The sequence below is a fragment of the Pseudogymnoascus verrucosus genome (genome assembly GCF_001662655.1).
Source record: "Pseudogymnoascus verrucosus strain UAMH 10579 unplaced genomic scaffold scaffold_2, whole genome shotgun sequence".
In the NCBI taxonomy this organism is placed as follows: domain Eukaryota; kingdom Fungi; phylum Ascomycota; class Leotiomycetes; order Thelebolales; family Thelebolaceae; genus Pseudogymnoascus; species Pseudogymnoascus verrucosus.
This window is the reverse complement of record NW_017263653.1, coordinates 1-62,777: the sequence shown is the minus strand read 5'-3', so window position 1 is coordinate 62,777 and position 62,777 is coordinate 1. Positions and strand designations below refer to the sequence as shown.

The 62,777-nt window shown below is 51.2% G+C and overlaps 22 protein-coding genes across 22 annotated transcripts; 14 read left to right on the top strand and 8 right to left on the bottom strand.

Annotated features, from left to right (window-relative positions):
* Positions 1–83: 83 nt before the first annotated feature.
* On the top strand, positions 84–2,873 carry VE01_00646 (uncharacterized protein). The gene is made up of 2 exons (XM_018270174.2): positions 84–1,265; positions 1,314–2,873. Exons 1-2 carry the CDS (start codon positions 1,177–1,179, stop codon positions 2,737–2,739), a joined length of 1,515 nt encoding a protein of 504 aa, XP_018134923.1. The 5' UTR covers positions 84–1,176; the 3' UTR covers positions 2,740–2,873.
* Positions 2,874–2,935: 62 nt separating this feature from the next.
* On the bottom strand, positions 2,936–5,326 carry VE01_00645 (uncharacterized protein). Its single transcript, XM_018270173.2, has 4 exons — positions 4,654–5,326; positions 4,315–4,561; positions 3,626–4,264; positions 2,936–3,570 (listed from the first exon to the last, which is right to left on the bottom strand). Exons 1-4 carry the CDS (start codon positions 4,806–4,808, stop codon positions 3,220–3,222), a joined length of 1,392 nt encoding a protein of 463 aa, XP_018134924.1. The 5' UTR covers positions 4,809–5,326; the 3' UTR covers positions 2,936–3,219.
* A 3,556-nt stretch (positions 5,327–8,882) lies between these two features.
* VE01_00644 (uncharacterized protein) lies at positions 8,883–12,632 on the top strand. The gene is made up of 3 exons (XM_059463289.1): positions 8,883–9,241; positions 9,369–9,515; positions 9,599–12,632. Exons 1-3 carry the CDS (start codon positions 9,228–9,230, stop codon positions 11,820–11,822), a joined length of 2,385 nt encoding a protein of 794 aa, XP_059320096.1. The 5' UTR covers positions 8,883–9,227; the 3' UTR covers positions 11,823–12,632.
* A 2,718-nt stretch (positions 12,633–15,350) lies between these two features.
* Positions 15,351–18,214, bottom strand: VE01_00643 (uncharacterized protein). The gene is made up of 2 exons (XM_018270171.2): positions 17,594–18,214; positions 15,351–17,539 (listed from the first exon to the last, which is right to left on the bottom strand). The coding sequence occupies exons 1-2, from the start codon at positions 17,802–17,804 to the stop codon at positions 15,549–15,551; spliced, it is 2,202 nt and encodes a 733-aa protein (XP_018134926.1). The 5' UTR covers positions 17,805–18,214; the 3' UTR covers positions 15,351–15,548.
* AIM24 (Altered inheritance of mitochondria protein 24, mitochondrial) lies at positions 18,067–19,754 on the top strand. The gene is made up of 3 exons (XM_018270170.2): positions 18,067–18,314; positions 18,364–18,482; positions 18,530–19,754. The coding sequence occupies exons 1-3, from the start codon at positions 18,143–18,145 to the stop codon at positions 19,388–19,390; spliced, it is 1,152 nt and encodes a 383-aa protein (XP_018134927.1). The 5' UTR covers positions 18,067–18,142; the 3' UTR covers positions 19,391–19,754.
* A 292-nt stretch (positions 19,755–20,046) lies between these two features.
* On the top strand, positions 20,047–22,550 carry VE01_00641 (uncharacterized protein). Its single transcript, XM_018270169.2, has 3 exons — positions 20,047–20,496; positions 20,555–21,801; positions 21,850–22,550. Exons 2-3 carry the CDS (start codon positions 20,771–20,773, stop codon positions 22,274–22,276), a joined length of 1,458 nt encoding a protein of 485 aa, XP_018134928.1. The 5' UTR covers positions 20,047–20,496; positions 20,555–20,770; the 3' UTR covers positions 22,277–22,550.
* Positions 22,551–22,649: 99 nt separating this feature from the next.
* Positions 22,650–25,252, bottom strand: VE01_00640 (uncharacterized protein; the record flags this gene model as incomplete). The annotated part of the gene is made up of 3 exons (XM_018270168.2): positions 23,668–25,252; positions 23,473–23,615; positions 22,650–23,390 (listed from the first exon to the last, which is right to left on the bottom strand). Exons 1-3 carry the CDS (start codon positions 23,984–23,986, stop codon positions 22,650–22,652), a joined length of 1,203 nt encoding a protein of 400 aa, XP_018134929.1. The 5' UTR covers positions 23,987–25,252.
* VE01_00639 (uncharacterized protein) lies at positions 24,297–25,177 on the top strand. Its single transcript, XM_059463288.1, has 3 exons — positions 24,297–24,593; positions 24,684–24,798; positions 24,854–25,177. The coding sequence occupies exons 1-3, from the start codon at positions 24,306–24,308 to the stop codon at positions 25,033–25,035; spliced, it is 585 nt and encodes a 194-aa protein (XP_059320080.1). The 5' UTR covers positions 24,297–24,305; the 3' UTR covers positions 25,036–25,177.
* Positions 25,253–25,482: 230 nt separating the features above from the next.
* VE01_00638 (uncharacterized protein) lies at positions 25,483–27,658 on the top strand. Its single transcript, XM_018270166.2, has 4 exons — positions 25,483–25,946; positions 26,003–26,160; positions 26,226–26,625; positions 26,679–27,658. The coding sequence occupies exons 1-4, from the start codon at positions 25,608–25,610 to the stop codon at positions 27,396–27,398; spliced, it is 1,617 nt and encodes a 538-aa protein (XP_018134709.1). The 5' UTR covers positions 25,483–25,607; the 3' UTR covers positions 27,399–27,658.
* A 68-nt stretch (positions 27,659–27,726) lies between these two features.
* Positions 27,727–29,485, bottom strand: VE01_00637 (uncharacterized protein). The gene is made up of 2 exons (XM_018270165.2): positions 29,134–29,485; positions 27,727–29,071 (listed from the first exon to the last, which is right to left on the bottom strand). The coding sequence occupies exons 1-2, from the start codon at positions 29,320–29,322 to the stop codon at positions 27,923–27,925; spliced, it is 1,338 nt and encodes a 445-aa protein (XP_018134716.1). The 5' UTR covers positions 29,323–29,485; the 3' UTR covers positions 27,727–27,922.
* A 116-nt stretch (positions 29,486–29,601) lies between these two features.
* Positions 29,602–30,976, bottom strand: VE01_00636 (uncharacterized protein). The gene is made up of 5 exons (XM_018270164.2): positions 30,427–30,976; positions 30,196–30,295; positions 30,103–30,148; positions 29,859–30,024; positions 29,602–29,811 (listed from the first exon to the last, which is right to left on the bottom strand). The coding sequence occupies exons 1-5, from the start codon at positions 30,638–30,640 to the stop codon at positions 29,783–29,785; spliced, it is 555 nt and encodes a 184-aa protein (XP_018134715.1). The 5' UTR covers positions 30,641–30,976; the 3' UTR covers positions 29,602–29,782.
* Positions 30,977–32,831: 1,855 nt separating this feature from the next.
* Positions 32,832–36,096, top strand: SKN7 (kinase-regulated stress-responsive transcription factor skn7). The gene is made up of 7 exons (XM_018270163.2): positions 32,832–33,435; positions 33,492–33,508; positions 33,571–33,643; positions 33,702–33,845; positions 33,893–34,795; positions 34,846–35,041; positions 35,093–36,096. The coding sequence occupies exons 1-7, from the start codon at positions 33,385–33,387 to the stop codon at positions 35,647–35,649; spliced, it is 1,941 nt and encodes a 646-aa protein (XP_018134718.1). The 5' UTR covers positions 32,832–33,384; the 3' UTR covers positions 35,650–36,096.
* A 539-nt stretch (positions 36,097–36,635) lies between these two features.
* VE01_00634 (uncharacterized protein) lies at positions 36,636–38,447 on the top strand. Its single transcript, XM_018270162.2, has 4 exons — positions 36,636–37,219; positions 37,285–37,353; positions 37,405–37,732; positions 37,795–38,447. Exons 1-4 carry the CDS (start codon positions 37,186–37,188, stop codon positions 38,165–38,167), a joined length of 804 nt encoding a protein of 267 aa, XP_018134717.1. The 5' UTR covers positions 36,636–37,185; the 3' UTR covers positions 38,168–38,447.
* Positions 38,448–39,017: 570 nt separating this feature from the next.
* VE01_00633 (uncharacterized protein) lies at positions 39,018–39,887 on the top strand. Its single transcript, XM_018270161.2, has one exon. It carries the CDS (start codon positions 39,097–39,099, stop codon positions 39,850–39,852), a length of 756 nt encoding a protein of 251 aa, XP_018134712.1. The 5' UTR covers positions 39,018–39,096; the 3' UTR covers positions 39,853–39,887.
* A 1,496-nt stretch (positions 39,888–41,383) lies between these two features.
* Positions 41,384–43,130, bottom strand: VE01_00632 (uncharacterized protein). The gene is made up of 2 exons (XM_018270160.2): positions 42,647–43,130; positions 41,384–42,578 (listed from the first exon to the last, which is right to left on the bottom strand). Exons 1-2 carry the CDS (start codon positions 42,939–42,941, stop codon positions 41,428–41,430), a joined length of 1,446 nt encoding a protein of 481 aa, XP_018134711.2. The 5' UTR covers positions 42,942–43,130; the 3' UTR covers positions 41,384–41,427.
* Positions 43,131–43,519: 389 nt separating this feature from the next.
* Positions 43,520–45,102, bottom strand: VE01_00631 (uncharacterized protein). The gene is made up of 3 exons (XM_018270159.2): positions 44,983–45,102; positions 44,757–44,917; positions 43,520–44,693 (listed from the first exon to the last, which is right to left on the bottom strand). Exons 1-3 carry the CDS (start codon positions 45,059–45,061, stop codon positions 43,527–43,529), a joined length of 1,407 nt encoding a protein of 468 aa, XP_018134714.1. The 5' UTR covers positions 45,062–45,102; the 3' UTR covers positions 43,520–43,526.
* Positions 45,103–45,656: 554 nt separating this feature from the next.
* VE01_00630 (uncharacterized protein) lies at positions 45,657–47,380 on the top strand (the record flags this gene model as incomplete). The annotated part of the gene is made up of 2 exons (XM_018270158.1): positions 45,657–45,798; positions 45,858–47,380. The coding sequence occupies 2 exons, from the start codon at positions 45,657–45,659 to the stop codon at positions 47,378–47,380; spliced, it is 1,665 nt and encodes a 554-aa protein (XP_018134713.1).
* A 716-nt stretch (positions 47,381–48,096) lies between these two features.
* VE01_00629 (uncharacterized protein) lies at positions 48,097–49,081 on the top strand (the record flags this gene model as incomplete). Its single annotated transcript, XM_018270157.1, has 2 exons — positions 48,097–48,228; positions 48,284–49,081. The coding sequence occupies 2 exons, from the start codon at positions 48,097–48,099 to the stop codon at positions 49,079–49,081; spliced, it is 930 nt and encodes a 309-aa protein (XP_018134894.1).
* A 678-nt stretch (positions 49,082–49,759) lies between these two features.
* On the top strand, positions 49,760–51,771 carry VE01_00628 (uncharacterized protein; the record flags this gene model as incomplete). The annotated part of the gene is made up of 2 exons (XM_018270156.1): positions 49,760–50,394; positions 50,448–51,771. 2 exons carry the CDS (start codon positions 49,760–49,762, stop codon positions 51,769–51,771), a joined length of 1,959 nt encoding a protein of 652 aa, XP_018134895.1.
* A 1,462-nt stretch (positions 51,772–53,233) lies between these two features.
* VE01_00627 (uncharacterized protein) lies at positions 53,234–55,174 on the top strand (the record flags this gene model as incomplete). The annotated part of the gene is made up of 6 exons (XM_018270155.2): positions 53,234–53,496; positions 53,562–53,604; positions 53,659–53,707; positions 53,778–54,780; positions 54,840–55,029; positions 55,094–55,174. The coding sequence occupies 6 exons, from the start codon at positions 53,234–53,236 to the stop codon at positions 55,118–55,120; spliced, it is 1,575 nt and encodes a 524-aa protein (XP_018134897.1). The 3' UTR covers positions 55,121–55,174.
* Positions 55,175–56,459: 1,285 nt separating this feature from the next.
* Positions 56,460–59,318, top strand: VE01_00626 (uncharacterized protein). The gene is made up of 3 exons (XM_018270154.2): positions 56,460–56,868; positions 56,963–57,066; positions 57,144–59,318. Exons 1-3 carry the CDS (start codon positions 56,671–56,673, stop codon positions 59,284–59,286), a joined length of 2,445 nt encoding a protein of 814 aa, XP_018134898.1. The 5' UTR covers positions 56,460–56,670; the 3' UTR covers positions 59,287–59,318.
* Positions 59,319–59,400: 82 nt separating this feature from the next.
* On the bottom strand, positions 59,401–61,061 carry VE01_00625 (uncharacterized protein). The gene is made up of 2 exons (XM_018270153.2): positions 60,575–61,061; positions 59,401–60,516 (listed from the first exon to the last, which is right to left on the bottom strand). The coding sequence occupies exons 1-2, from the start codon at positions 60,645–60,647 to the stop codon at positions 59,540–59,542; spliced, it is 1,050 nt and encodes a 349-aa protein (XP_018134896.1). The 5' UTR covers positions 60,648–61,061; the 3' UTR covers positions 59,401–59,539.
* Positions 61,062–62,777: the final 1,716 nt, after the last annotated feature.

Genomic DNA, 62,777 nt, shown 5'->3' with positions numbered 1-62,777 from the left:
CTAGAACACAGCCAAGACAGAAGTACTCCTCTATTCTCTATTTCTGCTATGAAGATGGTGCAACTGCGGCGCCGGCTGAAGGGCAGAAGATAGCCTAGACAACCTAGACAACGTAGACAGCCCAGACCAGGCAAGAACGTTCTCTGCATCAGTGAAGACATGCGGCAATAATCTCCCTCGTCGCTGCCCAACGTCGGGAGTATTCGTACAAAACCCATCCCAACCAGCCTGGTCTCAGACGCATTCGGCCTTTCTTCGTCCGTTCGTCCTGACCGTCGTCTTCACGAGCGATATAATAAGCCCGGCCCGAGTCCCACTGCCTGCTTATTGCGGACAGAGATAGAGATACCATACTCCAAGTGTATACTCGAGTAATGAGTGAGGTCGCTATGCTCTAGAAGCGATGCTGACCAAAGGGCGGGCCTATCTCTCCCTGTCACCGCACCCGCAATTTAATGTTTACGCGCCCAAACAGCCGGACGAACCCGCATACTATGCCCACAACAGCTGGAATAGACGCGACCATAAGATTGCGAGTCCTTATTTCGGCATGCTCGCTCTGATTCGTGCGGCTACTCGACTTCCGATTCACTGATCGTTTCTTAATGAGGTCCAGTCCCAGTCCAAGTCCCTGTCACACATCGAGGTCGTCTCTCAGCCAATCAAGTCGCTGGCGGCTGCAACCACCCAGACAGCCGCTGACAGGAATAGACGGCGTAGGCGGCCGCTGTTTCAACCTTCTGAGCTTCGAGCTCGAGGTATTGGCTCTGCCGGCGTGACGCCGCGTTCGAGGTCGCCGACGACATGGCCGTTGCGCGTCACTCTCCCGTTTCATGCATCGAGTCGAGACGTCGCGGTCTCGACTCGTCTTCGAAGCTACAGCTGTGGTGGACCAAACTTGGCCGGCGATTGACGGCCTCTGATTCTCCACATGCTGCTGTCGGCTCCTACAAGTAGGGAGCCTCTTCCCCCCGGCATGCATGAGTCCTAAGTTCTTGTTTCCATCAGTCTTTTCGTTGCGTCTAGTCACGCGGTTTTCATTCTTTTCCTTCTCCGTCCAGTCTCTCTTTTCATAGAGTCAGCGCCAACAGTCATTCTTATTTGTTTTTACTCATTTTGAACACCAGTACTTTTGTCTTTTAAACTTTCATTTTCGACACCTATCTCTGTACAACCATGCACTTCTTCAGTGTTGTCTCTGTATGTCTACTATGTTCGTCCCTCGCCGCGGCTGGCCCGCTCCCTCGGGACAGCTTTCGCAAGCTGTAAGTTCACGTATTATCACCTCGTTAGGCCAAACTGACTATCAACAGCCAACTCCGACAAGTTGCTCCATTTAAGAATACAACAAGTATTGCAGATTCTGCAGCGGCTACAATCGACGTGGTTCCCGTCGCTCTCACACAGACGCCTGTCGACACCACAACCGCAACCACCAGCTCTAGCACTGAACTTTCTACCGCGTCGACAGCAACCGCACTGTCCACATCAGGATTTGCTAGCACGACTTTGATCTCTTCGTCCACTACAGCCACCACCGCCCAAGATGCTCCAATTATCACCTCCAATTCCCTAACAGCAACGGCTGCTGGAGATGGCGCAAACGCAGCCCAAACAGCGGTAGGCGCTTCTCAAACCGCCATTATTTCGAACCTCAGTGGATTCATACCCGGCGGATCCATTGTCGCAGGAACCGGAAATTTCTCCAGGACCACGCTCGTTTCAGCCAATTCTAACACAGACGCATCCGCCGACTCCAAGCCGACAACTGGGACACAGGTGTTCCCCTTTGAGGAGTCTCTAACGAATACGCCAGGAGCAATATCAACTACCGCAGAGGCACCATTCACCTTTTCATCTGACCCAGTGACACCCACCACCCTATCAACACAAACCACAAACGCACCTGTCGCCATAACCGTCACAGGCGCGGGAGTCGTAGTGCCTGTGACCCCCAGCTTCTTCACTAGTGCATCCCCCCTCCCAACCACCACGGAGGCCCCCACCGCCACCGACGCCGCCAGCATGAGCGCCGAAAACCTCCGCCTAGCCCATGAATTCAACGACATGTACGCCACGCTGACGCCCGAATCCATCTGTGCCCCAAACAAATTGGCCTGCATCGATGGCAAGTTCGCCACCTGCGTAGACGGCCGCTACACCCTCAAGGGATGCAGTTCGGATTCAAAGCTCTGTTACGCCATGCCGCTTACAGAATCCCCGGGCGTGGTCGTGAAGTGTACGGATATTGAGACTGCGGAGAGTATTTTGGGATTGCCGAATAGTCTGAGTGTGACGATTGGCTCGGTGCCTGTTGTGGTGCCGAGCACGACGGCGGAGGTGGTGCAGGCTACTTCTATAGCGGATGCGGTGCCAACAACGACGGCTGCTGAGGCACTGGTGACGGCTGCGGCTGCGCAGCCTTCGGATTCTAATGAGGGTCAGGCTGACGAGGTGACGACGGTTTTGCACAGGACTATCGTCTCAACTATCACCATTGCCGTGTCTGATTTCGCGCCATCTACAGTTGCTCCGGCTGCTGATACTCCGACGGCAGTAGCCATTGCGGATGGGAGTGGGAGTATTATCTCTGTTGTGCCCGTTGCTGCTGCTGCCGCGGGTGGCAGCGGGGGTAAAGAGGAGGGGCCGGTGACGGTGACGGTTACGCGGTCTGTTACGGTCACGGAGCAGTTTACTATTACGAGAGCCGGTGTGGCGGCCACGGTGACAGTGGGGTGATATATTTGATATATAGACTGAAAATATGTTGAGGCGTTTTGGGAAATGAAAGAGGAGGAAATAATTACTTAATGGAAGTTGTGTGTAATCTAGGGTTATCATATTTAGGCCTGCAATATATATATTGATATATCATATCTCATAGCATATTATTTATTTCACGTAGTGCAAAGTTGTATCATCATGATCCACGGAGTCTGGCAGTATTACCCTTTCTGTTAAGATACCTGGTATATATAATGCAGTATGCAATCCCCCCCCCCATCCTAGATGTCCGTCGCCTCTAGTAGAGCCGGTCAAAGCCGGTTAATCTCACTGGTATCTACCCATATCACTGTATGCCTCTCTCTATCCGTCACCTCGTCCAACATCATCACTCATTTCATGCCAAACTCAACCAATGCTATCTATATGAACACACCAAAAGTCCACACCAGTTCCCTAAATATCCAATCTCATCTCATCTCGCACTACTGCCCACTACGAAGCAGTAACCTTACTCTCCTCAATCGCCCACTCCGCCCTCCCCAACCTCCTCAGCGCCTCCTCCCCATCCGCCGTCAATTCCGGCCGTCCCAACGGCGTCACACTCCCAACAAAAAACCTCGGACTCCACTCTATCCCCCCCTCTTCACGCTCCCGCGCCTTCCGCCTCTGACGCTCCTCAATCTCTGTCTTGAGAACTGTGGCGCGTCCGAACTGGCGCGAAGTGATGGCTTCAGTGACGCCGGACCAGTAGCGGAGGGATTCGTTGGGGAGTTGAGAGGTCTCGGGTGGGAGGATCTTGGGGGTGAGTGTGAGGGGTGTTAGGTCGATGATGGGGATTTGGGTCTGCCAAGTGTTAGTTGGGAGGTTAAGGGGAGGAGGTAGGAGGGGTTAGACGGACCTTGAAATTCGGCGCAAAAGACACAAACACCTTCTCCTTCCAGTTTCCGGTAATGCGCGCTAGCACATCCTTCTCTGGCACATCGGCGATGCGCATCTTATCGTCATTCTCGGGGTCATACTTGAAGACCACGCCCTCGACGCGGTTTTGTGCCTTGCCTAGCCAGCCTTCCTCAAGGTAGTGGAGAATAGTCTTTATGCGTGTCTTAGGACAGGTGGTATAGCACTGATCTCCCACGCTGACGCTGAGACCACCGCGCAGCAGACCGCCTAGATGAGCGGCCGGGTGCGTGAGCTGGTACTGCTCATCATCGCGCTTGTGCAGGGTAATGAAGATGCCGAGGTTATGCTCGCCGGGTGTGACTTTAATAGATGTCCCTGTGAACTTTGCGGAGAGCTGGTCGAAACCGCGCGCCGAGAGACCCTTGGCGGGACACTCGACGTAGAAGGCTGAGACGGGGGGGTGGTGAGAGGTCTGCTCAGTAAGGAAGGAGATGCGGATGGGCTCATCAGTGGATTTGGGGGCGGGCGAGGTAGATTTGGCCGACGCTGTGGACTTCACGGAGGACTTGGAGCTGGAGGGAGTGGAGGCGCGGAGGCTCGCGATGGAAGGGGCAGCTTCGGCGACTTCCCAGTTGCACTGTCGAGTATTAGCTAGGCCGTGGCTGCCAGGCGCGCAGAGTGGATTACCCTGAAGAACTCGCCCAGGGTCGAGTTATATGGCTTGCAGGGCTTTCCCTTGACGTATTTGAGGTCCTTGGTGAACCAGAAGCGTAGGACCTCGAGCATGCGGTCAAGAGGCTCGTCGGAGTCGCCGATGGCGGTGAAGGTTTCGGGACGGTCAAGGTACGTCCAGTACTCGAGGTTGGGCGTAGGCTCTAGTAACTGCGCCGGGAGGGAGAAGCGCACTGATGCTATGTCTTTCACGCCAATGAACCTGCGAGGGGAGCGTGGTTAGCATCGTGTACGATGAAAGGCGCGAGTCCTGCCACCTCGAGGCTCGGTGGGTTATAAGGGTGGGAGACGTACTTTCTCAAAATGCCCAAGAACATGCGCAGCTTCGAACTATCATCCGGTGGCTTCTCTGTGGCCGCCTCAGCAGCTGCAAGCTCAGAGTTGGGTGTTAGAGCCGGAGGGGGCTCTTGTGACGCCTCGAGGGCGGATGGGCTAGAGGTTGAAGCCATGATGGCTTGTCTCTGCGGAGGTAGTAAGTAGCTTGCAACTCGAAGATAGCAACTTTGGTATCTCAGTATATCGACAAAGTAGTATGCAGCTATGAGGACTTGGTTTCAGCGATAGCGGTGATATTGCGTGTTCTGATAGATTTGTTCAACGGAACAATTATAGCCTGGTCTGGGTTGAGATAAGATAGGTAGGGCGGGCGGTTGGAGTCCGGTGGGCGATAAATCGCGGGGTTGTTTCCGCACCCTAAGCTGCACCTCGAAGCGCCAGGAACAACAACAACAACGACCTCTTTCAAGCCAACGACGACGAGATGGAATGAAATAAAAAGGAAGCAGAAGAGAGAAATCAAACACAAACCTCGCCACCGAAGCCGCACTTAACGGCGCGTCGGCTATGTCCACACGACCAGCCGACCACAGACAGATGAGAAGGTGATCAGAGGGAGATGTTGGAGCTTATCGCGGCGGGCGGCCTTGTACGGACCAATAAATCGACCACGGGGATGGAAGGCGCGACGAGATCGATTGACGCCTGCGAATCAGGGGGAGCTGATTCCCAGACATGCGCAAGTACCAAACACGTCAAATTTACTATGAAGGCTACTTTTTCTATTTAGGGGAAAGGGTGGGATTTTGATTCAAACATGCAGCAATTCTGTTCTAGTTGGATTATAGGGATTAGAGGGGCATACCGATCACGTGGCTTTGGACAGGCCCTGTGATCACGTGATTGAGGCGGTTGATGCTGCTGCCATGACGTAGTTCACGTGACATGGACATGGACTTTTGGCGGTGTTTGGCCAGACCGGGACGCGGCATCTTTGACGGAGCTTCTCTCCGCTCTGGTCACACCGAGATCCCATTCATCCATCGAACTCTCTATGAATAGATCTCTGCATGCATGCGCCGGTGATATCATAAAGCAGTAGCACACAGGGACACCCTCGAATACCATCCACGAGACGACCCTGCAACCCAATCCGATCGTTTTTCCGTCATTGTCTAGGTTCTTCCGGATGCAGGACCGAGCTCATTGGTAGGCTACTACGGCTTCCCAAGCCATCAACGCCATCAATGACATCACCACACGTCACACTTCGTATCTTAGTTCGGCCCTCCTTAACACTCTCGCACCACACTTTCCCTCACCCCTCGCCGGACTAAGGCTAAGGGCACCAGTGAGAGTTAAGTGCGATTTTAGGTGCAAAATTAAAGCCTATGTATGTCTCAGACTAACGAAGGGACTAGGGGACGAGGGGACTATGAAGGGACTAGGGATTTAGGGACTCTCAGATTCGTCACCGAAGCAGAGAGTGAAGAAATAGTCGCGCAAGGTACTGTTCGTACATTATCGTGCTAGTAGACGCCTACTGCACGCCTTACTGAGTGCGCTTGCCCACGGCTCGGATGACAGAGCTTCACACGGCATCCAGTCCCGCCACGGACTAGCCTGCTGGTCACGGCACGGCATACCGTCGATAGTACCCTTGGTAGCGCTGTGCTGTCAGTTCTCACTTCGGCCAGGTCAGCGGCGGCACTGTTGGATGTCGGTTAACGAAGCTGCAATATCTGCAATATGTGATGAACGTCATTTGGGACGATGGGAAAAGGCCCTGGGAGGCCTGGGAGGCCATGGGAGACCATAGGGCTCCACCAGTGCTGCATGACTGCAGGGCGCACGGCTCTTTTTCTGCCAGCAGTACAGTAGTGCGGCGTCGACGAGGTATCGTGATGGAGGATCAATTCCGGAAGGGACAACGGGTGCATCCTGGCCTGTGCTACTGAGCTGCGCTGATCGTTGTACTCTATCTACAGTAGTAGTAGGATACTCGATAGTACTATACGGTATATCGAATATTCGAGCCGGGATGGAAATTTGAGGGGAGGAAGACGATTTGCTGCCCCACACAGGGGTCCACGTGCATGCAATTGCCACAGTGATGTCGTGGTGGCGACACGCAAAGCGGGCGTTGGGCCCTATCAAACGCACGATGGGCAAGCTCGTGCAAAAAAACCCTACGACAATCCCACGGCCGGGAGATCTGATATTGGGCGAGATGCGAAGGCTCGAAGCTATGACGATAGCCGGGCCTTTTTGACGTCGTCTAGGCGTCGGTCGTGGCCGAGTGGCAAAACGGGCGACGTGTGGCTGTGCTCGACGAGTAGGTGCGTGCTTATTGGGAAAAATGAAAAAACTAGTGGACAGTGGTGGGGGGAGGTATGTTTGCGATCGTCGACACGAGGGAAAAGTCGATGCGTCAGGTGCGGGGAAGGGCCAAGTCGCTCCAATGCGAGTGATGAGCTGTGGCGTAATGGTAAAGCCACAGCAATGTTGATTGGAGAGCCAATTGTGGCGATGGATGGAGCTGTGCTCCAGTGATGATAAGCGCGATATCTTTCTGCACTGAACCGACGTCAGGGAGGGGGGGGGGTGTGGATGTAACGAGCTGTCTGGCGAGAGTACTCTACGGAGTGTGGCCGAAGTTTGATCTAAGCATGTTGGAAGTCATCTGCAGCAAAGGTGTCATATGTGCTACAGGAGATATGAGCGAGCAAATGCCGTGCAACCGACTCTCTCAGATTGTACGTGGCGCACAGCATGCATTCTATATGGGCAGCAGCAGACGGACGCAGATACACGCATACACACCGAGGCACGGGAGGCTGATTGCACTCGGTGAAGACTCAAATATTCGTTTGTTCTAGCCATCACTCTTGCATACTCATTCTCCGCATCCCTCGGTGAAAACAGTTTAGGGGGTGTGCGCGTATCCCGAGGCCCTCTTGCCGTATATGGACATTCGGTACTGAAGCGTACCTAGAGCACCGTAACCGTGAATGTTCGGGGAGAAGGGAAGGGGGAGAATTGATGCCCCTTGTTGTCCGCTCCGAACGGCCCACTTGGGACAGGCCCACCCCTGACCGGCACGATACCAGTTCGCGTTCGTTGGTCAGTGTGGCGGTGGCTGTGCAGCAATGTTTGTTTTCTCCTCCGGGACGATATGGGAAGTGCGGGTTCGAGGTAGCACAGGGGAATTAGGGCGGTTTAGGGCGAAGATGGGAGAAGTGGGATCGAGAAAAGTCGGAGGGATCGAGAATTAAGGGATGCAGAAATATTTGGGGATGGAGGAGGCACGTCCATCCGGGCTCCACACTAGGAGTACATACTACGACGGGAGGTATACACGTATAGACGGAGTACTATATCCGTAATATTTCCGTGGCCATAACCTACGCCCCTAAACTGCAAACCATCTCAGACATTAGACATTAGACATTAGACATTGGTAGCATTCCGCATGTAGTGTGCTGTATCTGACGTGTGTGTATGTTGAGCAGTTAGAAGAAGTCGCGGTATTGTAAGTAGTGGAGGACTCTAACAGTAAGACATAAAGATAGCCGAACAACCCCCCCACAGCTCGCTCTGCACATTCACTGGCCAATCGCTGTTTTTGAGGCCCTTTTGTACTCTGAAGTACTCTACTAGCAGCATAGGACCACTAACCCACCACTCAACACAACCACTAGCCACCGCTAAACACCCACTATCATCACTACCACTAACTACCACTAACTACCACTAACTACCACCACAACCACCACAGTAAATGCCTCGAACCATCATCCCCATCCACACACCCACCCACTATCCCTCCCCTCCCCGCTCCCCCTCCCATTCCCATCTCCCCTCCCCACTCCCCACTCCCCCCTTCCATCCCCTCCCATCCTTCCCCCCTCCCTTCCCCCAAAATGTTAGTCCCTCCGCGCTAAAAGCTACACTAACTATAGTACCTAAACTAGCTAACTGGGATTCACCTTACCCATATCCCTACCATATCCATAACCCATAAACCCATAACCCATAACCCATAGCCCATAACCCATAGCCCATACACCCCAATACCCATACTGGCTACTTACTACTTCACTACTGCTAATACCACCTTCATGCTCAAACTCTCTTATCCCATCATCTCACATACATACATCCTCTCACATCCTTCGAGAAACTCATCGAATAGAGCCTTTTACGCCGACGATCACCGCTCTCAACCACCCCCCCCTTCCCCCCCCCCACCACCCCAGTTCAATACATATACATAGCGTCACTGCTGGTATATAATTATCCTCATCTGCAGAAACCCCCGAAACTCATTTGAACTGAGACATATACCGAAGACCTTGCGAATCTTCTTATTCTCAAACCCACCATAATCACTGAGACTCTCTGTTCTTCAAGGAGCTTCCGCGTCTTAAACACTCACTCGTTTTACCTACTATTCTTCCGCTCGCTCGCTCACATCATTTCAAGTCTGCTCTTCTCTTCGCATTGGCCTTCTTCACACATGCACTTGACGACGACAGACGCTCGATCATAGGCGCCTTCCTACGACTCCTCACCTCGTCGGCTCCCTCCAGATGTTTCGTAATAGGTGAGCAAATGCGCCCAGATATCCCCCGTCCGAAGCAGATCCCCACCGTCGGCAAGCTGCACAGCTTGTGCCGCCACACGATCGCATTCTACGCAGTCATTTGAAACATTGCTAACATTTCGTCAAGAGTATCTTCCCAAAAGCCCGGCGACGAACTTTACGCCCACTTCAAGGCCAACTTCGGCAATGTCGTAGGTGCCACAACCGCCGGGACGGCGTCTGGACCCTCGAGTCTCGATGCCGTTGTCGATCCTTCAAACCTTATGGGAGAGTCGTAAGTATTTCCTTTCCCCGCCCCCGGCAAAATAAGAAGCGTAAAATGGCATTCGCGTGGGCAGCTGCTGAACTCCCATACAGACCAGGACGCACTCAAGCGGAGATGAAAGACCTAGACCCAACACCGAGAGCACAGAACGAGCCATGGCGCTTCACGCCCTCGCTCCTCGACCCGAACTCCTATGCCTTCTCGGCATTCGCGAACCAGATGCCCGCATACTATACCCCCGGCGCTAACGGAAATCCTCTATACCACAGCCAGGCTGGCGACCTGCATACACCCAGTATGGGCATTGGGATGGGCGTGGGAACGCCATTGTCAATGCAAACGGGCGAGGGAGGTGTAGTACATCCTGGACAGGTCTATTTCCAACAACCGTACCAGCAGCAGCAGGCTTTGCCTCCGCAGAGTTTTCAGAACAATTACACTGGATACCCCCCTACCACCGGCCAAGAGCAGCAGCAGCAGCAGTCGTATGCGCCGGCAGCATTCATGCACCACAATACGGGCTACGAGACAATGGACCAAGATGGCTCGCCGATGCAGGCCAACGGCAGACAGATGGAGGTTACTACAATGCAGCCGCCTATGATGACATACCAGCCACGGCAATTTGAGATAAATGCCGCTGCGCCGCTGCCATCATCAGCTGAGAAGTTCCGTTTTCATGTGGTGCTCAATGCGCCTACGGCTATGATTTCGAACACCGACGAGATTCCTATTACATACCTGAACAAGGGCCAGGCGTACTCAGTGTCAATCGTGGACACGCAACCAATGCTTCCCGTGCCAGTGGGCACCCGCTACCGCACGTTTGTGCGCATCTCGTTCGAGGACGAGCAGCAACGGCAGAGGCCCGCATCTTGCTGGCAGCTGTGGAAAGAGGGACGTGGCACCAACGAGGCCCACCAGCGCGGAGGAAAGCTGCAAGCTGTTGAGTACGTCGAGGCGACTCAGCAAGCCGACTCTGACGACAAGCGTACGCGTGTCGAGCTGGAATCGGCCTCGTTCGACGGGTTCTCTGTCGTCTGGACCCCCGGCGCAGCTGGACTGGCAGAATGCACCCTGGCAGTTCGCTTCAACTTCCTCTCCACAGATTTCAGCCACTCCAAAGGTGTCAAGGGAATCCCCGTTCGCTGCTGCGCCAAGACTGAAGTTCTGGACCAGGGCTCGCCACATGCCGTCCCCGGCTCCACTGAGGTGGCGTACTGCAAGGTCAAGCTGTTCCGCGACCACGGAGCGGAGCGCAAGCTATCCAATGACGTTCAGCATGTGAAGAAGACGATCGACAAACTCAAACAGCAAATCACCCAGGCCGAGGCTGGGATGAAGGACTTTGGGAAGCGCAAGCGCACTGGCTCAATTTCAAAGGCCACTGCGAGCCAGCGAGCTGGGAAGGTGCCAAAGCACAAGCGCACCTGGTCCATGTCCTCAGCTAGCTCGGCTGGCGGCCACATCCCCGTCGAGGAAGATCTTCATTACAAGCTGCAGCAGCAGCAGGACATGTTCACTAGCACCCGCCCAGTGAGTATCCTCTATCTGCGCGGCGCCGAACAAGACGACCCGGATCTCCACCCCGTCGCCCTCCCCGGAGAGCAATGGGACCTCACAAAGGTTGACTCGCGCGACACCGCCGCTTGGCAGCAACGCACCAGCGTCCGCAGCGCATCCACCGCCGGCACATCATCGCTAGTGTCCCCATCCCCCAGCTCGACCTCCCTGCACTCGCAAGCTATGCTCGGTTCCTCCGCCATCCCGGTAGCTGCGCAGTGGGGCGACTACCACGGCATTCTCGGCGCGGACGTCTCATCGAACCCACAGCACCTCGCCAGCCCCCCTGACCAGCTCACCAAGATCCCCAAGACAGATGATGCGGGGAGTCTCAGCGGCTGGATCGAGGCTCTTGGTGTCGACTCGTCGTACCGCCCACCAGCGGAGCCCGCAGGGAAGGCAGTCGCTTGCTTCTACGTCCAGTACCGTGATGCGTCACCTACGACGAAGAAGCCATACTATCGCGCCGTGTACCTTCCCAAACGCACGCTGAGCGATTTCCTCGCTGGAATCGGATCTAAATGGGGCCTCGACCCTACTACCATCCGGCGCTCACTGCGCGTCCTCCCTAGTGGCCTTGAGGTCGAGATGGATGACGAGGTGGTGCGCGAGATGCGCGAGGGACAGGATGTGGTGTTTGAGTTGAAGAACCTGGCAGCTGTCAAGCGCGAGTGGGAGATGACAATTGACGATGATGGTGCGGAGGGAGAGGAGACGGAGGCAGAGGGTTGCGAGATCCGCTTGTTGTTCTAAGGATGATACCCATGATCAACGAAGGCTGGTGTTGAGTGCCTCTGTCTGCGGCTTGTTGGAGTTACTAGGCGTTCACAACCTCCGGCGACAAACTCTCATCGATTCACAACCTATCACCCCACACACATCTTCGCGCATCACAAAAAGCCAGGATTTATGTATACTACATGCACGCGTAATCAACGCGCATATTTGGATTTCGCTCGCATCGGTCAAAAAAATTCCTACAATTACCCCATTTCATGCACATACACTTTTACCCTTACCGTCGAACACTCGACTCTACAGGCAACAAACATACACGCTTATTTCATTTTTTTTTTGGTTTACTTTTAGGCGGCAACCAAACGGCAACAATTTCGGGGGCATAGAAACAACCGGCTGCATGAAACGAACGAGCAACACGTATTACGCCTTTCCTTTTTTACTTCGTTTTTCTAAGAGGCGACGACAATAGGCAAAAAGGGGGCGGTTTTCTAGGGGCGGGGCAACAAGGAAGGAGGCGCGTTTGTGATTTGTTTTATTTGATCATTTCCTTTTATGGAGTTGGGGAAGGACGGCAGGCAAAGGTTGGGGAGTGAGGACGGCTTAGGACGATCGACTGTGGGTTTAGTTGCGACGGGTGAACCGAGAACCGGGGAGATTGGAGAAGAAGCGGCATACTATCGATGGAGCGGAGACTTCTAATGGGAGTGGCTGAAGCTGAATGCATGGATGCGGGTAGATGAAAATAAATAACCTAAGCCGCTAGTTTTACAGCGAGTTGAAATCGAGAAGATTGGTGATGCTTATCAACCATTCATTACTGCGTTACACTTTTGCCCGTCGTTTGTTCGTGAATTTCTCACTGTGAATCTTGCCCATCATGCCATGCAGCTATTCGCGACTCCCCATCCATCAGTGACAGGACCTACGTATTCGCACCCGAACGTCCGAGTACGACGTTGCTGGCGACAGATCAGTAATCCAGACCGATCCATAGGCCCCCTTCGGCCCCCACCGATGCGCCAAGACATCCATACAGAACAGCGGAGCGACAACTGCAGAGAGACAGATTAGCGTAGAGGACTGATCCAGCAGCACCTGCAGATAGCCGCAGAACCCGCCGAAGCCCCTACTGCGCGACGATGCTTCTGTGGGTAAGATGTAAGACCTACTAAGGCGCTAGAGGGCGGGCGAGACGGTGTATGTGTCTCTGGGTGGGAGGGTAGACGGGGACCACATGCCGTAAATGGCAACTGGTGGAAGCACTGTGGTGGAAGTAGTGTCAAGGAGACTGACCGCCGACCTCCCCGAGAGGGGAAGTTGCAGATAATAGTCTCTCACTGCACAATGGACGGTAACGGTACTGTGATAGTGGTAGTGGTGGTAGTACAGTGGGTGCGGGCACGGGCACGGGCACAAAAATCGATAGCTCACCCACCTACCACTTCCCCCCACTAGCCGAGAAAACTTTCCCATCCCCAAAATCCGATGCTTTACCAAAAGTCCATATGGTTAGCGAGCAAACATCCTAGCCTCGGTGTGGACATGTGGTTTCACGCGAAACAAACTTTGGCTCTCGGCGAGGTAGAGCACGGAGATTAGGAGGGGGACCCACCATCCAATCGCCGCAGCCGCCTTTTCTTCGCGAATCTGCTTACCATAGCAAACACCGCTGCCGGCGCCGCAGTGCGGGGTGTGCGCGCGTGGCGACTCCGTCGTGAGTGGATGGATGTCTCGGAAACCTTGCGTTCCGGGATGTGGAGCGGGGACGTGGGAGATGTGGAGGGGGTAGGAGGGGAGGGACGATTGTTTCGGTTTACGCTTTACAGGGTGTCGACGTGATGCGGCACGGACGCACGGGCTGGGTGTTACGATGATCCGGAGGGCTGGGGAGACGGGCTGGAGGACGAGTTGGGCGATTGGAGGCGGCATACGTGGTAATAGCCGCTGGCTGGCTGGGTACTAGTATGCACGCATGGACGTATGTGCGGTAATCGTACGGCTTATCATACGGCTTATCGTACGGGAGATGCGAGAGGGAGAGGGGGATTTACAGTGCAGCGAAGGCGTAGGGCGGTGGTGACAGTGCGCAGGACAGGACAGCGGCACGGCATAGGAACGGCAGAGAGCAGCGTATTAGGCACTGTAAATCCGCAAATCCGTGTGTACTGTAAATCCCCGCAATTCGCTTGCGGCACTCTCCGTAACTTCTGCGGTGCGTGCTGTAAAGCGGTGGAGACGCGCAGATACGAAGTACGGAGATAATATTCAGGGGGACAGGTTAGGGGAGGTGCGCTGGGTGCGACAGGAGGGGATTGCGTGACTGCAGATGGCGGTTTGACTGACTCCCTCTGTATGATTCTAGACCGGGCGGTGAGCGGCACTGGTGAGCGCCACGGGGGGAGACGGGGAATACGGGGAAAGTGGCCACCGTGTCGATGGGAATAGGGAGGGCACGTGTGCGAGAAGGGGGCGTATGATCGGCGACAACTACCGCCTAAGGGGGGATGCTGGGGGATTCTGGGGGACGGGATGAGATGGGATGGATGGGAGGGATGGCATGGGATGGCATGGGATGGGACGGACGGGACGGAGTTGCTGTGGCTGGTGTTGATGGGGGCAGTTATCTCTGCACAGTCGCCTCCTTTAGAGCATAATCTCGAGGAGGGGGTGTGCAGATATCCTACTGAGCCGCAGCAAATTATGCCCGAGAAGAGAGTAGGGCCGTGGCCGCCGGGGCCGCGTAGCGCGCTAATAGATAGGAGGAAAGGATATGCAGCGGGGTGGATAGACAGGGAAAGCTTGTTTGGCGCTGGGGCGGACAGCATACCGAGGGTGTGGTGGGAGATAGAGAGGCAGAAGAGGATGATTGGCATCAGAGGCAGGTGAGTGTGGCGAGGGGCGGGGAAGGCGAGGAGATCCCTTCGATATGAGGAAGTGTACGATGGATGAACGATAGGCCTCGCCGAATGGGGGCAATAGATATGGTGGAGAGGGCAAGCCACACGCTCCGCTTTCCTCCCTACCTTACCACAGTTACTAGCACTCACGACTCCACTTCAGTTGACACTCGACTGCTGTACCTCCAAGTACCTTCCCGTTCATACGCAATTTTAGGTTTTCGTGCATGTGCATCAGGTAGGGGCCACCGAGAGCTCATCGTTCCTGACCCTGGATGTGGCGAAAAGGGGTCCCCGCCCGCCTTACCAGCCACAAACAGGCCTCGGTGTGGCCGGTGCCAGTGTGTCATGACAGTGTTATTGGGCGGTTCGGGATCCACTCCAGTGGCTGGAACGGAGAGGGGGGATGCGGGCTCGGAACCAAAGGTCAATCCGCAAGCAATGCAGTTTTGGGATAGCTTCCGTGGGTTTTGGAGGAGGGAGTGACGTCAGTTTCGGTGTTTGGTTGTGGGCGGGAACGGGGATCGAATGGCAGAAAACATAGCCGTTGGGATTGGTGATTGAGTGGTAAGGCGGGATCGGGATGATACAGATCTCTAGAGACACGGGACGGGAGGGGAAGCGGAAAATGAGAATCACAAGAGCCAAATCGTCAATTGAACGGCCTAAAATCCAAACGTGTCTAACCAGACAAACAACGCCCCCAAGATAAACCCCTCCCCTTCCAATAACTCCTAGCACATGCAAATGCAAACGCCCCCTAATCCAAACGGCTCAAAAGACAAGCACGTATGGGAACAATCATCCCCAAACCGCGCACCGGGTATACACAACACCCCTTTCAAACACCAACAGCAACGCCCTCATACATCCTCTCCACCGTCTTCCCACCCATTCCGGGCACCCCAACCAGCTGCCCCAGACTCTCAATTCTACCCCCCTCTTCCTCAGCCTGCAAGTCCAGGAACTCCAGTAGATCCCTTGCCTTCTTCGCCCCGATCCCATTGAGCCCCTTAATCTGCCCAATGTCACGCGAGTTCACCGCGTCGAGGATGAAGCGCTTGCGTGGCGTGAGGGCCGCTGCTTCGTCACCGAAGGTGAAGACAAAAGGCTTTGGAGCTTTGGATTTGCGGACCTTAAGAGGCTTGTGGCTGAGGTTATCATCGTCGTCGTACGAGTCTTCATCGGCAACGATAGAGCCGCTGAAGTCATCATCGTCGTTATCAGGGCGCACCTTCATCTTGCGCTTCTTCGACGCTGGCGCCTCGGAGACAGCCTCGAAAGATGGCGCTGGGGTTGGAAGCTGCTGGATAGGTCTTGTAGCCAAATGTCCGCTCGTAGGTAGACTCTGGTGCTTCTGTGCCATCAGATGATGCTGCTCCTCTTCCTTCTTCGCCCTGATTCTTGCGCGTAGTGCCTCAATCTTCCTCTCCAGCTTCACCTGGCCTGGAAAATACGGCAACGCCATCTCATACATCTTCAACGCGCTGCTATCTTGGCCATGCTCTTTATGTTGCTTTGCCATTAACAGGAACCTTAGCCCCTCATTCCGTGCATCCTCTGCTGCCCCATTACTCTCCTCAATCTTGCGCTCCAGCGCGTCCAGGCGGCGCTGTACCTCATCACTCACCGCAGCGGGGATGGGTGCAGGCGCCGTCTGCGCAGCGCGCGAAGCTAGGATTTCGGAAACCTTGCGCTCGACCATCTCTTCAATTTTGGCGGTTGACAGCTCAGGAGCAGGTGCTCGACTGGATAAAGCTGGACGCGCGGTTCTTGAAGGACGGGCGCCGTCTGACAAGCGCTTAGAGTTCGTCCGTGTGACAGTCGTAGCTGGCTTTGTAGGCTTGGTACGATCCGAGTAGACTGAGAAAGCCTTCATCGGTTTGTCTCCTGCCTTCGTGGTAGCAGCAGCTGGCGCTATGTTCGTATTGTGTGCGTTTGCCAGAGGGCGCAACGGCTGTCGGTTGATCGTCGATCCTGAGAGACTGGACATCGATTTCGGATGTTGTTTGAAAACCACTTCATTCTCAATCTCGCGGACCTCGATCCTCTTGGCCCTGGAACTAACGTTCAAGCTGCTCAGCGTATCGAGATGATAGCTTCGAAGCGGAGCCAGATTCAGGACCATGATAGTTATGCCACTGTTCTGACCTAACGACAAGATCCTAGTCATCTTCGACTCTCTGTATGGGACTCTCTTGTCCCCTCTGCTGATAGCATCAATGCACTGGCTCAGGACGAACAAGCTCTTGTTGATGCTAGCAGACTCCACCATCCTCTCCTTCCCGTTTTCAGTGCGGCGGTTATCCTCTGATCCAGCCAAGTCAATGGCTGAAGCAGTGCTTATCCTCGATTCGTCACCCGTTGTCTGAATAACCTTCACCATCAAGATTGCATGGCTACGCGAACTCTGCGCGTTTAGCTTCGTGCCAGCTGTACTGCGATTGTTGTTCGCCTCGATGTATAGACCCTCGAAGTCCTTCAAGTCATTGCATTCACGCTCTGACAGGCCAACCACGATTGTCTTCCCATCCTTTTCGCGCAATGGCAGTCCAGCCGGCAAGCGCTTATCTGGCGACTCAAGCAGGTCGAAGACCTTGTCATTATAGATTTCGTAGTAAGACAGCGACACGGAGACCGAGGTCTCACCCCCGGAATCCTTGACCACCTTTCGCCCACGTCTATATATTCCGCTGAGCAGCCTGGGGATGACACCACGCTCCGAGAGCTTCAAGCCACCACGCATTGTGTGCGTCTTCCCCGTCCCCGTAACTCCGTATGCGAATATCGTGACATCGAGTCCCTGGAATAGGGCTTTGAGATGTGGAGAAACTGTCTGCGGTTAAAAAACCGGTCATAGAGCAAATTCATACATCAATGACCTACCTTCGTTCGTGAAGAGCTCCTCCTGGCTCGTGCTCTGGTCGTAGACGCCATTGAACGCGAAGCTGAACTCCTCCGCCTCGTTCCTTGGGTTCGGTATGCGGACAATGTTCATCGGCTTCCCATCTTCGCTGGCTTCCGCTCGCACAATCGTATCCTTCTCGAGCTCCTTGCCCAGAGTGGGCCGTATCCTGGCAACAACACGCACAGACATTATCAATATAGGCAGCTTTCGCAATGCAGTAAGGACAGTAAAAAGGTGTCGTTTAAATTAAAGAAGCAAAAGAACCTCCCTCCCCGTGCTGCTGGTTGCCGAGTGTCGAAGAATTGGGCGAGTTGTCGTTAACGCAATTGAAGCAAGTAGCGGTGGAAGCGCGAAGGGGAAGGGCAAACACCAGTAGCTGGTTGACGGGGTGACGGAGCTCCCATTTATTGCCGCCCCCCACCGCCTATCTGGCGATCCGACCCGACCATTCCCAAAAGTTGGCGAAAGTTGGAGAGCACGAGCATCCAGCCGAATTGCGACGCAGCATTTGACAGGAGCATATCAGTATGCGCGGGCATACATCACTAGCAGGAGCTGCGAGGCACTGCCGACCAGCCCGCCGCCTTGCGCCTCATATCCAACGCCGAGCGATTCAGATCACTGCGGCTCCGACGTCAGACACGCCAATTACTGGAGAAGACCCGTTCAGCAGCCCGAGCGAGTCGTCAAGCACAGCAGGTAGGATGTGCTCCAATATTCACGTCGTATTATTACTAATGTTAGACAGATGCGCGCTTTGAGGTCATCGGCGCGCCATATTCCCTTCTCTCGGTTTCATTATCAGCATCGCAACGCCTATACACAAGGCGGGGCACCTTAGTTGGCGTCAGTGGGAAGGTTGAAAATGTACGTGTAAACATGCAGCAGTTACATAACGAAGCTAACAATCAAAGGCACAATCGACCCTCTCCCTGCTGGAGCCGTTCCGACGAGCCGCACTAGGCATCCCATTTCTTTACCAGCGCATCACGTCAACGAGCCCGATCACAGCTCTCATCTCTACGAAATCCCCAATCACATCACTAGTTGTCGTGCACCTCAATGGCACCGTCGACTGGATGGTTACACAGCGGAACGCGCTTCTTGCATGGACCGGCCACACCCTCTCCGTCACACCCCGCGCAAACACGTCAATGAACATCGCGCATTGGGGCAACTCACAGATCCGCGGCCGCGGCCTCGTTGCCTTCTCCGGCTCGGGCCAGATCTACCAGGTCACGCTCAAAGCAGGGGAGGAATACGTCGCGCATCCCGGCAACGTGGTGGCATACACCATGAGCGAGCACCCGCCGCTACCCTACCGCTTCAAGTCGTCCAACTTCCGCTTTCAGGTCCCCGACCTCGGATTTACCCGCCTTCTACAGAACGTCAAGTTCTTCCGCGTTATGTCCGAGACGAAGACGTGGCGCACTGTGGCGAACCTCGCGTACACTCTGAGGACGTCGGCGCGCAGGACTATCTGGGGCGACCGACTGTTTTTGCAGTTCCACGGCCCGACGACGCTATTATTGTCGTCGAGGGCGTCGCGGATTAGCGATGTGATGACGACGAGGGATGTCAATGAGGTGGCGGATAGTCCGGCAGGGTCGGTGCAAGATGCGGTGACGTTGGCGAGGGAGCCGCTGGTTGAGGCGGAGGTGGCGCCGCTGCCAAAGGTGGATGCACCTACGGGATTCCACGTTGCCAGCGTCGGCAAGGACGGAAAGGTTAAGTTTGGAGAGGCAGCGAGCAGCGCCGACGATGTCAAGAGATAGAGGAATGTGGGTAGTAGGGAAGTGTATTACTGGTTATTGCGCGGGGGTTAAAAAGGGGGATATATTGTACGATCAGTGACACAGTAGTAGAACTAGTACTGTGGTATGAGTCTAGTATGAGTCTATAGTACGTTGGTAATCTTTGCTCATGCAAGGTCGCGGCACCTCTGCCGTATTTACATGGGAAACCGTCTAAATCCGACCCGATGCCTGTCGCTGCATGATGTCGTAATACGTGGTGAACGTGGTGAACGTGGTGAAGGCGTGCGCGTAATATGGAGTAATTTTGTCCGTGGTTACTCTATCTATAAAAATGCTAAACAATAATACAATAATAAAGATAGTATACGCAGAAAAATATACCGCACGCAAAAAAAAATACTATATGCAGAGAAAGATACTATACGTACACGAAACGACTACACTCTACACAGATGATGATGCTTTACATAATAGTCGTGTTATTAACTCCTTTCAATGACTTTCCTATTTCTCCATATACGGATTCATATCGTAGATTTATAAGCTGCAGGAGGAGTCAAGCCTTCTGACAGGCCCCTTTGGTCGGACTCGGTGTTCGGCAGTAAGCCGTAAGAGCGAAGGATTGCAGCGAACCCAGAGCGAAAGCCGAATGTGCTCGCTTCCCAGGGGTCATCCCCCACGAACTCCACGTTGGCGTCCCTTAGACACCGTCGTACACCACGCTCATTCGCCGCCGCCAGCTTCAAACACTCCCCACTGCAGATCCATGCTGCGCTACTCCCTACCCGGCGCTCACATACCTTAACTCCTTACTGAGACCGAGCTCGTCCACTCGTAAGGCCGTCCGACTCGGTCTTTTCTCAGAGTACAGCCAGTGCTTTTACGCCAACCCAACAAGGTGTGCCGCCGCGGTGCTATGGCCGCTCTATTCCCAGGGTTCCCAGGGTACAATGGCAGGGAGCTGGGCCAATTTGGGGTAAAGAGCTAGGACCTTTGTGTTGATGAGGGGGTTCAAAATCTCACCATGTCCATGGCCGCCGCCATAAAATCTTCATGCCCTGCAGCCCCCCTCCCTCCTACCGATTCTAGAGTTGGACCTAGAATACGTAGATGAACTGCAAGAGGTGAACTACTGACAAATCCACTCTTAAAGCCTAAAATATACCGCTGACCGTGACTCAGACCGGCGGAGTTTCCACGGACGATCGGTCAAGCTCGGAGTTTCCGTGTTAAACGCACATAAGCACATAGCACATGCGGAGTATATATACTCATCGCAACGGCATCATCTGAGCCTCACCACCTCAGCCTCAACTTCTTTGCCTTGCTTCAACATCAGAGCCTCGTCGCTTGCTCTACCCCGACGGCATAACTGACGATCTTGTGCCTCAAGCAACAATGGCAGCACATACCGACACAGCACCTTCGACTTCGTCGTCGTCCATGAAGGAAAACGACAAGGCCATCGAGGCTGGAGATCTTGGGCCAGTATATAATGGATCTGTCACTGGCACCGATGCCGTCGCACGGGTTCAGTCTAAGAGCGGGCCCATCGACACAGACGCTGCGACAATTCACTCGAACGCAGACCTCGAGAAGAATGCGCGCGCCCTATCACACAACCCTCTACCACCCGGGGGACCCAATCCGGCAAACTTCCCCGATGGCGGCCGCGCCGCATGGCTCGTCGTCCTCGGCGCATGGTGCGCCATGTTCTGCAGTTTCGGGTGGATAAACTGTATTGGTATCTTCCAGGACTACTACCAGGGGCATCAGCTGAAGGAATACACACCGAGTACCATCGCATGGATCCCTTCGATGGAGGTATTCCTAATGTTCGCCGGGGGCCCCCTCTTCGGATATATTTTTGACTGCTACGGACCTCGTTACCTCCTCTTCTTCGGCTCCGTCTGCCACGTCTTTGGCCTGATGATGGTCTCGCTGTCGTCAGAGTACTACCAGTTCTTCCTCTCGCAGGGTGTGTGCAGCGCCATCGGAGCCTCCGCTATCTTCTACCCTGCCATGAACGTTCTCCCAACTTGGTTTCTGCGCAACCGTGCTGCAGCATTCGGAATCGCGGCGTCTGGCTCCTCGCTCGGCGGCGTCGTTCTCCCAATTATGGTCACGCAGCTGATTCCGAAGGTGGGCTTTGCCTGGACCATGCGCATCACTGCTTTCGTTTTCCTCGGCATGCTCATCGTTGCCAACCTCACCATCAGGTCGCACATCAAGCCGATCAAGAGGGAGAGGTCGATTATGGACTTCGTTAGACCCCTGAGCGAACCAGCTTACTTGCTGCTCTGTCTCGGCTGTTTCTTCTTCTTCTTCGGCACTTTCATTCCCTTCAACTTCATCATTCTCCAGGGAATCCACTACGGGATGTCTCCCAGCCTCGCTGTGTACCTCATCCCCATCGTCAACGCAGTCAGGTAAGCTTCCCCATCCCTCTCCATTTAATACCTACTAACCCCACCCAGCATCTTCGGCCGCATCATCCCCGGCATCTTCGCCGACCGCTACGGCCGCTTCAACGCCCTAATCGCCACCTCCGCCCTCTCCTCGATCCTCGTCCTAGCGCTCTGGCTGCCCTCCCGGGGCGCCATCCCCATCATCCTCTTCGGCGCCTTCTACGGCTTCTCCTCTGGCGCATTCGTCTCCATCTCCCCCTCGTGCGTCGCGCAGATTTCGGATGTCCGCGAGATCGGCGTCCGCATGGGCACGCTGTACTTCATCATCTCCTTGGCGGGGTTGACGGGGAACCCGATCGCGGGAGCTCTGTTGACGCGCATGGAGGGAGAGTACACGGGCGTGCAGGTGTTTTGCGGTGTCGCTATGGTGATTGGGACGACGCTGTTTGTTGCGAGTCGCTGGATTCAGACGGGGTTCAAGATGAAGATTATTTGAACGCTGAGATACCCATATAGTTTTTGGTGCTGCTGGGCATATACCTCCGTCGATTGGCGATGGATTTTTTTTGGTTATATATATTGGTATCGCATGGTTTCGGGATAGACATGGATGGATGGCTGGTATATTTTATAATAAAATTGGGGCGGGTAAGATAGGCGTGGTTATTTAGATGTGCGCTGTATATATACCACTTTGCTGGACATAATCAACTCAAATCAATTTTTTTATATTACTTCATGCATCATATAAAAGCTGTCTAAAATATCCGATTAAATTCTATTCTATATAATATACTTTGAGAACTAATATATCTTACTTCAAACACTCTACCAGCACCATCTATCTAACTATATTCCTCACACAGCACTTAATCCTTCCACCCACTCCTCCTCCCCACCCATTTAACCACATACACCAACCCCAAAAGCACCGGCACTTCCACCAACGGCCCCACCGTCGCCGCAAGCGCCTGCTCGCTATCCGGCCCAAACGCCGCCACTGCCACCGCAATAGCCAACTCAAAATTATTACTCGCCGCCGTAAACGCCTGGGTCGTCGCGAGCTTGTACCCGAACCCCAATTTGTAGCACGCCAGCAGCGTGAGAAAGAAGATCAGGGCGAAATAAACGATTAGGGGCGCGGCGACGCGGACGACGGAGACGATTTGGTGGATTACGTTGCGTCCTTGGGAGGCGAAGAGGACGAGGATCGTGAAGAGAAGGCCGAGGAGGGAGAGGGGGCTTATGAAGCGCACGAAAACGTCCTCGTACCATTTTGCGCCACAGACGCGTCGTAGTACGAGGCGCGTGAGGATCGCAGTACCGAGGGGGATGCCGAGGAACACGGCGACGGATTGGGCGGCTGTGGCGTAGGAGATGGGCGAGGCGGTGCCGCGGCTGATGATGGTTATGTAGAGGATGGCGAGCGGGGCGAAGAGGACCATCTGCAGGAGAGAGTTGATGGCGACGAGGATGGCGCAGTAGGAGGTTGAGCCGCCGACGAGGGAGGTCCAGATTAGGACCATGGCTATGCAGCGGGCAATGCCGACGAGGATGAGACCTTCGCGAAGGGAGGGCTTGTCGGGGAGGAAGGCCCAGGAGAGGGCGAGCTGTAGTGAATGAGGTTAATGGCTGTGGGTGACGATAGGGGATTGTGAGGAATGGGAAGGAGAAGGAAGGTAGCGTGCATACCATGACGAGAGGAGCGACAATCCAGTTTAGGACAATGCTGAAGAGGATTTGGATCCAGACTTCGCGTTCGCGGAAGACGTGGTGGAGGGTTTCGAATTGGACTTTGCAGAGGATGGGGTACATCATTACAAGCAGGCCGACGGCTTTTGGGAGTTAGCTTAGTGAGAAGTACAGATGTGGTTCATTGATACGCACCGATCGGTATAGATACCCCGACGAATGTCCCTTTTTGCAATGCTGGACCGACGTTGTCGACGAAGTTGCCGAGTATGATACCGATGGCCATGGCGAGGAAGATCCAGACTGCTAGGAAGCGGTCGAGGAGGCCGAGGCTCTTGAAGGCTGATTCTTTCGGGGCATGGCGGCTGTTTTCGAAGTCTGCTGTGGGTTGCTCTTCTGCATCTTTGTCGGTGGTTATGGGAGGAGTTTTCTCATTATCGCTGGGCAATTCATCGACTTTCGAGTGGCGTTTTGTGGTCTCCTGGCTGGCAGGCTCAGTATCGTTGAGTGACATAACTTCGATCAAGGGTTTTATAAGAATTTAACCAAAGGAATATGCAAAATACTGCTAAATAAAATACAAACATGCCATATTGTAATATTTATATGAGAAATTCATAAACAGTTATTCTCATATCTTATCAAAATGTCATCGCCCAGAAGGGTCTCAGACCCGCTGTAAGTCAAATCCACGGCTGTAAGCCAATCACCACAACAGAGTGACATTTGTCTACCAGAACAGTGGGGCGACACGTCAATCCAAAATCACGTGATCGCCACTTTATATCGACGACAGCATCCAGTTGCTTATAAAGCAGGTGAGAAGCTGGAGAATGCATTCGGTAGGTCGAATCTCACACTTCTCATCCAGCAGCTTCCATACCTGTCTTCGCCCATATCTTTCTTCACGACTCTCTTCTACCTCCTTGAGAGCAACAACCATGGCAAACACCAGCGCCCCCGCCCCTCCAACAGAGGAACAGCCTTGGCACGCCGCGTTCCCATCTCCCAAGTCGGTAGCGACGCCTGTGTCGCGGGAGCAGATGCGTTCTTGGTTGACCGAGGGCAAGGTGCCTGGGAAGGACTTTGTGCTTGTTGACCTGCGGAGGAACGATTATAAGGTATGTTTGCGATGGATTCCTGCCATGAAGATGAGAGTGGCTGCATCATTCTATGAGGGTGATAATCCTGGATAGAACTGACAACACCAGGGCGGAACGATACGTGGATCCATCAACCTCCCAGCGCAATCCCTCTACCCCAACATTCCGCAACTGTTCAACCTATTCTCCGCGGCGGGGGTCAAGACGATCGTTTGGTATTGTGGTGAGTTACTCTCAGTGGTATTGGTGATGGGGGCTTGGAAGCTAATAATTGACAGGTTCGTCGGTCGGCCGTGGAGGACGTGCAGCGGGGTGGTTCCAGGATTATATTAAGGAGCAGGGTAAGGAGAGTGAAATGGAGAGCTCTACGCTTACAGGCGGGATCAAGGGATGGGTTGCTGCGGGCGAGGAGTATGTGGCGTTGGTTGACGGGTATGAGAGTTCTGAGTGGAGTGCATAGTTATATCTCTTGATGTCTATGTAGGTCGCAAGAATGCCCTATAACGCGAATAGTTCCATCTTTATCCTGATGTAATCGGCGATGCGAATGTCCCAGCTCCGTAAGCTCAATAGTTATAGACAATTCCAATTATCCACTGTAGCACTGACAGCCTCCACAAGTTGCTGCGCCGCTCGTAATATCCAGTATTTCACAGGTTATGTGAAATGAGTCGAAATTAGGAGTTGTTGGTGTGGCATTTGATCGGCAAGGCTGAATTTGTTCGTGCTCAATCACAGTGCAGCACATGGAGCTTCGCCTCGCTTGGCACCAATTAGGGATGCTGTCAAATCCTAGTAGACCCATTTACTAGCAATAAGCTCGGGGTATTCACTAGCCGATGATCTACCCTAACCAGCCCTACGGTTCTGGCCCCTTGGACTCTTTCAGCTTTAAAAGTTCTTGGGTGTCCTCCTGTCTGAAAATGGCCCGCTGTCTGTCAGATCCATTTGGCGCCAGGTGCGAAATTGTGAAGTCTTTCCAGAGAAAAGCATCCGAATTGTCACGAGACATCCCCTATATACCTCTTTGCAATGGCGCCAAAGAAAGGCAGCGGAGGAAGCTATGGTGGAGGTAGTAGTGGTGGTGATGAAGACTATGACTATGGCACTGGCACTGGCAGTGGCAGCGGTGATACCGACTATGATTACAGTACTGGAAGTGGTAGCGGGAGTGGAAGTGGAAGTGGTGATAACGACTACGATTATGGTACTGGCACTGGCAGCGGCAGTGGCAGCGGTTATGGCGACTATGACTATGGTACTGGCAGTGGGAGTGGTGGCAGTGACGATTACAACTATGATTATGGTAGTGGTGGACCAAAGAATTCAAACTACAATACTGTCGGGTTGGCGACTAGTTCCAGGTGGAAGGTGAGTAAACAGAACTCAAAGCCCAACTCCTCGATATCAACTAACAAGCGACCTAGGACGCAACAGTCAATGCCCTTTTTGCGATGAACATCATAGTCCTCCTTGTCCTCGTGTTGTGTATGATTCTCACAAGGCGGTTCAAATGGATCCGAGAGAAGGGAACAGACAAGCTGCGAAACTCTGGATATCTTTTTGCTGCTTTCTGCATGTTCTTGTAAGTTTCCTGTCTTTTGTGAGATATCCATTGAATCTTGAACCTAAACTGACTGTTGAGTTTAGACATCTACTCATCGTGGCTATCAGAACCGCAATGGTAGAGTCGGGCTACCATACAGATAAGAATTTCGTAATTGCCTTCATCTTTGAACGACTTTTTTCTCTGATCGGCGATATCATGATAGTCGCCATCATCGCGCGCACTATTCTTGAAGATATGAGTCATGGGAGTGGAAAGCTTGCTTTCTTCTCCAATGTCTTAATAGGACTTCTTTGGGTGCTCGCCTTGGTAGCCTTCAGCTTCTATGCCGCACTTTATGGTCAATTCATCGCCGGGAACGCTTCCCAAATCACGAATGACGGTTCGAAATATACGGCTGTTTTCTTTTCGGCATACATTTTTGGCATCTCGATGTACCTTGCCATCTTATCTTGTGTGGCCGTATTCAAGCGGCCGTCTAAGGTATACTCTTCCCACCATTCTTGCAGAAGAATCTGTAACTAACAGATCCCTAGGGGACCTTCCTTATGATATTCATTGTTATTCCCGCATTATTCCTGCGTTTCCTCTTCGCCCTGGTCAACCAATCAATCATCAACTTCCAGTCTCGCTCCATGACCGCCACGGCCACCGCGGCTGTTGGCCATGCCGATTCGTATATGTACACTTTGACCACCATCTCGATCTTCCTCGTCGTAGCTCTCATTGGTGGCCTAAGACAGCGCCACTCGGAGGGTGGCATGTCCCAAGAGCAAAAGATAGGCCTGCAAGGCCACCACTATGTTCCTCTTGGGCCATATGGACAACCTCCAGCGCCATATGGTGCTCAAGCTCCAGTGGGTCACTATCTGCAACCAGTACAGCCCGCAGTTCCAGAACAGTATGCAGCTTCAGGGCAGCCTGCGCCTCAGCCACTGCAAGTTCCAGCATCATGTCCGGCTCAGGGACAATATGTTGTCCCAGATCAACCCTCTTCAACAGGACAATACGCGCCACCTGGACAATACGCCGCCCCAGTACAACCTGTGTCGTACGCGCCTCCTGGACAATATGCTGCCTCGGGACAGTATGTACATCAGGGGATGACTACCCCGTCAACCATCGCACGCTCGGTCTCCCCCATGCATGATCCAGTTGCTGTGTCTGCAGCGTTCGCATATAATGGTGCTTCATCAACTGTGTCGCCACCGCCGCCACATGATCTGTATCAGATGCACATGCCGCCGCACCACTGAGATGGGATTTAGGAAGTTTAGATGTTGTGAGAGGCGAAGAAATTTTTGGTCATAGGAGTTATACCCTCGGATTGGTCTAATTGGTTTTGTGTTTTTATATGTCGATTATAGTTTGATGATACGAATGGGTTGAGTTTTGCTAGGTTCGGTATTGCGGATATACAGATGTTTCGGTGTAAATAGAATTAATCGTTTTTAACTGTAGTTCCTTGCTTCTGGTGTCAATTTGGGTTTCTATAGGTGGACGTTGATAGGAGTGCTCAAGTATTTGTCAAATAGTAAAAACGTAGTTTAATGATTCGAGCTTCCAAAAAATATTATTGTAATACTTTATTTTTAGGCATCCACAAAATAGCACTAATAACTAGTATTATAATAAGCTGATTATACACTCCACGCATACAGCAGCAAAGTGAGCACATTAACCGCAGTGGCTTTGAATACACATAGACATTCCCACATTTGTAGCGAGGCCCCAGCCAGGCGTGTCTTCCTCGAAGGATATCCAACGCCGAATATCCCCCTCAATCCGACTCACTCTCATCCCCCAAGAACGCCAAATCATCCTTCCTCGCCGCCCTCCTCGCGGGCCTAACCTCCTCTTCACTTTCCTCCTCACTCCCACTCTCCACCTCTTGACTAACCGCCTTCTTCCCCTCACTCCTCCTCCCCCTCTTCCCCCACAACTTCGCCCCCTCCGTCACCGCCTCTACATCCTGCGCCAACTCCCTCATCTCCTTAATCTCCCTCGCTCTCGCCTCGCTAAACCGTCCCTCCATCCCCATCTCCTTCAGCATGTTCTGCAGGTGCTTGATCTTGGCTTTGCTATCGTCTCCGTAGTCTTTCAGCTCAAATTGCCAGATCTTCCGGATCCCGCACTTTACGAGCTGGGATTGTAGGGTCTTTATCTCAGCGTCGGCTGGGGAGACGGCGGCGGCGGGCTTGGGGGTCTTGGATGTGGATGGCTTTGCGGATTTGGAGTTTGACTTGGAGCGTTTGGGCGGCTCGTCGATGAGAACTGAGAGGTCGGAATCGGAGTCCTCGGCTGCCTGCTTGGTGGTATCTGGCTTTTCGTCGTCCTCGGCCTCTGGTTTCTCAACTGTAGGCAGCGGTTTCGACTTCGCGACCACAACCGGGTTAGGTTTCACCGGAGATGCTGCCTCCTCATCTTCATCCTCAGACACAACTTTCTCGCTCGATTTCCTGGAAGCAGTAGATGCGCGCCTAGGAGCCGCCTTTGCCTTAGCCTTCGGCTTTCCACTCTTCTTCTTCGGCGCCTCACTAGCATCGCTGTCACCCTCACTAGGCGTCTCCTCCGCCTCGCTCTCCTCTTCACTCTCCGTCTCCTCCTTCTTGCCCTTCTTCCCCCGTCCACCTCCAGCGCGTTTCTTCGTATTCGGCGCCTCGCTCACATCGCTATCACTGAACTCCGCTTCCTCCTCGCTTTCCTCTGGCTCGCTCTCCGGCTCGCTCAACTCATCCGATGAGCTGGGCGTGGCCTCCTTCTTTTGCCTCTTTTTCGGGGCCGCTGCCTTTGTTGGGGCAGCGCGCTTGGTGCCTTTCTTGACTGGTTCGGGTTTCTTCGCTACTTTTGGCTCTGGTGCGGGTTTCGATTTCGGTTTCGGCGCTGGAGCTGGGGATTCGGGGGCTGAGGCGCCTTCATCTAGTTTCTCCTGCCATAAAGTATCAGTTTCCACTCCCCAGGGTCTGATTTAACAGCGGATTGAGTACTCACGACTTCTCCAGTGATAATCTCCTTGCTCTTCGCCTTCCACGCGTCGCCCTTCAAAAAGCCGGCGGAGAGATCTAACTGCTTCTCCACAATCTTGCGCACATTATTCACGCTCAGCGCATCAATATCCGTTTTGAAGAGCTCGCGCACCGTCTCCAAAATGGCGTTGGTGATGGCTTTGTCGCTCGCCATGGTTCTGGGGGTGGGGGTGTTTGGTAGGCAAATCGCGCGATTTTTTTACCGAATGCCGCGGATATTGGTATTGCGATCGAATAACAATGGGCTAAGGGACGTGATACGAGGAGGGATTGGATGATGCGGTAGTCGGCGCGTCGAGACGTGGGATGGTGATTGTGGTGCAAGGCTGACGGTCGCGTCGAGGATTTTCGGAGCCTTGCCAAGATGTGAGGTACGTCGATAGTGGCACAATCTACTGGGTCACGTGATTGTATTTTTGTTCATGACGACACCTGTTAATTTGGAGCTATATTTGGCCCTTAGAACTTGATTCTCTCGTAGCTTATGTTTGGTAACTGTTCTTATTTGAAAGGTACTTGCTATGCTTCTAGTTATAGTACATACATAGCATTGGTGGCGCAAGGTGACTACTCTTGGTAACTAGCTCTGATACCAACAAGATAGCTGCCAAGATCTATCCCAGAACCTTTTCAGCAGCAGAGACTATAATCTGTTAGCATTGGAGGTACGCTTGGAAGGGGACAACATACCATCAATGCCAGTGTTGTCAGGCTCGACGAAGGCCTGCTTCACCTTGCCATCCTCAACCAGGAGGGCGTAACGCTTGCTCCTCTCGTTGCCAAAGATAGCGGTACCGTCAAAATCGAGATTCAGGGCCTTGGTGAAAGTGCAAGCTGGGTCACCAATGAAGCGGAACTATAACAGTTAGTTCGAGTCCATAGCTCGCCAGCCTCGGCCATGCAGCAAGAAGCATTGAGCTAGGAAGGAGCTTACCCCAGTAGATCCATCTGGGTCAAGGTTATCGGCCCATGCCTTAGTCCTAGTAACCGTTAGATATATCCCAAGTACACGCGATAGAAAACATACACAAACGCGTCGTTAACGGTAACAACGAAGACGTTACCAGCATCCTTAATCTTTGCGTGCTTCATGAATCCCGGGATATGGGAGTTGGAGCAGCCCGGGCCTTTTGACAATCATTAGCTCTCAATCCATTATCGCGTATGTTGTCTAGATCTGTCGCGCCAAGCCACATCTGGCAGGACACTATCTCCGGTCTGGAAGGTGCGGTGCGGGGAGGGACAGCTTGTCACATACTGAAAGCTGCAGGCACACCGATGATCAACGACTTTCCGATTCTCAGCTCGTCGGCCATGTTGACCTTGTTGCCGGGCGAGCCCTCGACGAGGACATTGAGGTCGGGGATTGCGTCACCGACCTTGACGAAGGCGCGGGGGGTGGTGTGGAAGCTGCGCGCTGTGAGGCGGCGGGTGGCATTGAGAGCCAGTCTGCGGGCGGCGTAGGAGTTCATGATGGCAATTGGCTTGTATACGGCGTTATACAAACTGTTGGGAGAGTGTACGTGTGTATAATGGGTGGTGGTGGGGTGGAATGCTAGTGTGGTTGTTTGGAATTTGGAGGTTGATAGATGATACAGTATACAGTAGCCTTGTCCCCTGTCAATGGCGCTTAATCATCGGGTGGTGTCTCAATCTCCTTATCATCAAGATTAACTCCATGCTATGATGCTGGTATACTACGCCACACACGCCGATTGTTGCCATAGCGAAAATAGCTATTTTGTGGGCTTCGAAACAACACCAAACAAAAAAAGTCGCGAACATGATACACAGAGTGTTCTGTTTCGACTTCGGCTTCTAGGGTCTCTTGATCCGACAAAAAAGGGTTCAACACGCCCGTTTTGGGAGGTGGAACAACGTGATCGGCATAACTTAGAGTACACTATGTAAGAACTACGGGGACTACTCTGCTTCCTAGTCGGCATGGACGGATTTGAGAGGCGGATAGACGGATGCGGAAATACGTTCCCTTGTCGTTGCCGGAGGCTCTCCGCTCTTTTTGGCTGCTCGGCCCTTTGCCGTGTGTACCACCGACGCGAAGAAAGTAAGTAACTATGTACAGTCGTTTTGTAGCAGAGTAGCAGAGTAATAGAATAGTATTTTGTATAAGTATGCCGTCATTTGGTTTTTGCGTGGATCGATCAATTATACCGATTATATGCACATTACTCCGTAACAGACCAACTACATTTTCAGCTGCAATATAGGCACAGTTACATCGCATCTCTGACTGGCACACACAGGATTTTGAGAGTTGTTGAGGGACGCCTTGATTGGCGGTGGCGTCCATCACTTCTGCCAGAGATGATGCCGCCAAGGAAGCGCCAAGCAACCGGGCTAGACGCCACTGCTGTGGACTTTATTGCCGATTATTGCTCCTGGAAGTCCGCGGGTATACGAAGCACGGCGTAGGTCGGGATGAGGTTTGAGTACATCGCATCCTAGCAGTTATAGGATTCTCTGCGTCTCTTTAGCATGTGGAATAGATTGCTCCTAGGGATCCTAGATTCTGTGGTCGTTGTCTGTGGATATTTGTGAATAATTGTGGCTGTTGCCGGTGGCGTTGAATACTCTCGTTAGTAGACACATCACACAGGGTTTTCACGAAGCACGAAGCATCTTTTACGAAGTACGAGCAAGCCAGAGCAAGCCAGAGCAAGCCACTCTGCTAAGACATCCTACTAACATAACATGCTACAATACAATGTGATCGTGGCGTGGCGGAGGATCGAGGACCCTAGTCCCAACAAGTACCGACATACTCAGTCGTAGCAGTAGAGTTTCTATGTATAGAGTACAACAAGCCTGCCCGGAAACTATTGCTCAGAACAAAAAAACGCCTCAGTGCAGGGGGACGGGTGTTCGTGGCAATGCACGTTGATGTAGGCACTGTAGAGTATGTATAGTGCGGAAGCAATTATGCACCGGTGGGGAGATGGGATGGATAGATGGAGATGTGTCTTGAAAGTGTGTAATGTGAAAACTCAGCGTTAAGCATTCAGTGTTAAGTGTCTACTACTACGACGTACTACGATCACGCGTTTGTTTGTTTGCCAGACAACGGCTGATTGATCTAACGCCGGATGCCTATCTACTGACACCGACACCGACAACGACAAAGGCAAATACTCGGGCGGCAACCCCGTAATTTTATGGCCGCCGCCGGGATGGAATGCAGCTGCTCGAGTAAGATAGTACAGTAGTAGCATGCGCCGATGCACACGACTGTTCATAATAGTATTATCTCCCATATCTATCTATATGCACCTGTATCTATCTATATCAGTTCATCCTCAGCCCCATTAAACTCCATCCCTCCCTCAGCTTTTATCAAAGGCTAGGGGCATTATATGACTAAACTGGCCATATCCCCCCTACGGATATATAAACGTCTAAGGAAGTAGCCACTCGGTTGTAGCCACTTGCGTCGGTTGAGAGACGAAAAGGGAAATCGTTTGGTGGTGTTTTCCGTAGATCTTATTATTCCGTACCCACAAAAACCTGCGAACGCCAACGCCAGTAACCGCATCACACTGGTGCACTCCATTGCACCCATACACCCAAAGTTGCCAGTACACCTAGCAGGAACTTCTATCCCTCTTCCACCACCACTACCCCCCCCCATCCCCCTACCCCCCCCTACACCACCCCCCCCATCATCCCCACCACACAACCCATTTAGGGACCACCATCACCCAAAACTCCACCACTACTACCAAAGCTCCACCACCACCAGCCTCTACCCCATCTAAAAGCCAACGAAAACTCCACTTTGCTCGTCCCACGACCTTCCCTACTAAACAACACGAACGTTGAACGCCAAACTGTCGCTCGTTCACGTCGAGCATCGAACAACGATCATTACTGTAGCAACTACCCCTTCAGCCCTTACGCCTGGAGTCACTTACGACCGCTGCGCCGCGCGCCTTCCTCCATTTGCGCGCCATGGAAGTATCGCCTGCTTCATAAAGCCGTGCCATAGCCCCGCAGAGCATCGACCACCTAGGCGACTTCCCTCGCTCCCTCTTTGGCCCTCGGTCAAGTCGCCCTGACCATCGCCCTCTTTGCCAGCGCAGCGCAAAGTCGAACGCCGAAGGAGCAAGGGCAAGCAGGACCCTGATTCTGCCGGCTACCGGCGGCGTACCCCGAAGACGACAGCGACGTCGATAAGGCTGTTCAACCGGCTACCGATACCATGGAGAAAGCCGAAACAACAGGGACTGGGTCTAATAACTCCAGCGATTTTGTGAGTCTTTATTCTGGGGTGGATGGCGGGGGTCGCATTGGCTAACTGTTGCGCAGGTGCGGAAGCTGTACAAGTAGGTTCTAATGCCATACGAGAAGTCGCGAACGCCGAGGGATATGACTAACGCGCAAACAGAATGCTGGAGGATCCTTCATACGAATCAGTAGTGCGGTGGGGTAACGAAGGCGACAGCTTTGTGGTCTTAGAAGTCAGTTATATGGGAGAGGGGAGTCACAAGCCGGGGCAATCGCTGACTCTAGAAACAGAACGAGAAATTCACGAAATCCATCCTCCCCAAGCACTTCAAGCACAGCAACTTCGCGAGTTTCGTCCGCCAGTTGAACAAGTACGATTTCCACAAAGTTAGGCAGAATAATGAAGATAATGGACAGAATCCGTATGGTCAAGGGGTATGTTAGGTTCGGAGGGTGCCCAGCAGGATACTAATAAGGTACAGGCATGGGAGTTCAAGCATCCCGAGTTTCAAGCAAATAAGAAGGATTCCCTGGACAACATCAGACGAAAGGGTCCGGCACCGCGGAAGACGAACACGTCAGTCGACGAGTCCTTTCCGTCGCAGCAGATTGACCTGGTCAACACCCAATTGGGCGCCGTCCAGCATCAGCTGCAAAACCTCCAAGATCGATACGACGACCTCACTACCAACCATGCCGTGTTATTAACACAAGTTGTGGGCCTCCAAAAGGTTGTAAAGAACCACGACGGAGCAATGCACCGGGTTATGAGCTTCTTACACACAATGGATGCGCAAAGGAGGAACAGCCGGACTATAGGGTACGCGAATGGCCATGGCATTGGTATTTCAGACCTTGTTGGATCAGGACCAGATGATCATCCCGCCTCGCCGTTACAGCAGGCTTCGCATCTCCTCCAGGAGTTCTCTGCCGAGAACCTATTCAGCAAGGACCTAGAGCAGATGCAAGTCGGCGGCCCCTTCAGCTTCCGCAGCGAATACTCCACTCCTTCGAACGACCAGTCAGGCTCCGGCGGTGTTGTGCCGACGCCAACCACGGCCAGTCTCCCAAATAATTTGCCGTATGCAAATCGCAATTACGATTTGGACAGCATGGTATACCCGGTGGGACAAGTCAATGGAATCGATCCGATCAACAGCGCGCATATTAACAACATCCCTTACGCTATTCCCCCGGGTGGACCGTTGGCAGAGAACCAGACAGACATGGAGCAATCGAAGTCTGCGGCGGGGCGGAAGAAGAGCTTCACGGATCCTGGATGGGGAATGCATAAGCCTCGCATTTTACTGGTTGAGGATGATAAGACCTGTGCGCGCGTGGGGTCCAAGTTCTTGCAAAGCTTTCAATGCGGTGTGGATGTAGCTGTATGTTTCCTACAAACCCCCGAGTTGACTATGATACTGACATGTTGAAGCGACACGGACTCGAAGCCGTTGACAAGATGAATGCCGCACCAAACTCTTTCGATCTTATTCTTATGGACATCATTATGCCGCACTTGGATGGTATATCCGCAACCGTGTGCATCCGCGAGGTCGCACCTAGGATACCTATCATTGCTATGACTTCTAACATAAGGGCTGACGACATTGATATGTACTTTAGATATGGTAAGAATATCAATCGGGCTCTCTATGTTAACTTTTACTAAAATTTAACAGGCATGAACGATGTGTTACCGAAGCCTTTTACCAAGGAAGGCATGTTTCGAAGTCTTGAAAAGCATCTCATGCAGTTCAAGAAAGACTACGCCCACCCCGCTCAACCCCAACCAGCAGTTTACCCTGCATACCAGCCAGTAATGGCAAACGCTCAACAACCGATAAACATGAACATCTCCAACATCGCAGCGGCCCAGCCTATCAAAGACGAGAATTCGCCAGGCAAATCTCCAGGGCCTTGGCCCTCACCGAACCAAATGCCAGGGCAATCCCCCAACTCAGCCGCCCAGGCAAACTTTGCGCAGATGCAAAACAACGCAGCATACGCGATAACACCAACCCACCCCGCATACCAACAAGCGCAGGCACAGGCACAGGCCCAAGCACAGGCCCAAGCGCAAGCACAAGCAGCACAGGCGGCGGCAATGCCCGCGCCAAACCAAGTAGGGAACCGCAGGCAGCTGGCCGACATGCCCGACATGGCAACCCAGAGCGAGCACCCGGATAATAAGAGGCAGAGGATGTACCCAGCGCAACCCAGCGGGTTCCTCCAGTGAGGCAGCGATTTATGTATCGACGCGGTTAATATGATATATAGAAACTTCAACAAACGGAAAGTAGGGACATAGGAGGTAAAGGGAGGCAGGCTTATACATTTAGAGGAGCGAGGCGTAGACGGAGGGTGGACGATACCTGACATAGGCGAGGAAACGAGATAGGGATTCTCATGGTGGGAACCTGGTTCACACGCTTGCCCACAGCATGGGCGCGGTGGAGTGGCTTTGGGGGTCATTGCTGATTTTGGCAATGAATATTTTTGGAGAGATTGTACGCTTCCTGCTGCTACGGCACTTGCGGTTTGGCCGTATAGCATGAGCATGGTAGCAATGTCTGTGAAAAAGTTTACGTAGGGACATTTATCTATCGAGTATCTGAGATCAATGGACATTTTCACAGTATTCTTCACAGTATTCATTGGGGGTCACCTCAGTTCTTGGCGTTTCAACTGTATTTGCATCTGTACGACGCGATATGCAGTGTGGCTTCACAACACCACAAGGCTTCTGGCGCTGCTGTGTTATGTGAATGATGATACGTATAGAATTTGTATATGATCCCAGAGATCTGCCAGCGAATCTATAATGTTATTGAGGCCTAAGATTGTCTGTCGCATGGCTTCGAAACGGCGTGGCTGGGCAGTAAACAATCCCTGCAAGTTCATAACAGACGTCATATATACCCAAACAAAGGGCAAATTACTAGAAATCAGACAGAAACGACTTCAAGAAGAATACAGATAATATTAATTGAACACAACCTCAACAATACAAATAATTTAACAATACACCTTACTCCCGTGTTCCTCAAATGTGAAAAAACCCGTCCAGACCCTCGACCCCAGGGTTTCGGGATCAACCGAGTGGATTTGGGCCAGGCACCCAAATTAGCCACAACGGTTGCCATGCCGCCCAACCACCCCTGTCGCCATGATGCACAGATAAACACAGAGGCTGGCGCAACCCCCAGTTTTAGCAGTGAGGAAATAGAAACCACATCATCATCACCACCGATCTCTCCCAACCACCGTTTATTCTTTGATTCTTGAATTCCTCGGAAGACATACACTAAAGCATATGGACATTGGACCAAGCTGAGTTGCTCCCCCAACACAAACATACACCTTCTCGCTCTTCATTATTTCTTCACCTGAGACAGATACCGTCGTTATCATCCAGCACTTCGACCAAGCTTTGTCGCCGATCTGACACAATCTACGAAAGAACGAAAAGAAGATACACCTACTTCACGAGACATATAATACTTGTATCACCCATCTCAGGACCAACGATACCTCTACACATCTAGACAGTCAATCCAGCTCGCACTCCTCAGCTCCTCTCTGCCCGTCGTCGGCATCTACAATCCCTCGACGACGAGAGCAACAAGACGCAAGATCAAGCTCTGGTGAATCTCCAACTGCTCTGTGCTCTCCACGCCCCTCTATAGAGGAGGACGAAAGGGGACACTGCAGTCAATTCTCGAATACTAGCCAGCTGGCTTTGGAGCGTGCTTAAGCACAGGCAACCGTCAAGATGGCACAGATGCGGTTTTCGATATCGATTTCCCGTGAGTCCTTCCGCTTCCTCTCCGCTTCTCTGGGGCAAGACCAGGATCTAACATGCTTTCTGCAGGCTTCGCACCGTTTATTGGATATCATCATGTTCTCATGATACTGATTGTGGTCGCAATCATACTTCTCTGTAAGTCTCACCCAGTCGTATCCAACACGTCCCAAGACTAATCAAACCCAGCGCTACTTCTCGCGGGCTGCTCGTCATCATCACCAGTCATCCCGAACATCTTCCTCATCTCCCTCTTCTACACGCCCTACACGCCCACGCCGTCAACAGCACAGACAAATTTTGGAGTCCACTCCCAAATCGCGCAAATCGTCGGAAGGGCGCAGCTCGAGGCGCGCGTAGGCTTCTTCGGCATCTGCATCAACCCCGATGGTGGAGCGTGGCTCTGCAGCAACAATGCGACGAGTCTGGCGAACCAGATCAGCATTGATCAGGATCCGTTGAATTTGATTTGGCTGGCGAGCCAGTTTAAGGATATGATTGTGTTCCCCTACTTGATGTAAGTCTACTTCCCATCTTGACTCTCACAGTGTGATGGCCGCATGCTAATTCGACTGTCAGAATCATCGCCATCATATTCGCATTCATCTGCTTCATCCTCCTAGCAACATTCCCAGGCTGGCACACAGCTGAGAACGAAGACGGTTCCGAAGTCGACGTCAAGCCCTTTCCATCGCGACCCGTATCTCAAGTCTCGCTGGCAATCATCTTCATCGGCTCGATCTTCGTCTTAGTCTCGGTACTATGGCAACACACGGCTTCCGTAGCCGCGAGTATCATAGCGCAGGACCTGGCGAACGGGAGCGTCAAGAGCGGGGTCGGGGTAACGGCTATGGTGCTGGGTTGGTTTGGCTTCGCGTTATTGATTATTGTGACGATTGGACTGCTGGTTATGATACTGAGTATCCAGGTACTGCAAGATCTGTCGGACTGATGAGGTGGACGGAAAGAAAGGGCATCGTCAGCTTTTTTTTATGTTCATTCTTGTTCAGTCCGTCGCCTGGAGGAAACATAAGGCCGAGGTTTTCTTTTCTCGGCCTTGGTTATCTTTGACCGCAGACGGCAAATTATTCCAATCTGTCGAATCTTTAGCGTTGCATATGGGATGGTATGTTGAGTGAGTTATACATGCCATTCTTGGGTTTGGGAATCTTTGTATATACCTATCCCTCTGATTTTGGGGGAAGCAAATTGTAGGGACAACGGAGGAGGGGGACTTGGGGCGGGGGATGGTTTGGGTTACGAATGAGAACCATGACGGGGGATGAGAAGAGGCACGAAAGGAATGGGAAATGGGCAATGATGGGGATGGGTTGGGTGGCCGGGCTGCGCGTGCTCTTTGTAGGATTGGGAAGGGATAATAGATGGGAATTTGGGATTCGGGTCTGCCGGTATATGCGAAGGCAGAGCAAAGGAGTTATCTGGTTCCTCCCTCATGTTGGAGTAGAGATCTAAGAATGGATTTTTGTCGTTTTTAAAAATTGTTGGTTTGTCGTGATTTTTGTGATGCATGTAAATGCGATTTGGATTGTAGTTGCCTAAAAGTAGAAATGATATAAAAATATCAAATAATAATCATCTTATAGAATAACTCTAGATTTACACTTGTTGCCTGCCTTTCTAGGAATAAATACGCATGCATATTTTAATACATTAGAAGCGTATTTACTGAACAAATAACTCCAATAGTTATTCCTGACATCTGCTGTGCCACAACGACAGCGATCCCTACCTATCGCGTCCATTGAAACCTTTACTCACATATATCCACTGTCTCACCTTAGCGTCCACTTACTGTACTATACTTGGAAGTCATTAGGCTTGGTGCCTTTGATTTGATATCCAACGTCGCCATACACCAAAATGACAGCCACGGAAGCCGTATTCGCGACCTTCGAGCTCCTCGAAACCATCCTCCTCTCCCTTCCACCCCTCGACATTCTCCATAACCTCGCCATCTCCCGCACCTGGCACCAAACCATCCTCTCATCCCCCCCCCTCAAACAACGCCTTTTCCTTGCCCCCGCCCCTTTAGACACGCCATGGACACAGAACCCCATCCTCGCCGCCAAGTTTTGGCCTATCTTCCACGACATTAACCGCACCGGCGACCTCGCCGAGAAGTTTCATGATGAGTGCTCGGGCCCTAGCTTGAATTTTCATATCGCGCCCCCTCTACGGTATCTGACGGGGGGGACACCGCCCGAGGAAACGATGGAGGCCTTCACTCCTGCGGACTGGGAGGCGTATTGTCGGCCTGAGGCGAGTTGGCGCAGGATGCTCGCTATGCAGCCGCCTGTTCCCATACTCCGGATTTTGCAATATGGGTTTCACCAGGAGAGCGAAGAGGAGACTCGGCAGAGAGGGGGTCCGAGGAAGGTGACGCAGCTGTCACAAGGGCGGAAGGCAGATGGGACGGCTCCGGGGGTGATGCAGTGGGATGTGTGGGATGCAGTGGATGCTATTGGTGGTGAGGATGATGGCAGCCAGTGGGACGAAGGTATTTACTTGATTGACGGGGAGGAGGATACGGAGAGGTATACACTGGTATACGTGGATTGGTGGATGGATAGAAATGCCCCAGCGATAAACAATGGCCGGCAAGGGGATGGCTCATAGCATAGCTACGAAGTTGGCCGGCAACTAACCTACCATTTCACGTTAAGCAGATACTTGTAAAACCCCTCGTCCGTATCTGCCTCTTTGAACTTCTCAATTACCACGCCCTGCTGATCTACTTCCCATAACCCAGCTTGCACAAGGATCTGCCATAGATTCAAAATATCTCCTAACTGTGGCTCATGCGAGGGGATATATTGAATATACCCCGTTTGGTATAATTCATTACTCCGACCACATTTTCTTGCCTGCCCGCTCTCAAGATTTTCGCCGACAAGCGTGTCGTCTGTAAGTCGCGCAAATCCGGCGGCACCAATCTCGAATGGGAGGAAGAGTCTGCAGCCGTCTTCAAACTCGTGTTTGCCATCTCTGTTGACATAGGATGTCTACAGGCCGTATGGTAGACTGGTGAGATCTAGGAAATGGTAATGTTCAAAAATAGGTGAAGTTGACTTGGTGACTGTGACAAACAAAAGGATAGGGAGAATGGGGTTTGAGCATATTCTAGGGATGTCAAGATTCTAAAGTGGGAACGGCGAGGAGTCGGCTTCTGTAGGGAGACGCAGACCTGGCGCTATGTACTTTATGTTCGCTTTTGGTCGACGAACCGATGTGAGGAAATCCCGGACGAAACCCTGTTTTAACCCAGCGCCGTCTAAGATCTCGTTGGAGAAAAGTCCTATTTCATCTTGGGAGCGTGGCGTGTTGAATTTAACTGTCGCAAGAACGATAAGCCTTGCTTGGTCTTCTGGATTGTCCTTCGGTTGAAGTGATGGGTTTTCGACCAAACACTCTATCTTGAGAATCAAATTATCAAAATAACTCACAGCAGCTTGGAGATCGCTTTGGCTATATAGCTGAAGCTTCCATGGGTCACCATCTCCAGTCCTCTAACATGCGAGGACCTCGCAACGATTTTGCCGGTGTCAACCATATCCAACCAGGCAGTAAAAATGACCTGTAAGGGTCCCAAACCGTTAGATCATTATTTGTAATGGAATAGTCTAAGATATCGAGTTGAAAAATTGCTCGAGACATTTCTTGGTCAAAGTTAAATGGGTTCCGGCTTAGCTATTGCTTGAACAAATCCAGGATATATTTACTTTAGGCCATCTGGATGACCATCCATATTCGGATCGGCTATAGGGTACAGACACATGACCCCCTCATCCTCATGACAATTTTATAAACAAATGTTCTGGGCAGGGCGTTCGAAGAATCCTTGATGAATGGGTTACTGGATTGGAGAATCTAGACCGAAGGATACTGTGATTCTCTCAGAGTGTTAACCATCCTCTTGTGAAATGCGTTGTGGGCGGTGTTAATGTTTGAACATTCAACGCACAAAACACTTTATTAAGAATCATGCACTATCGTATTGATTTAAAATACTGGCAACTCACGCGAATCACGTTGTACGTAGCAACCTAGTAGAAGTTGAATCCTCGAAAGCTATACTAGCTAACTATTACAGAGTGATTGATACATAGAAGAGTAGATGAAGTCTTCAAATACTCTAACATACATCAATACCGTCTGCATTTCAGCAACCCAACCTTCTTGAATACGAGCCGCTTACAACTGGGCCTGTATTTTCTTCTCTGTAACCATCCACTCACTTGATTTTGTTCGACTAATAACCGTCGCCACATCCTCCTGCGTCGGCTCTCTCGCCTCAACAGCAGGATTATACTTTGACTTACTAACCCCCGCCACATCTTCTACCAGCCCATTCAACTTCCCATCCGCCCTCTTATACACTGTCACCACCGCCGCCCCTCCCAACCCAAGGTTATGCTGCAGTGCATACCTCGCGCCCTCCACATGGCGATTCGTTGCCCATCCTCTCAAATGCCAGCACAGCTCTGCACACTGCGCCAGTCCCGTCGCTCCCAGCGGGTGTCCCTTGCTAATCAGGCCACCGCTCGGATTCACCACTACCTGCCCACCAAACGTGATTCCGCCGGCGCGAACAAGCTCGTGCGCTTTGCCCGGAGCCGAGAGCCCCAAACCGTCTATAGTGATCATCTCATTTGCGGAGAAGCAGTCGTGCAGCTCGCAGACTTTGACATCTGCGGCTGTAATTCCTGCCTCGGACATGGCTACACGCGCTGCTGTGCGTGTCATCTCCATCCCTACGAGGTCGATAGCCGATCGCGAGTATAACGCCGGGCTGTCGGTTGCCATATGCTGGCCGGCGATGAGTATTGCTTGGCTCTTGAGATGCGGGTGCGCTTCAAGCCACTTCTCGGATACAATAACGGCCGCGGCGCCGCCGTCAGAAGTCGGGCAGCACTGAAGCTTTGTGAGGGGCGCGTGAACCATCGGTGAGTTCTTGATCTGCTCAAGGCTATAGACGTCGCGGAACTGTGAGTACGGATTCTTCGCGCTATGCGCATGGTTGATACGGGCGATCTCTGCGAAGTCATCGGCTGTCGCGCCGTACTTCTCCATGTACTCTCTGCCAGCATTGCCAAAAGTTTGAGGCGCGCGGGGAGTGGTGTCAGAAAAGCCGCGAGTGGCGCGCATCATGGCAACGGTGCGGTCATTGGGGGGTGTTCGGTCGGGAAAGTTTGTCTTGAGGGAGCCGGGGAACATCTTTTCGAAGCCGACGACGAGGATGCAATCTGCGGCGTTGTGGGAGATGAGCTGCCGTGCAAGGTAGATGCCGGAGCTGCCGGTCGAGCAATTGTTATTTACATTATAGATGGGGATTTGGGTCATGCCTGAAACGGAGAAGAGGGTAGATTAGCATCTACACTTGATAAAAATGTTTCGCCGGGAACAAGCTCACCAAAGCGGTAGAAAACACGTTGGCCGCATGTGCTGTCGCCATATACATAGCAAGCAATGCCTTGCTGGACCTCATCATAGTTTATTCCCGCATCCAAAAGGGCTTTGACACCAGCCTCGAAGCCCAGGTCGGGATAGTCGACGAGTCCTCTTGGCTTGACGAATTTGGTCAGTCCCACACCGACGACGTATACCTTTTGAAGAGCGGCCATTATTATCAAAGTTGCTACACAAGTATTATCCAACAAGAGGTTAATCAATTGGCGAAAGTGAGACTGGTGAGGCAAGACCTTCATGCTCGAGAAATATGCTCCACTATGTGCACTCCGGGGATGGGAATATGAGCTCGCATCTCAGCCAGGACAGCTGGATACCGTCATAGGCAGAGCCGAAGTCAAGATTGGATTGTTCTGCCGAGCTCATAGATACCGAGCCCGCGGTTGACATCCCCGCGGTAAAGGGACGGTTACACACATGAGGAAGAGTCGCCATGACTGATTGGCTCGTTACTTCAACAAGACCGAAAATGCGGAGTACAGAGTACGGGGTAAAATGCGGGTCTGGCGGTCCCAGTTGATGTGGGACATGGGGCGTGCTCATGGAGAACCCGTCGCACCCGTCGCACCCGTCGCACCCGTCGCACCCGTCGCACCCATCACACCCGTGCGTGTCACCCGCCAGTAGTCCCATTTCTAGTGTAAGATGTTGAAAGTGTAGTAATTGGTAAATGAAATTGGCTTTGTAGTTCTGAATGCGATAATTTACCAGGAGACAGGAGATTATATAACCAGACTATCTATAAAATAGAATTCAAAGAAAGTATAGTGTTTTATAGCAATGTGACAAATTGCATCCCGAACATCTGACAAAGGTTCTTCCAGCTAAAATACAAACACACGATCACTCGCCTTTGAAATCGCCCCCGGAACCGGAAACCCCATGTCAGAAAGATGCGTCTTCATAATCTTCACCATCCCCGGCGGCCCGCAAAGCATGACCTTTGTATCCAGACCCCCCTCTAACTTCTGCTGAATCATCTCTTTCGACACAAACCCCGTCCCATCCTTCCACCCATTCGGGGGATTTACTAAAACGTAGGAGACTGAAAATTTCCCTGGATGCGCCGCCGCCCACGCATCCAGTTTCTCCTTCATGAGAATATCCTCCAAGTTATTGTTCGCATAGAGCAGCGTCACTGTTGTGTCATCTGCTTCATCTTCGCAGATTGCCCGGATGACTTGATACATGGGCGTTACGCCGGTGCCACCGGCGATCATGAGAATACGCTTGCTTAACCCAGATTTGTATTTCATAGCGCCGATCGGCCCACGGAAACCAACGGCGTCGCCGACGTTCAGATTGCCGAGGTGCGGTGTGAGAAGGCCAGTCGGGTACACCTTGACGACCAGCTCGATCACGCCGGGATCTTTATAGTTTGATATCGGTGTGTATGAGCGGCTGACACTCTGACCGTTAATCTCGGCCATCACGGAGACATGCTGGCCTGTTGGCAGGGGTAAGACAGCCGTGGGCGATGGCAAGGAGAATACTAGTAGATACACGTTTGGTGAGAGCTCTTTCTTGTGCACAAGCGGGAATTTTCGATACGAACGAGTGGCTAGAATCGGTGCTTCAGGTGGCGTGATAGTCGAGGGCTTCTTCAATGTTCTAAACGTGGGCTTTGAGCGAGCGGGCAAGCTGGGTCCGCCATGGCCGCCGCCGCTGCTGAGTTTATTCACGGCGAGATAGCCAGCGCTCATCACGAGCAGGGAAGTTGTGGCTACGGAACTGAGGTAGCCATACCAAAAGTCCGTAGAAGTTTTCCCGATACGGATGCGTAGAAGTTGATTGGTGAGAAGACCAGTTGACAGCCAACGGGTGGAGAGGAGTGGCCTTCCAAAGTAAACAAGGCTTCCCGTTAAGCTAAGAGCAAGAGCTTTGGTGAACAAGCTTTTAATCCTTTTCGCTGTCGAAGTTTTTGCTAATATAGGAGCGGCTTCAACGTGTTCATGTGTGGTTTTGTAATAAACATGATCTGCTTGTCGGTACTGCAAGAAAAGGAATTAGCTGGTATCCTATATAACAGCTCCAATGAAAAACTGCCAACTCACTTCTTCTGCCAGCTCGCCCACTATGAGTGAGTTCATTGTTTCCCAGGCACTATCAGAGTGGCTTGCATCTTCAAATGGCTCCGTGGCATCGAGACCGCCATATTCTTGAAGGACTTCTGCGCCACCAGGATGTAGTTCGAAGTAACTTGTTACATCGTAAACTATGAGCTGTCAGAACCGCTTATTCAACTAGCAGAGCATGGAGTCTATTATAGCTCCTAATTACCTTTATTGTGTATAACAATCCAGCAGTCTTTATCAGTGACATGTTTGCCCACTTCTTCCAATGTGTACGATGTGGTCATTGTATATTGTTGTAGTCCTGTATGAATGAAAAATGGCAATGTAACCTCGAGAGCAAGCAATAAATAATGCTCTCCCCGGATGTCATGTCGTTGAGCAGCATATTGTATGAGAATCATAATACGTTGAATAATTTTAGTCCCACACGTGAAGCGTACATCATCCCGGTCAATTGCCCCTGCCGAGAAGAGCCCGCGGAGTTCAGGGCACGACAGTACCAGACTCCACCCCAATGCACTAAACATGGTACCTTGGGATATCGTTTCTGCTAACCTAGACTCTCCATATCAAGAACTATAAAACTTTCCGCGGCAACTTTCCGAGGCAAAATGTGCTTGTATAACCAAGGGTATAACTAGTTTATGGACCACTTGGCATGGGAATTGTGAATACCTGTAAGTGTAGCACGGTAGTGAAAGGGATCCATGTACGTCACGGGTATTTCATTTTATTATCTATCTCAAGGACATATCTACACTTGAATCTAATAAATCGTTCTCGCATTTTATAATCAGAGAAGATTGATCTTCTTAAAGCTCTATTCTGTAACCCAGTTTAATATTTCAGAAACAGGAAAGAAGCTACAAATTCAGTATCATGACTGTCAACAGAACGCGGGTGTTCTATCTGGTTGGAGTTACGCCTCCCTCAACACGCGAGGTTGATGTGGATTCAATCCTGGATCTAAAGACGCTGAAAACCAATCTTGGTCTCGAATTTCACATTATTGAACCAACTGGTAAGGATTAAACTTGTCAGTTCCCCGTCGCTCAGAGCTATCGCTAAAATAATATATAGGTATCTGTTTTCAAACAGATCAACATGGTGCGATAGAAGACCTGGGGGCCATTTTCGATGCCACCACTCCTATAGGAATCACTATTAATGGTCAACCTGTTCGCGAAGTACTTGGACCCAAGGGGTTTCCAGGCGTTGGGTCATACTATGAGATATTTCCGGACCATCTCGGGAATATTATTCGTCTGTTGAGGAAATATGGATCCGTTGTTAAGGCTGTCAATATGGGCAAGGTCAATTATCATACCGATGACCCAGTGATTGCTGGATACCTTTTCAGCGAATCCATATACTTCACTAAAAAGATTACTTCCGACCATCCTCTATGGGGGATCAAAGACAACACGGCAATATTCATTGGTGACACAGAAACAAAGGCCTGGCAACAAAATCATAAATTTCTGCCCCCATCACTTAGCCCAAACGCAATCCGTCATTATACTCCTCTTATGGAGCAAACAGTGCGGGGGTCATTCAAGGTTTTTGATGCGATAGATGCGACCGGTGAAACTTTGAACGTCTATCAATACATGCACAAGCTTGCAGCGCAGACCATCGGAAAGTTCTGCTTGGGCCTCGATTTCGGCCACTTCAACGAACCAGACTCTCCCGTCGATCCGATAATTCACGACATTGCAGATATGCTACTTTTGAATAAGAAAGTGACGGCCCGTGGTGATTGGTATGGGGCACTACCCTTTGGAGACCCGAAGAGGCTGAAGGATATGCAACAGCGGACCTACTCTAGGCTACAAGGTGCGATGGACACAGTAGACTCCCGCGACAAACCTGATCTGCCCATGGCCGATGCTGCCTTGAAAGCAACCTGTGTGGTCGATTACCTCAATCGCGCCATTGACGAGAACGGCCGAAAGCTACCAAAAGACCTCATATTACCCAACATGGTCATCATGACAGCCGCAGGCTTTACGACGACCTCTGCACTACTTTCCTGGATGATCTACTCCATCATCACCTACCCCGGAGAGCAAGAGCGCCTCCTCCAAGAGTTAATCGACTCGGACATCAACAACGATATCACCTGGACCCCCGAATACGCCGCGAATCTCAAATATCTAGACAAATTCGTCAAGGAGACCCAGCGCCTCCATAATCCCTCCTTCCAGCCTGCCCGAACTACAAAAACGGACGTCATCCTCCCCGGCGGCTGGCACCTGCCCGCCAATGCTGTGCTAGTCCCTGCGTTGTATGCAATTCATACTAACCCCGACATATGGGAGAACCCACTGCGCTTTGATACTGCAAGGTGGGACACGGAGGCTGTGAAAAAGAGACATCGGTGCGCCTATGTCCCATTTGCAGCAGGGCCAAGAGGATGCATTGGATTTAATTTTGCGCTGCAAGAGGTCAAAATCTTGTTTTCCGAGCTACTATACAGGTACGAGTTTAGTAAGGAAAGTCATGGGGTTGTTGATTATGATCCGGATTTCCAGCTGATTAGGCCCATGAATTTGTACGTTAGAGCGAGGAGGAGGACTACGTGGCCCACAAAGACGGCATAAGAAAGAAATGAGTCAAGATATATAAAATGCACATACTTGATGCTTTGTTTGCGAAGAAATTGATCTTTGTAATCGTTGGTCAAGCTCAAATCAGGAATTTTACTGGCAATCTACAGTAAAATTTTCTCAAATATTAGCACCTTCTGATTTTAAATATAATCACCCCTCCTTCATGACTGAGTTCATATATCAAAAATTCTAAGAAGCTATAAAGTTCTGGCGCTGAAAATTTCCTGTTTGTACTGCTTGTAGTTGTTTTCCTATCAAGTACCTTCATGTTTTTAGCCGGTCTGTCATTTAGAGGATTTAGCTTGGGTTTCCGTGGCTGTGGTGCTTTCCCCGCACTGTAGTGTCAACAACACCCCGCCCTTTCTCCGCATTCTAGTGTGAACGCCTTCCGCGGCACAACAACCGGAAACCGCTTATCTAGTAGATGCCGGAAGGTATTCTATTGCTCACATTGCACCGAATTGTGGCTATTAGACGGCAGTAGATACTTTATCTACCTTGATCATGGGGATAACTAGTTAGGTAGGAGGGAAACTAGTAATCGAGCATTCTACACTAGCATGACTGCGAAGAGGATACACCTGGCTACAATCCAAATTATCATTAAACCTTTGATCAATTTTAGAAATATACGACGATTCTGCTCTATTTATTTTAAAATATCACCCCTTTTCCATAATTTATCATCATACAGCAAGACAAAAAAAATGGCCTCACCTGTGAAGCTGCCTGGCGCAGGATTCAAGTTCCCTAGTGTCCCTTGCTCATGGAACAAGCGCGACTCCCTCCTTTTTTCCACGAGCATCGGATGCAAAGCCTACGAGTCACAGTTTCTAAATGTTTGTCTTACCTCCTAGGTGTCCTAAAAAATCTCGCAATCTAACAAATCCTCAGGAGCTCCACCCAGACTTCCAGTCGTTCCCTACATACCCAGTGATCCTGCAATTCAAAGGCTCCTACCAAAGCATTATCGACTATTATACCACAACACGCACCCCTGCCATCCCAGGTGTCCCCCCCGTTGACCAAACCCGCGTCCTTGATGGCCAGCGCCACATCCAAATATTCCAACCACTCCCCGCCTCTTCCACCGACCACGCATTTGAGCTGCAGATTACCTGTCTCGGCGTCGCAGACAAGGGACCCGCAGGAATGATTACTGAGACCGAAGCAGTGCTCGTGGATACCCTCACTGGCACAAAGTACTGCCGCATTCTACGACAAAGCTTTGCTGTTGGGCAAGGCGGCTGGGGCGGCCCGAAAAAAGAGAAGGAGACGGTATATGTGCCACCGAAGCGGCAGTCAGACGCGGTATATACGCAAGTTACAACCAAAGAGACGGCGCATTTATATCGACTGAATGGGGATTATAATCCTTTACACTGTGATGGTGTGGTGGCGAAGAAAGCGGGATTTAAGGGGATTATTTTGCATGGGCTTTGTACGTGGAACATGAGCGCACACGCGGTGGTGAGTACATTTGCAGGAGGAGATGGGAGAAGATTGAGGGAGTTTCAGGCTAGGTTTAAGAAGGTTGTGTATCCGGGAGACACGCTGTTAGTAGAGATGTGGAAAATGGGGAGAGAGAATGGGTTGCAGGAGGTGTTGTTTAGGACGAGCGTAGAAGGACAGGAGGTGTTGAATAACGGGAGGGCGCTTTTGTCTATCGAGAGTGCGGCAACAAAGCTGTGAGAAGTTTTGATCTGCTCCCATCTGCCATAAAATAAGGCAAACACTTTTAATATTCGAGGCGCTGCGGCAGATATGGAATCATATAACACAGTCAAGTTTCAAGCAAATACGACTCATTTATCTTTAGTGTTTATTATTGGTGTTGTTCCACCAAAATCATTAATATCTAAGCTGTATTATTAGTAAACCCTGAACTGTGGATTCTCCTCCGTGGTTTCCACGGATATAATACAACGATTTACACAATGTGTAACCCCGGTTACCTACCCCGCGTGCCACCATGGTCGTTTCACCCACATTCCACATTTGGACTCAAAACGTTCACGAACCGATGAACTTCCGTTACCCACAGCCGCTGGAAGCACTTTTCTTCTGTTGCGGCCCCAGTCCGGAGGGAACGGATCGCGGCCCGGAGTCTATCTGAATACCCTTCTTGTTGCGGTAACCTTGGAGGTTATTCTTTAAGCTGTTGTCGGATATGCCTCGGCAGAAAAGAGGCAATCTATAGCATCAAATCATCTTGCCCAAGGTAGCAAGTTGAATCACCATAGGCCTGGTCTTTATCTTAATAGACGCCACTTTGATTATATATCTTCTCCCTTAACTTACGTGCTTTTCACATTTTACCACTAGCGCTCTTCATTTTTTGTCCTGCAATTTTTATATCCATCCTTGAAAATGGGAGACTACAGCGACTTTGAAGTCAACTCTTCAACTTTCGTGCGTCCGGAAGGCCTACGCATTGGCAGCAACACCACAGAAGCTCACCCATCGTCCAAGCAACGCCCAGCCTACCACCCCTCCTATGATGCCGTTTCTGAGAACGGCTACCGCATTAACGAGCTCATGATCAATGAGCCTCCTGCTGAACCCTTCAAAGTCGTGGTCATCGGCGCCGGCGCCGCCGGCATTGATTTTCTGCATCATGCCGTGCAAACGCTCCCACAACTCAACGTGGAGTTTGCGGTTTTTGAAAAGAATTCGGATGTTGGTGGGACATGGTTTGAGAATCGCTACCCCGGGTGTGCATGTGATATTCCCAGTGCTAGCTATCAGTTTGCCTGGTGCCCAAATCCAAATTGGACAAGCTATTACTCGGGCTCGAAGGAGATTTGGGAATATATGAAGATGATTGCGACAAAGGAGGATATGTATAAGTATATTACGCTGCGCACGGAAGTGAAGGAGGCCGTGTGGAAGGAAGAAAGGTCAAGGTGGATTATTAGCCTGGCGCAGAAAGATCAGGCGGGAAATGTGGTAAAGGAATGGCATGAGGATGCAGATTTATTATTGAACGGCACGGGATTTCTGAAGTATGTGTTGCATTTCCATGCTATTTGAGAAGCAAACTAATATGAGAATGCAGTGCATGGAAATGGCCAACAATCCCAGGACTCAATACGTTCAAGGGAAAGATGTTTCACACAGCGCGTTATGAGACGGGCTATGACCTCAAGGGCAAGCGCGTTGCTGTGATAGGGTCTGGAAGCTCCGGCGTCCAAGTCGTCGCCTCCATCTATAAAGACGTTTCAAAGTTGTATACATGGGTACGCAGTCCCACCTGGATCACAGCAGGTTTTGGGCAGAAGTTTGCAGGACCCAATGGCGCAAACTTTCAGTACACAGATGAGCAGAAGGCAGAATGGGCCCACGACCCGGAGAAGTACAGAGAATACAGGAAGATGATTGAGCTGGAGCTAAATCAGCGATTTAAGCTCGTGCTGCGCAACACCGAAGAGTCGGACGAAGCGAACGAGTTCTCGTACAAGGAGATGTGCATTAAGCTTAGCAACAACCCCGGTCTCATCGACAAGATTATTCCTAAAGACTTCAACGTCAGTTGTCGTCGCCCTACGCCCGGTAATGGCTACCTCGAGTGCCTCGTCGGCGAGAAAACGACCTGCTATACCGATACTATTGGCGGCATTACTCCTAATGGATTCATTACTGCCGACGGTGCCGAAGTTGAAGTCGACGTGATCATTTGCGCCACAGGCTTCGACACCTCCTTCCGCCCGAAGTTCCCTATTATCGGCCTCGACGGGAAATCTATATCAGAGAAATGGACGGGGCTTCCACTCTCGTATGCTGCAGTAGGCGTCCCAAACGTTCCAAACTACTTCATGTACTCTGGTCCCTTTTCTCCGGTTGCACAGGGCTCTGTGCTGCCGCTGCTCACACTGGGAACGAAGCACTTCCTCCAAGTCATTCGCAAGATGCGTAAGGAGCACATAAGGCGACTCTCACCGAAGGAGGGAGCTACGAAGGATTTTGGAGAGCATGCGGCCATGTATTTGAAGCGCACGGCGTGGGTAGATCCGTGTTCGAGTTGGTTCAAGCAGGGAACCACAGATGGCCCGCTGGTGATGTGGCCAGGGAGCCGATTAGCGTTTTTCGACCACATGGCGGAACCGAAGTATGAGGATTATGAAATTGAGTATGTGAGTGGGAATCGGTGGGGATACCTCGGAAATGGGTTTACGAAAGAAGAGTTCAGTCCAGAAGATGATGTGACGTTTTACTTAGATGACGAGTATTTGAGGGATTATGTGCAGAAGAAGAAGAGCTCGACAGAGAAAGTTTTAAGAAAAAGCCCCCCCCAAGAGAGAGTCGTTGTTGCCGCGGTTGCTGCAGAGGGAGAGGCAGGGAGGCCCTATGAGGGTAAGAACGGGCGCCTTGAGGAGCTCTAAGGTTGAGTTATTACCTCGACACTACATTGCCTCGTTTTTTCTCATACATAGCTTTTACTTTCATAAATCTACATATACGGAGTACATGCCGCACGATTATTAACTCTCTTGAATGTCACTAGAATACATGATGTATCTACCTGTTGTTCCAAGGAAAGGATGTTCGATGAGCCGGCCCTTGCAATTCGTAACGCACGACATATTATGCCGTGCTACAAATGTTTAAAGTGAATAGATAAATATGCTAATTTACAGGAAAGGTTCTCTAGAAGTATCGTAGCAACTAACGTGCAACAGGGTCACTGAATACAATGAAAAGCGTCGGCCGAAGAAGAGAGTACTTAACTACCTTACCTAGATCGTTATATACCGTGAGATAATTTGTAAAAAGCGGCCTGTACTTGGGTAAATATAGACATGATCTCTCCAAGAAGACTTAAACTTTACTTCCTTTGGTTCTAGATCATCATTTAGAATTCTTGATATAAGAACACGGCTCACGAGTCACCCAGTCTTCTAAACACCATAGAGGATCACAGGTTTTTTTTGTAAGGTAAACCGTAGCTAAATCAATTAGATTCTTGAAACTGTGTATTAAAATCGGAAGAAGAAGCATTTTTGTTGTTTTTGGTTTCCTTCTTTTAGGAAGGGAGGAGAGTTATGATGCCACTGGGAGTTTCATTACGGAGTTGAACCATCGTTCCATCTCTTCTAGACAATCGGAAGAAGAACACCGAGAACAAAAAGTTCGGTAGACTGCAGGAACAAAGTGCAGATAATAAAGTGTGCAGAAACAAAGTGCAGATAATAAAGTGTGCAGAAGATAAAGTATGCTCATGGGTATGTATTAACAGCTCAAAATTTCATCTAGCCGACCAGTTACAGGATGTTGGATTAAAAATCCGGACGCATGAATGGCTTGTACGACTGGTGATGTGATGTTTTGGAGTTCAGGAGTTCATGAGTTCAGGATTCTTTTGGGCAACAGCCGCGGATGCTCACCCGTGGACCACTTCACGGAGCAATCTCAAACTTGCCATGGAACGCCACATACATAGCTACGAATTTACCAAATTCCCCGGAATTCCGTGGATATCCCGACTTTGGCGGTTACTAGCCTTTCATCATTTCAGCACAGACTCTCATAATCTGGGGAGATTCTTGGCAATACGATTACTGGTCTGGGGTAGCTGCGGGGAAGGAGCTGTCCCGTGGGGATGGGCTATAGTCCGGGGACATAGTGGAGGTGGGGAATAATTCCATGGAAACTTCCCCGCATTCCTTAGCAGTGCTAGGAGTTTAAAACAACCTGGGAGACCCAGATCTAGAACTCTACTCCGGATTATCAGTGCAATAGTTTTCCACATTGCTAGAGATCACTCACGACCCCTTTCTTTCTTCTATACTATCTCACATACTCTCACATACTGTGTTCTAGTTGGAAACAAACTTGGACGCAACAATGGTTTCCGAAACGGAGGACGTCGAGAAGACCTCATCTGCAACCCACAAAGAGGACATCGAGAAGACCTTATCTGCAACCCACATCGCAGCGGACCAAGCAGTGATTAACTCCTTGAAGATCACGTCAGCCGACACTGTTTACAACGATGAGGCCATAAAAGTCCTTGCTCAGGAGCACGGAGATGATGCATGGTCCCCTGAGGAGGAAAAAAGGCTTCTCCGGAAACTGGACTGGCAGCTCCTTCCCATTTTGTGTTTCACGTAAGTACTATTAAAATAAACTCTTCAAAACACCAGTTTAAACTTGTGCTGACTGAGGATAACAGATATGGCTTACAGTATTATGATAAAGCCATGCTCTCGCAAGCAGTCAGTTAGGATTTAAAATCTAGTTCGTGGTATATGAAAACTGACATCTCCAAGGCCATCTTCGGCATCAGAACTGACCTAGATCTCAACGTCGGAAATCGATGTAAGCTTCCTCCTCTTATTACTCCTTAGTACGTCGCGAGTCTTCCAAGACTAACGAAGCACCAACATAGACAGTTTCAGCTCTGCAATCCTCTATATCGGCTTCCTATTCGGCTCTTATCCCTGCTCCCTACTTGCACAGAAGTACCCGATTGAACGCGTTGCCGCTGGCCTAATATTTGTATGGGGCATCTGCCTCATGGCCACCGCCGCATGTACCAATCACCAAGGTCTCTGGGCGCAGCGCTTCCTCCTCGGCTTGCTCGAGGGTGGTGTCTCCCCTATCTTCATGATCGTCGTCGGCGGTTGGTACCGCAAGCAGGAGCAAGCACTACGCATGGGCGCGTGGTTCTGTTGCACGGGCTATGCCGGCGTCGTCTCACCCTTAATCAACTACGGCCTTGGACAGATCAAGGGTTCGCTGAGCCCGTGGAAGTACATGTACCTTGTCGCCGGCGCCATCACGATCATATGGGCTGTAGTAGTATACTTCTTTCTCCCTCCCGATCCTATCCGAGCAAGAGGTTTCACACCCCGTGAGCGGTATATCGCCGTGGCGCGCATGCAGGAGAATAATACCGGGGTGCGTAATACCCACTGGAAGGGCGAGCAGGTCATGGAGACCCTACTTGACGTCCGCTTTTGGCTGCACTTCTTTATCGCGCTGCTGATGATGGTCGGGAACGGACCATACTCGACGTTCACGCCAATTATAGTGCAAAACTTTGGTTTGAATCCGCTGAACACTCTACTGCTTACCATTCCAGCTGGATTTATCACGGGTTGCATTGAGCTCGCTGCCGCTTTTGCCGCCTACAAGTTCAAGAACAAGAGATGTATTATTATGTTATGTTGTCAAGTACCAACAGTTGTCTCGTGTATATTGCAGTGGCAGCTTCCGCGAAGCAACAAGGGTGGGCTTCTCTTCGCCGCGTATATCATTGCTTCTTTAGGAGGCACTTATGCGGTCCTCCTCGGTGTAGTCATGGCAAATAGCGCTGGTTATACGAAGAGGACGTTGAACGCTGCTGGTGTCTTCATCGGCTATTGTGTTGGGAATCTCATTGGGCCATTGTGGGTCCTACCTCTCTCAAATTTATCTAACAATCCAACATATATTAACCACGTCTTAGGCTCTTCAAGCCGCAAGATGCACCCGCATACGCTCCTGCCTTCATCGGCGTGCTCGCGACGGCTCTGGCGACCATGGCTCTGATTGCCATATACTGGTATCTCGCAGTTCGGGATAACGATATTCGTGACGAGGCTGGTATTCCAGAAGGCTTTGACCATGCATATGAGGATGATCTCACTGACAGGAAGGTCGGTCACCTTCTCTCTCCTTGGCCAATTCGGCTTTGTAGATCGAGGCTAACTATTTTCTTAGAACCCGCAATTCCGGTACACAACATAGAGAATTGGAGTACAAGTTATTGCGGTTTTGTTCACGCTTTTATGCTCATTTGGGGGAGAGCATGTGGCTTGGAGTTCCAAATACGTATCATAACCAGGCTAGGAAGGCTAATAACATTGGTTCTTCGCTCCTTAAGAATCTTCAGACGCAAATGCTTGATAGCTTCACAATATCAGGCATTTCTATAACAAGTTCCATATGTCAGTCAGAGGCCTATTCAGAAGCAATACTCACTAGGTTGATGGAACAAGTCGACCATGGCGACGTTTGTCTCTTGGAAAGCCCGTGCTAGTATTCCTTGCTGACTAATCTCCCGAAGTATTACCACGGATGATAATCCGCGGATGTCGGCAAGGCAACTTTTTTATTTCCACATACCCAGCTAAATTTCATAATGCCGTGGACCTTGCTCACCAGTCTCGACCATATATGGAATTAGCGCCCCCCGGATAGAACAACCGTTCCGCCATTGTACCTCCATTAAAGAGGAAAATAAAAACAGGACTTAGTCTTAACAGGGGTAATATACGTTCATTCACTGTGTAGGTTTGGAAGTGCCGCCCTGATCCAGTACTTCCTCTCGTCACCTTGTGCGTCAATGAATGTCTGACACCGCTTCCTCTTTGACTCCTACGAGAGTAGTTCCATAACCCACCCTAGAGGTGCTCCTTTACACGCGTCAATGGCAACTCCTATGGTCGTTAGGATGATACCTATTCTGTAGCCAATCCTTCATAAAATCTTATAACCTCAATTGGGCCCATGTCTGGTGAGGAAGCAGGCCATCTTATCCATGGTATTCCAAGCTCTTGTAGTCGGTCATAGGTCTGATGTGCCTAATGGCCAAGAGCACTATCATGCTGAAAAATAAGGCCTATGTAAGTATTCATATACATAGTATAATCATACGCACGAGTTGAAAAGCAGCAGATTTTTAACTACTAATCTATTAGCTATGTTATCCTTGCTGTTGTGACACCTTGCCCCCTGTTTCATACAATTAACATTGTTTCGGCCAAACCACTACGAATATGTCACATTCGCGAATAGGCCGGGCCGGAACACATTTAAAAGGGCGGCGTCCAAAGAAGGGTATATTTATATCCGAAAATATGGGATTTCAGAGGCTCTTGGTTTGCTCTAGACTTAATTCCTTCTTTACTAATAACATCACGCAGATTGTTAATAGTAGCCAAAGTTAGTGGACGCATTTATCTTAGTTCACTTACAGTATTACTTCGTATGCATCGTTTACAGGATACCTTCCCCACTTTTTGACCCCAGATTTTGTATGACGCCCTAGAGAACTAGCCGTCTTCCCTGCATCTTGCTCTGTTGAGTCTTCGACCTCACTGTAATAATGTCATGACCTTACAACTAACTTTGCCTTCATATTCGGTAGATGAAGTCTCCTTCCGCAGTCACTAACTTCATCGTTTCCCTGCCAAATCCACATCCCCGTTTCGATTCATTCAACACTAGGACACCTCTGGTTTCCATGTGGGTGCCCAAGACGCAGAATTTCTACCATAAGACCTCAAGAACCGGCTATGGCGGCAGAAATCTTGGTGCCGAATCTTCGCTCTACTGACGATCCGTCTGATGCTCCTTCTGCTGCCCCTAGTGCTGTCTCAGCTGCTGTTCGATTGCCAAGTACAGAAGAAAACCAGCAACCACGCTTCAGGCGCCCTTTTAGGAGGCAGCGCGAGAGCAGAGCATGTAACGCGTGCCGGACTAGGAAAACTAAGGTATGTGCAAAGTCATAGGTTTTAACTTTCATCCAAGAAAATGGCCGATTGGTATCCTAAGGGACTTAACGTTGACTGATTCTTTCGTATCTAGTGTGACACGTCACGGACAGGACAATGCTCTTCGTGTGTCTCTGCGGGCATTGTGTGTGAGGTGGCGGATGCTTCAAGATCCACTGGACCAAGTGCGATTTCTGAGTAAGTATGGCTCGTTCTTTTCAAATCCATGTTTCAACATCCCTTGGGAGACCATGTATTTATGTCGTGCCTATTAGGATGCGCCTTCGTGAGCTTGAACAGACTTTAAAGAAAGTATCAGAGCGAGTTGAAAATATTCCGGGTGCGGCACGCGTGAATGGAACGGGATCCCAAAGTAACCATACCCGCCAGGGGTCTCAAACTCGAGTGCCGACACCAAGTTGCTCTATTACTGGAACAAAGAGAACGGCCGATGTGCTTTCAGACAGCGGATCTGCATCTGAGATCATAGATACGGACCGTTTACGGAGAAGGCGACGCTCCACCCACGGCACCTCGAGTCTACAGTCCTATGTCACAGGTGATGGGAAGAAGGCGCATCACTTCTTTGGCGCAACGTCTGAAATGGTCTTCCTAGACAATGTACGTGAATATGTGCAACAGCTAGGATACGAACTCCCATCATCAAGGGCGTTGTGGAGCCCTTCTTTGGAGACGATCCGTCAGGATGCTGTGCAGTCAAATTTATCAGCAGAGTTGCGGTCACAGCTACCACCGCAGCCCCTCGGAGCTAAGCTGCTGGAGGTGTACAGAAACAGTGTCCAAGCACATACACCCATGTTGTACTGGCCTTCGATCCTCATAAAGTTCCAGCGCATTTACACGGGGTCTCCTGTACACTACGAGCATGACCAGATTGTGGCCGACTTCTCCATCCTTATGATGGTTTGGGCTGTTGGCGCACAAATGTCTGATTTAGCCGAAGTCCGACACAATAGCGGTCGTCAGATGAAGAATGGATGGGAGTTCTTTGAGGCCGCCCGAAAATATCATGGCAGAGGGCTGATCAAGGCACGCTACACGTTGGACGATGCAATTATCAGCCTTCTTATGAGTGTCTATTTGATGGGTGCCTCTCTCCCGAGCCCCTGTTGGGTCATCACAGGCATCACCTCGCGCATAATACAGGACCTCGGCCTCCACAAGCGGCCATCGCCGCATCAACTCTTTAACGTTGAAATCGAGTCGCGAAACCGCCTCTTCTGGGGCGCCTATATAGTGGACCGTGTCGTTGCCCTGACATGTGGGCGACCCGTTTCGCTCCTAGACGAAGACTGCGACGTGGATCTACCGAATGAAATTGATAACAAGGGCACGACGGCATCAGAATCGTTCGACTTTTTCCGCGCCTCCATCTCCGTCGTCATCAATCTTGACGCTATCATCCAGTTTGGCGCTCTCTCGCACTACGAAGACAGTGACATGGAAACCATGAAGAGGATTGACGCTCAACTCTTTGCGTGCTGGCAGAAGTACCCTGGTGGCCTCTGCGACCCGTCCGAAACCTCGGCCATTGAGCCATCAACTCTCAAACTCGTCTTTGTCGGCCAACAGGCCCGCCTTGCCCTCTTCAGCCGCCATTTCACGGATAGCACCCTCTCCGGGGCCATGCGCAGCTTCTGCCTTAAGAAAAGCATCGAGATTGCCACCCTCACCGCAAGTATTATGCAGCGCGTGGCCCGCACAGAGAATTGGGAAGACGTCTTCTCACACCGCTGTAATGACATGGTTTGCACGCATATTGTCCGTGCTAGCATCGTACTATTGCTTGCGTACCGGTTGCGCTCGACGCTCCCCGAAGACGTCATGCATAATGCTGATGGTAATAACGCTACCGACTCCCAGACTGCCACCCTCGCACAGCATATCATAATACTGTGGCGCGGGCTCCGGGCTGCTGCTAAGGGGCACATTTCTGCAGAGAAGTCCCTCGAAGTTCTGCACGTTCTCGCCGACACGCTCAGTTTTAACCTAGAGGCACCATGGGAGGGTACAGACCATGCACCATCGCCGCCACTTTCAGCACATCAGCCTGACGCATACAGCTCAACCCCAGAACACCAACTACTCCTGACAAACCTTACTCCGTTCGTCCACTCCACTGCCGTACCTCTCTTACACTTATCCCCGCCAACTGTCTGCGTCAATTCTAGTATGTATGACCTCAGTCACAACAACGACATCGCCGGGATAAATACCGATGCTCCTGCGGTCTGCGAGGAGGGCGGACCGTCGCCCGATTATCTTAACTTTGACTCAAGCGATATTCGATGGGATATGTTAAAAGGGCTGCTGAATGTGGAGAGTCAGTTTGGGATGTATCTTGGAGGAAGTATACTGGAGAGTGGGGAGGGAGAAGATATGAGGGCGGGTTTTTAAGGGAGGAAGATAGGAGTAAATACTAAGCGAGGGGTCATTTTTCTCCTGTTTTGGCGAGAAGATTTTATGTCGGGAGGTGCTGCCACGAATATGGGATTTAGCAACTAGGCGTCCTGTTTTTGGTAGTTTCTGTGTAATTTGAGCATCCAACAATCTATCTATTTGCAATAAACTAACCAGAGTGCTTCGTTTAAATACTCCCCAACTTCCTTCACTTATATAGCTTGGCTTATTTTCTTCTAACTGCTAGAAATTACAACCGCGCCCCAAGCCCTATGAACTTTGATCCTTTCGACAGCATCTTAACAGCCCCATCGACCATATCCTCCACAATCTTCCCTGCCGGCTCGATCTCTCCAATCACCGCGGCAACTTGCCCCATCAAAAATGGCCTGTCGGCCTCCACTCCGTCTTCAACATCCTTCTCATACGGCACAATTCCGGCCTGCGTAAGCTCTAAAATCTTCTCCGGCTGCCTCTCCCACGCCTTGATGTACTCGTTTGCCTTAACCCGCATCGGCCGCCCACTCACCACAAGCGTTCGCACTGTGTCGTCAAACGTCGCAGTCGTAACTTCGACTTTGTGCACCTCCGAGCATCCCGCCTCCACAGATGCCACAAAGCGCGTGCCGACCCATACGCCGGCTGCACCCATCATCAGGGCCGCAGCCAGAGAGCGCCCGTCGCGTATTCCGCCAGCGGCTATCACCAGTGGCGTACAGCCCGTCATGGGAGATTTGTAGCCTTGCACCGCGTCCACGACGGCCGGGATTAAAATGCTCGTCGCGATCGCCCCAGTGTGCCCACCCCCCTCGCCACCTTGGGCGCAAACCATATCTGCCCCTGCCTCAAGCGCATACCTCGCATGCTTCGGGGCACCCACCATATTCATAACCAGAATGCCATTCGCATGCAATTTATCCACGATATGTTTGGGTGGGACTCCCACAGCGCACACGAATAGCTTTGCCCCACTATTGATGGTGACGTCAATAAGAGCATCGAGCTGTCCGTGGGTATAATCGTGGTTGGTCTTTCGAGCGCCAGCGCCGATTTTAGGAAGGGCGAGATCCACACCAAAAGGAAGGGAAGGGTCATTTAGGTTTGCCTTGAGGTCATTGAGGATGGAGAATAGTTGTTCTGGGGTATAGTTCAGGCCGCCTACTACACCACAGCCGCCAGCGTTGGAAACGGCGGCGGCGAGGAGACCGGAGGATGTCCGTGCCATTCCTGGAAATCAGGTTAGTGGGTCGTGACGGGGATGAAGGGAGGATAAGAGGAAAGGTACCAGCAAGGAGAATTGGATGCTTGATGCCGAGCAAGTCGGTCAACTCAGTTTTGATTCTTTGTAGGCCTGGCATTGTAGCGGTTTGTTGTAACAATTCGTTCTTAGGTGTGAAGAATAGTATCCGTCAGATTTTGTTTCGAGATGGACGGCACCCCTAGGCTATAAATGAACTCTACTTCAAAGCGGGAAAAGGAAAATGAAAAGGTACCCATAATGTATGAAGAAGGAGGTTATTTTCGGCAAAGGGAACCTTTTGACTTCCCCAATGTTCGGAGTATTGCCACGGAACGGCCAAGTAGTAATTCTCCAATCTTGCACTAGTACACCCGAATACCCCCATAATGCGGGGTTCTTGGACAAAACATGGAGAAGCGCCAAGAGAGTACATGTTATTACCGGCGACGGGCGTTGTACGGTTGTATCTTCGGATTGCTGCGGAAATATCGTCGAGGATCCGACCAAATCGTATCTCCCCGTGGGGTAACATGGATGGGTTGAGGGGCATGTTGTGAAAGCTGCCACAGCCCACATGGCTTCCTCGGGTTACCCCTCATTGAAGGGTTTCTAAAATCAAAACAATTCCACAAACCAAATCAGCAACACGGAGTAATATTTAGCAATACTTATATCATTGAGTTTTTTATTTCCTCTACAATGGCAGCCCAAAATGGAAACCTCAAAGATATTCCCCCCTTCTCCGCCCTCCCACTCTCCCCTTCTCACCCGCGCCACTCAGCCTGGGGCCTCTGGGGCCCCTCCGACGAACTCGGCACCCTCAACCTACTCACCTCCCCCCTCGTCGCCCTTGCCGCCCGCGAAAACATCATCACTGGCCACCGCATCTCCCTAAATTGGTCTTTGAACACTCCCCGCGGCTCCTTCTGCCCGCCATTTTTTGCCCGAGCCGCCTTCCACCACGAGGTCTACATGAAAGCTCCGCCTCGCGTTGTGTGTGACGATACCTGGAGCTTTAACTCACAGTGTAGCTCGCAGTGGGATGGGCTACGGCACTTTGGGTACCAGAAGGAGAGGCTGTTTTATAATGGCACTACAGAACAAGAGATTGTGGGAGAGGGAGCGGGGGATAAGTTGGGGATACATAATATGGCCGAGAAGGGGATTGTTGGAAGGGGAGTATTGCTTGATTTCCACAGATGGAGGAAAGAGACGGGCGGGTCGCCGGATTACAACCCATTTGCAACGGGCTCGATTACTTTGGGGCAGCTGAAGGAGGTGGCGGCGTTCCAGGGTACTGAGTTTAGGCGCGGTGATATTTTGCTTATAAGGTCGGGGTGGTTCGCTGCGTTTGAAGAGCTCGATGAGGAGAAGAAGAGGTTCCATGCATTGAGGGAGGGCCCACCACAGCTCAGTGGATTAGAGCAGAGCGAGGAGATGTTGGAGTTCTTATGGGATAATCATTTTGCTGCGGTATGTTCTTTGATAGTTGGCTTTGATTGGTTATATTATGAAATCATGGTTGGTGCTAATATTCTAGTGTGTAGGCTGGAGGCGATGCTCCTTCCTTCGAATGCTATCCTCCGCAGAAGGATTACTTTCTGCATGAGGTCTTGCTTGGTGGCTGGGGGATGCCGATTGGAGAGCTTTTCCACCTTGAGGCGCTATCGAAACATTGCGAAGCGACGAAGAGATACACTTTCTTCGTGACCAGTGAGCCGTGTAATGTTACCGGGGGTGTAGCTAGGTAAGCTTATGTGGAGTGGCTAATGTGACCGCAATGAAAAGTAGCTAACTCTGGAGTGTAGTCCTCCGAATATCCTTTCTATCTTTTAGTCCCGTCATTTTTTTAAGGCGCCAAGCATAGACTTACAGACATTTCAAAAGGCTGCTGTCGGTTGCCTATGGCCATGAAAGTAAATGTACAGCACTTAACTTCGCATGTTTTCTCGAGAAATAATGCGTTGCTTTGTGTCAATAAAAGTATCCATATCAAAAGAAGAACAATAAAACAAATGTTATGTCATAGTGCCTTGGTTATACCAATCTCGTGTCGTAGGATTTTTCTCATATTAACTTACGCATTAAGAACATATCAAAGGCTTCTTTTAGTCCAGTGTTGCCCGAGTACTACTCGTTGCGAGTACTACTCGAGTAATTACTCGAGTAGTACTCGACTCGAAGAAATCTGAACTACTCGAGTACTACTCGAGTAGTACTCGAGTAGTACTCGAGTAGTTGCCAAGAT

Bases quoted from the DNA above. Each gene is read 5' to 3' on its own strand.
- VE01_00646 (XM_018270174.2), top strand. From the start codon at position 1,177: ATGCACTTCTTCAGTGTTGTCTCTGTATGTCTACTATGTTCGTCCCTC. The intron at 1,266-1,313 runs GTAAGTTCACGT...GACTATCAACAG, and splicing joins CGGGACAGCTTTCGCAAGCT to CCAACTCCGACAAGTTGCTC.
- VE01_00645 (XM_018270173.2), bottom strand. From the start codon at position 4,808: ATGGCTTCAACCTCTAGCCCATCCGCCCTCGAGGCGTCACAAGAGCCC. The intron at 4,562-4,653 runs GTACGTCTCCCA...CTCCCCTCGCAG, and splicing joins TTCTTGGGCATTTTGAGAAA to GTTCATTGGCGTGAAAGACA. The intron at 4,265-4,314 runs GTAATCCACTCT...AATACTCGACAG, and splicing joins CCCTGGGCGAGTTCTTCAGG to TGCAACTGGGAAGTCGCCGA.
- VE01_00644 (XM_059463289.1), top strand. The intron at 9,516-9,598 runs GTAAGTATTTCC...ACTCCCATACAG, and splicing joins TCAAACCTTATGGGAGAGTC to ACCAGGACGCACTCAAGCGG.
- VE01_00643 (XM_018270171.2), bottom strand. From the start codon at position 17,804: ATGTCTGTGCGTGTTGTTGCCAGGATACGGCCCACTCTGGGCAAGGAG. The intron at 17,540-17,593 runs GTAGGTCATTGA...AACCGCAGACAG, and splicing joins GGAGCTCTTCACGAACGAAG to TTTCTCCACATCTCAAAGCC.
- AIM24 (XM_018270170.2), top strand. From the start codon at position 18,143: ATGCGCGGGCATACATCACTAGCAGGAGCTGCGAGGCACTGCCGACCA. The intron at 18,315-18,363 runs GTAGGATGTGCT...AATGTTAGACAG, and splicing joins CGAGTCGTCAAGCACAGCAG to ATGCGCGCTTTGAGGTCATC. The intron at 18,483-18,529 runs GTACGTGTAAAC...TAACAATCAAAG, and splicing joins TCAGTGGGAAGGTTGAAAAT to GCACAATCGACCCTCTCCCT.
- VE01_00641 (XM_018270169.2), top strand. From the start codon at position 20,771: ATGGCAGCACATACCGACACAGCACCTTCGACTTCGTCGTCGTCCATG. The intron at 21,802-21,849 runs GTAAGCTTCCCC...AACCCCACCCAG, and splicing joins CCCATCGTCAACGCAGTCAG to CATCTTCGGCCGCATCATCC.
- VE01_00639 (XM_059463288.1), top strand. From the start codon at position 24,306: ATGCATTCGGTAGGTCGAATCTCACACTTCTCATCCAGCAGCTTCCAT. The intron at 24,594-24,683 runs GTATGTTTGCGA...TGACAACACCAG, and splicing joins TGCGGAGGAACGATTATAAG to GGCGGAACGATACGTGGATC. The intron at 24,799-24,853 runs GTGAGTTACTCT...AATAATTGACAG, and splicing joins GACGATCGTTTGGTATTGTG to GTTCGTCGGTCGGCCGTGGA.
- VE01_00638 (XM_018270166.2), top strand. From the start codon at position 25,608: ATGGCGCCAAAGAAAGGCAGCGGAGGAAGCTATGGTGGAGGTAGTAGT. The intron at 25,947-26,002 runs GTGAGTAAACAG...CAAGCGACCTAG, and splicing joins CGACTAGTTCCAGGTGGAAG to GACGCAACAGTCAATGCCCT. The intron at 26,626-26,678 runs GTATACTCTTCC...ACAGATCCCTAG, and splicing joins TATTCAAGCGGCCGTCTAAG to GGGACCTTCCTTATGATATT.
- VE01_00637 (XM_018270165.2), bottom strand. From the start codon at position 29,322: ATGGCGAGCGACAAAGCCATCACCAACGCCATTTTGGAGACGGTGCGC. The intron at 29,072-29,133 runs GTGAGTACTCAA...ACTTTATGGCAG, and splicing joins AGATTATCACTGGAGAAGTC to GAGAAACTAGATGAAGGCGC.
- VE01_00636 (XM_018270164.2), bottom strand. From the start codon at position 30,640: ATGAACTCCTACGCCGCCCGCAGACTGGCTCTCAATGCCACCCGCCGC. The intron at 30,149-30,195 runs GTATGTTTTCTA...AACGGTTACTAG, and splicing joins ACCGTTAACGACGCGTTTGT to GACTAAGGCATGGGCCGATA. The intron at 29,812-29,858 runs GTATGTTGTCCC...AACAGATTATAG, and splicing joins TGACAACACTGGCATTGATG to TCTCTGCTGCTGAAAAGGTT.
- SKN7 (XM_018270163.2), top strand. From the start codon at position 33,385: ATGGAGAAAGCCGAAACAACAGGGACTGGGTCTAATAACTCCAGCGAT. The intron at 33,644-33,701 runs GTCAGTTATATG...CTCTAGAAACAG, and splicing joins ACAGCTTTGTGGTCTTAGAA to AACGAGAAATTCACGAAATC. The intron at 35,042-35,092 runs GTAAGAATATCA...AAAATTTAACAG, and splicing joins TGATATGTACTTTAGATATG to GCATGAACGATGTGTTACCG.
- VE01_00634 (XM_018270162.2), top strand. From the start codon at position 37,186: ATGGCACAGATGCGGTTTTCGATATCGATTTCCC. The intron at 37,354-37,404 runs GTAAGTCTCACC...AATCAAACCCAG, and splicing joins GGTCGCAATCATACTTCTCT to CGCTACTTCTCGCGGGCTGC. The intron at 37,733-37,794 runs GTAAGTCTACTT...TTCGACTGTCAG, and splicing joins ATTGTGTTCCCCTACTTGAT to AATCATCGCCATCATATTCG.
- VE01_00633 (XM_018270161.2), top strand. From the start codon at position 39,097: ATGACAGCCACGGAAGCCGTATTCGCGACCTTCGAGCTCCTCGAAACC.
- VE01_00632 (XM_018270160.2), bottom strand. From the start codon at position 42,941: ATGAAGGTCTTGCCTCACCAGTCTCACTTTCGCCAATTGATTAACCTC. The intron at 42,579-42,646 runs GTGAGCTTGTTC...TCTCCGTTTCAG, and splicing joins ACGTGTTTTCTACCGCTTTG to GCATGACCCAAATCCCCATC.
- VE01_00631 (XM_018270159.2), bottom strand. From the start codon at position 45,061: ATGACCACATCGTACACATTGGAAGAAGTGGGCAAACATGTCACTGAT. The intron at 44,918-44,982 runs GTAATTAGGAGC...GACAGCTCATAG, and splicing joins GATTGTTATACACAATAAAG to TTTACGATGTAACAAGTTAC. The intron at 44,694-44,756 runs GTGAGTTGGCAG...CTTTTCTTGCAG, and splicing joins TGGGCGAGCTGGCAGAAGAA to TACCGACAAGCAGATCATGT.
- VE01_00626 (XM_018270154.2), top strand. From the start codon at position 56,671: ATGGCGGCAGAAATCTTGGTGCCGAATCTTCGCTCTACTGACGATCCG. The intron at 56,869-56,962 runs GTATGTGCAAAG...TTTCGTATCTAG, and splicing joins GCCGGACTAGGAAAACTAAG to TGTGACACGTCACGGACAGG. The intron at 57,067-57,143 runs GTAAGTATGGCT...CGTGCCTATTAG, and splicing joins GGACCAAGTGCGATTTCTGA to GATGCGCCTTCGTGAGCTTG.
- VE01_00625 (XM_018270153.2), bottom strand. From the start codon at position 60,647: ATGCCAGGCCTACAAAGAATCAAAACTGAGTTGACCGACTTGCTCGGC. The intron at 60,517-60,574 runs GTACCTTTCCTC...CCTGATTTCCAG, and splicing joins GCATCCAATTCTCCTTGCTG to GAATGGCACGGACATCCTCC.